The sequence below is a fragment of the Peromyscus eremicus genome, chromosome 13, assembly GCF_949786415.1.
Source record: "Peromyscus eremicus chromosome 13, PerEre_H2_v1, whole genome shotgun sequence".
NCBI lineage: Eukaryota > Metazoa > Chordata > Mammalia > Rodentia > Cricetidae > Peromyscus > Peromyscus eremicus.
The window spans coordinates 28,002,092-28,074,180 of NC_081429.1; the positions used below are offsets into that span (position 1 = coordinate 28,002,092).

General features: G+C 38.2%; 1 pseudogene; it reads right to left on the minus strand.

Annotated features, from left to right (window-relative positions):
- Positions 1–21,302: 21,302 nt before the first annotated feature.
- LOC131923655 (small ribosomal subunit protein uS17-like) lies at positions 21,303–52,918 on the minus strand (annotated as a pseudogene).
- Positions 52,919–72,089: the final 19,171 nt, after the last annotated feature.

The window sequence follows — 72,089 nt, forward strand, 5'->3', positions numbered from 1 at the left end:
CCCTGCCAACAAATGGGAGGACATCCAGGGAGAGAGCGTTATCTCCTTCATCTACTCTTATTGAAGTTCTGATCCTTCTCACAATGTCTTTCAAAGCACAGATGGTCTCGTTCTCTCCAAATCCACACACAAGCTTCAGCGGCTGACTGAAATTCCCTGCCCCTAATTCCCTCTACTGCCTTCATACAAAGAAAGTGATACTCCCTGTTTCCAGCTTTCCCAAACACCAAGAAAGACTAGGCTTTTCTTCCTCTTCTCCTTATCACATAGGTCACTGAATGCCATCCTAACACTTTAGTTTTTAAAACTCATCCTGCTCTTCCCTGGAATCACAGTTCTAATTCAGATCTTTATGGTTTCCTGAGAGGATTATCAAAATCATTGCCTGAACCCCCTTCTTGGGTTTCACTTCTCTTCGTTTTGCTTCTCTTCACACTTACTGCCGATTTCACACACGAAAATCTGGTGATTTCCCTCCAGGAGCGTCTCAGAGGTTCCCCAGAAATAAAAGGCTAAATTTTTCACAACTTGGATGTCTTTGACCATCTGGCACCTGTCCATAACTACGTCTCAACCTAATCCAGCCATGTACACAAGAGCTTGTGTGCAGAGGTTCATAGGTGGCACAGAGGCTGCCTCCACAACTTTCTATCCAGACAACCCTCATTCCTCCAGTATTAGTCAGTATCTCTCTTCCTCTCTAAACCATTTCCTAACCCTCCCTGATTAATGGTGCCACTTCCTGAATATTCTCACTGTATTTCCTTCTTTTTTCCATCATTAAATAATTGTGCCTTACTCCAAAATGCACCTCACTATGACCCTTAGCCCAGTGTTGGTTGACCAGAGCACTCCAACCATCCTGCTATAAAGAAGCCTTCTGGTGCCCTAGGCTTTTTTTTTTTTTTTTTTTTTTTTTACTTTTTGATAAACTATCTAGAACTGTACTTTTATTTCTTTTTGAGAACTTCCCTTATTTTGCAATTGAACATTCATTACAGTGGTTTCTTTGTAAGCATTTCTTTCTCATTAGAATGGCAGAGCAAAGCTTGGTATCTCTCTTTGGCCACCAATATATGATGAATGCTTAATTCTCATAACCTCAAGTTATCCTTGCAATCCTATAAATTTGGATCTGGAGAGGTCCTGTAATTTCCCCAACATGAGAAACAATAGTTGAATCAGGACTTAATCACAGATTGTCTGATTTGGAGTTCATAAAAATCACCATCATATAATTTATCCAAATTCTTTATAAATTATTAAATAAATTACCTTCTCATTGATTATATTTATTTCACTAGCCCCTAGATAAATTTTATTTGCTTTTTATATCTTTATATTTTCGGAATTGTTTATAATAATAACTCACCAAGTTATAACACACAAAAAATAAATTTTCCTCTTAAGGTACATTTTAGAACAATTAAATTATATATAAGAACTTCATATATACTTTGATGAACACTAAAAGTGTTCAAACAATACAAATAAATTAAAGAGAAAGTAAGCTATAGGAGACAGAACATTAGTTAGACATGATGACACACACCTTTAATCCCAGCACTCCAGAGCCAGAAGCAGGCGGATCTCTGTGAGTTCAAGACCAACTTGGTCTATGAAGTGAGTTCTAGGACAGCCAAGACACAGAGAAAACGTGTCTCAAAGAGAGAGAGAGACAGAGACAGAACATCAAATGCATTTGAGTGTCTGTTAGCAAAGGTGAAAAATAATGAATGTCGGTAGAAATGTGGGAAAATTGGGAGTTTGATGCTCTGCTAGTGGAAGTCCATGAAAAACAGTATAAGAACTCAAACAGACCCACACCATGCAACTTTTCTGAATATACACTTGCAGGAGTTACACGAGTCCAAGAATGTACCCATGTGAACTGAAAGCCAGGTCTTGTGTCTGCTGTTGGAACACCAGTGGTCACAGCAACACTATTACATTAGCCAAAGGACAGAAGCAACACACGAGTCCATCACTGTGTGAAGGGAGAAACACAATAACAAAACAGAGTTCAGGCTTTAAAAAGAATAATCTTCTAATGCATGCTAGAATGCAGATAAACTTTGAAGACATCATACTAAGCAAAATAAGCCCATAAATAGAAAGGGGAATTATTTAACTTAATATAAGATACTTAGTTCTATACAGTCAGAAAGTAGCATGGCGGTTACCCAGGTTACCCAAAGGAAGGAGGACAAAGAGTTATCATTTCATGGATACAGAATTCTGTTTTTGGGAAGATGAGAACTTCTGAAGACAGATGCTGGCGATGGTGGCACAGCAATGTGACCGTGCCTAAAGCCACAAAACTGTGCAGCTTAAATGGTTAAAGGGTAAATTCTGTTACATAGATTTAAAAGAGATAACATAGGACACTAGTGTGGCAATGTTTCTTATGGAAAACAAAAGAAAAATAGATGGAGTGCCAGAATTCTGGCAAATACTCCATTGGAGAAAACAAAAACATCTCTATGCCTGCTCTTTTTCCCTTACACCCAACTCCACGTGTTGAAAGTTGGGCACCAGAAACACTATATCTTCTTTCCTGAGAGTGGTGTTTTGCTTGTTTGTGTTTTTATTTTGCACCCAACTCCACATGTTGAAAGCTGGGCACTAGAAACACCTGTATCTTCTTTCCTGAGAGTGGTGTTTTGTTTGTTTGTGTTTGTATTATGTTTTGCTCCACCTTGGTGAGGACAAGCTGGAGAAGTGAATGACTCTGTGGTAGTATATGCCAGCTGAGTAAGAACAAACCCCTTGAGCCAGAAAGCTGTACATACCTAGAGCCTTGGACACTTGTCATACTGGCACAAGAGATTAATTTTACTTGTGGCATGCTACGGTAGAGCCAGATAAGCAATTGTTCTGTTTTGATTGTATCTTGAATTATATACAATGAAAGGTTTTATTTTGTTTTTCATACTTTACACAGCGTTTCACAATGAATATGCTCTTGAGGTTTAGGGAGGGGTAACTGCTTGTTGTTACATGTACAACAAGGTGTTTCAAACTCAGGAGTTCATTGTACTTCCAGTTTTTTTTTAAATGTCTGGAAAATGCCTTTAACTTTTTCTATTTCCATGGAAAATTATTAATTAGTTTGCTACTGAGAATTGAATCTATATATTCCCAATAAATGAAAAATAAGAACTGAGAAATGGGTCAAATGTCCCTTGCAATACCTACTTTATAGTTAAGTCTTTGGGACCACTTTCCCACTAGTGATTAAGAATTCTTTACAAGTTTTGTAAAGTAACAGTCTGTGAAGTGGCTAGCTAGAGATACCCAGTGTTATAACAAGCATGTTTACTAATGGAGCTATACTTCCATGTACCAGTGTGAGATCATCAATTTTTTTTCAACAAAAAGTTAAAGAAAACGTATTTTAATCTTTGTGTGGCCAACTTCCAACTCAAGTATTCACCACTACCATTATGGAATACAGTACTCACAGTGATAGGCAAATGCCCAGAATAGCTATATTTCAATATACTTTTATGAATACTTAAGTTTAACTTCTTTGCATTTTGCATGTCAGAAATGGTAGACTTGGGGCCTATAAAATTGCTTCAGTGAGTAAAAAAGCAAACTGCATAAACCTAAGGACTTAAGTTTGATCCCAGTCATTTATATAGAAAAGCCTCAAATAATGGTCTACATTGGTAATCCCAATACTCCTACTGAGTAAACTAAGAAAGAGATGGAATTGCCAGAAATATCATGGGCCTTGATGGAGTATACAACCCAATGCACAAAGAAACAGACCATCTGTCAATAAGATGGAAGGTGAGGACCAATTCCAGAATGTTGTCCTCTAACTTCCAGAGGCATATGGGCACATTGTATCAACATTTAAATTTATAATAATTTTAAATACCAGTCTTTAGTTTAATTTTCAATTGTTTAAAAGTAAAAAAAAATAATTCTTACTTTATTAACCCAACACTGAAGAAGCACAACAATCCTTATTTGGCTCATGAAGTTTAGTTTGGTAACTGACCTTGCATGACTGTGCATGCATGAGGCTCAGACAAATCATCAGGTCACTTACCAGTATTGTTCAGGAGACCTTGCTGTACTTGAGGTAATAAGAAATGATCCTTTACAATGTGTTATTTAAGAAACAGGTGATCCCAAAAACAGATTCATGCATATTATATTTTATGAATACTTAAAAATTTCACTTCTGAGAATATGAAGAGGTTTTAATAATTTAATCAGCCTAATGAATGTTTGGTTTCTAGTAATAAAAATACAAGGAATACAAAAAAAGAAAAAACCCTCAGTGCCTTGGCCTTCTATACTGATATGTCTGAGGTGCATTCTACCATAGAACAAGAACTCCCTGTGGGGATGGACTCCGATTGGCACGCTGAAGCGCTCTGACTGATGACATGCAACTGGCTTCCCTCCCTTCATTATCTTGTTTTCTCCAAACTGTCTCCAGTTTGAAACTGGTTATATTCAAATTGTGGTCTTCATCTCTCCAAACTAAAGCAAAGATTCCATACTAATGAAATGTCCCCACAGACATCACAGAGAAAGTAAGTGCCAGGAGAGATGGGAAAACAGCACTTTCTTTAACATACAAGGGGTCTAAGTCTGAAGAAAAACTAAACCATACTAGGTCATTCATGTAGATAGACATAAGCCGACCCTTCCTAGTTTTCCAGGACATTTATGTTAATAACACATACAATCAAAATGCTTAGAAGACAACATTTGGGCAAATGACAGCCATCGTGTCCTAATGCTGAATTTACAAGTCTACCAATTGATCTTCAAGAAAACTGGTTCTTCTGTCTTTTTCTGGATCATTTTAAATGGTTACATGATAGCATGACCACTGCAGCTTGCTTTAAAGGGCTTCTTATTCTGTAGGCTGAGTGTAAATCTCCAGCCTGAACTGAAAGCTTACTGACTACCATAAACTTACCAGTATGCCTGTGCCTCTTCTGTCAGAGAGTAAAACCATACTGAGAAAATCTTCCATTCAATGCTGTTTTAGAGAGAAACATCAGAACAATAAAAGCTCTTCCAAGCCTCTTGTCTCCTAATTAACAATCAATCCCCATTTCCTTTCCAGTCACTTGAGTCCCTGTTGGAGAGGGGCTACACAGGTAATTATCTCTTCTGGCCTGCAATTGAAGTCCCAATACTGAACTACTTCTGATTTACCATTCAGTCCCTGAAGTCAATAGTGGTCTAGGGGGAAGGTGAATGTCAACACACTGCTTTAAATAGAGAACTTATTCTTCCCTTTTCCCATCAGCCCATTACCTACTCTCCCTAGGACATTTTCGTCATTCCTGACAATACCCTTGTGCCATGCACACAGGGAGGCACCGTCTTCATTGGACAAGGGATTTAGCTACTATCTAGGAGCCAAAAGGGGGATGGAGCCAGAACAACTGACTCACACAGCACAGCTTGAACCACTAGACCGAGCTTCCGCCCTGAGAAGGAGATGAATCAGTCAACAATGATTCATCTCACCAAGGAAAATGTGTTTTCCCTAGGAAAGAGAAGTTCATTTTAAACATAATAACACAGAGGTGCAAAAGGCAATTCAGAAAACAGGCTGGAGAAATCCAACAGCCATGTAAACCCTCCAGTTACATACCCATGCAGTCACGTGGTCTGAAAAGGCAATAAAGCATGAGTATTGTTCAATGAGATGTCAGGAAAAAAACCTATTAGGTATTTTTAATGTTTTAGTCGACAAGTGAAACTCTGCTTATATTTATGGATTCCTGTGATGTTTGCCTGTTATGTGTGTATATATGGAACGATTTCATCTAGCTGATTAACATATCCATCACTTCACCTGCTTTAATAACACTTAACATACCATCAAAACGTAATGTGTGTTTTAACTTATTTAAACCAAAGAATGCTCTAGAACATTCTTAAATTTAAAAGTTTAAATTGGTGATTTAAGTGGGATCTTTTGTAATGTGTCAGAAAAGGGTGGGGGGAGGGAGGACAGAGAGGCACATGCCAAGTCACCTGTATTAAAATTAAAGGACTACTGTGGTTGTCTGGTTATCGATCCTCCCCTTACATTTTGTTTGAGACGGGTTTTCTTGCTGTTCACTGCTGTGTATGCCAGGTTATCTGGACTACAACATCTCAAGGATTCTCCTCCCTCTACTTATTTTGCTATTAGGATGCTGGGGTTACAGATGTGTGCTACCATGTCCAGCTTTACTTGGGTTCTAAAGATCCAAACCCAGGTCCCCACATTTGTGTGGCAAGCTTTAAGCTATCACCTCATATTTAAGTAGACTCTTGGTAATAATTTAACCATGAGCAAAAATCAAAAAGAGAACCTTTTTTAGTACAAAACTGGCTAAGTTTATAGGTTACTTTATAATCGTAGTATCAGGCATTTGTTAGATGTCATCTCTAATTTGTATAATGACCCTCAAAATAAGCATTATCTACATTCTTTGAAATACTATTAAGGATTCAAGGAGACTCAGGGGCCTGCCTGAGCTAAAATACATTTCTGCTCTGAAATTCATACTTAAGCTATTCTCAGCTCCTAATAGTCACTCACCACCGTGCCCCACTCTAACTTGGAGAGACCCAAAGCTCACCTGCGCCTTAAACAACATACTAGACACTGTGAAAGAACATCAGTGTAACATGTGCTCTGCATTAGCAACAAAAGTGTGCTCCTCTCTCTTTCTCTCTCTCTCTCATCTTTCTCTCCCTCCCTCCCTCCCTTCCTCCCTCCTTTCCTCCCTCCCTCTCTCCCTCCCTTCCTTCCCTCCCCCACACATACACCACAGCTAGCCGAAACTCACTGTGTAACCAAATACTGGATTTGAACTTCTGGTCTTCCTACGTCTGCCTTCTAAATGCTGGGATTACATGAACTACCACTTCTAGCCAAATCCCAGTGTCCCTTGCCTATGTGTGCTTATAAACATACCATTGTCATTGGACACACTGTTATCATGTCATTGTGGAATCTTGCTTCATGTGCTCCTTGTCCAAGTTCTAACTCCTGCCTGCACTGCCACAATCTCACCAGAGCTTCATTTGCCACATGGGTTCTTGACAAATCATCATACCATGCATTGTTAAAGGTGCTCGTTGGGAAAGTGAATCTACAAATATAGTCACTTGACAGAAGTGTATTGGAATTATTCTCATTATTTATCTTTTCTTACATTAGCTAGGATATGGGCATAGAAGGAGAGGCAGCTTACAGAAGTTACCCTGATATTCACAAACCCCACAGCCAAGAGCTGTATCTAAGTTGCTATTGAAGATGAAATCCCATAGTGATCCAGGAGAAAATAGTGTGGGAGACCCTGGTGGAAGTGACTTAGGGTGAAGGGAGCAAGAGGTATTAGGAAAGTCTCATGGGTTTCATTAAAGCTAATGGTGCTATTTGCTTTTCCAGTGGGTATTAAAAGCTAAGTTTCAAACTCCAATGGACAAACAAATGGGAACATAATTAAGAAGTGATTCTTCATAAAAAAATAAATAAAACAAAATAGAAACCTAAATCCTCACTGGGCGGTGGTAGTGCATGCTTTTAATCCCAGCACTTGGGAGGCAGAAAGAAGCAGGTGGATGCCTGAGTTCGAGGTCAGACTGGTCTACAAAGTGAGTTCCAGGACAGCAAGAACTAAACAGAGAAATTCTGTCTTGAAAAACAAAACAAAACAAAAACCCTAAATACTTTATCTTAGTTTATCATACCTGTTTGTGGCTATATAACCTTTGTAAATAGACGTTTCCAGCCATGATTTATTAATAGACTGTTATCACTCACTAATTTAAAGTGTCTAATATATAAATAACTTTCACATACTAATTCAAACGAGTAATACATGACACTAGTCTCAAATAGTGTGAAATTTTCCTTAAAAATTGCTGTGGGCTGCCCAATAATTATACACTGTGACATTGCAGCCACCCAGCCTCCATCTGAAATTAGAAAACACCACACCAGTTTAAAAGAAATGATATACCAGCATTACACCACCCAAGAAAATGCATAAATACATTTAAATTTATTTAACTAATTATCCCCTTGATAGCCAAGTATTTATAGTCTTAAATTATTTGCTTTTTTTCTTTTCTTCTTTTTTTTTTAACAACATCACTGTGGGAGTTATGCCAGGGTCATTCTTCTCACTACCTAACAATTTATTCTGGTCACAAAGCTGGGTATTTTGTCACAGATGGGTTTACCCTAATAACCACAACTCCTCTGCACTGAGGAATTAACATATTAACAAAAGTTGAGTGCCAGCCGTGATTAAGTAGCATGCCTCTTATTGTTAGAAAAAAATTATAAGGATATAAAATTAGAGTCAGTAGATATATAAAGACACAAAAAGTGCTGTAGTATATTTGAAATTCTTAGGCTAGAGTCTACAGAGCTTGGGGAACTCAAGAGAATGACTTTTACTTTAAATTTCAAAGACAGTAGGCAAACTCTTTTAAATGTTGCCAGGTAGATGTCAGTCCTATGTCAGGGAGCATGCGTCTTCACTTTGTATGTTTGTGCTTTTCTGAAGAGGGTGAGAGGCATAAGGGCGGTGTCTCCCAACAACACTTTCCATTTCACCTGAGATGTACTTAAGGAATTTCTCTGTGAATGTGTATCTACTAGAACATTTTGCTTGGAAACAATAAGGAAACAGCCATACACAACTGGATGACTATTTCAAAACGACACAGGCAGCCATGTAGGCAAACTCCTACAACTATGAACGGTGTGCTCTTCCTACTACACTGAGCTGCTTCACCTAGAACTCACATTTACAGATAACTTTCAGGTAAAGTTCACCATTGTTATAAAGATCTGACAACATAAAAAAAAAAACCCACCTTGACCTAGTTATGGGTGAACCAGTCACTCAAAGTTCAAAAAAATAAATAAAAAGAAAAACCTATTTCACCATGGTTTAACATACTTGAATTAAGATACTTGGTGTTCTAAATTTCTACTGAGAAGGAATAGAAACTTTATGATCTCCTATCATATTCTTGCATAAACTATGTATTTTAACTTTTATTGTTATATGCTTGAGTATTTTGCTTACATGTATGTCTGTGTATCATCCATGTACCTGGTGCCCATGCAGGTCAGAAGAGAGTGTTGCATTCCCTGGAACTGGAGTTATAGATGTTTGTGAGCAGCCGTGTGGATGCAAATTCAGATGCTCTGGGGGAACAGCCAATGCTCTTAAGCACTGAGGCCTCTCTCCAATCCCTAAACCACATATTTTAAGAGTACAGATATTTGTGTCCTCATGATATTTTATTAAACTTTCTAATTTATCCTTTTTATATTTGACACAGTTCTCAAGAAAGATTTTTTAAGTGTCACACAGAAATTTACAAATATTAGTACATTCATTAGTTTTAGGCAATAAAGAGTGGATTTCTCCTATTTTTACATAAAGTAACAAATTATTCCTTAGTTTCATGTAGTATTTTTAATTAAAACATAATTACATCTTTTCTTCCCTCCTCCTCCCTCCTCTTTCTTCTACCCCTCCATACACACTGTAATTTTAAAATATGGGTAAGATATAAAGCTAGTGGAAGAAAAGCTAGTGGAGGAAAATAATCTGGTGTTATGTTCTGTTGTTATGAGAATTTCTCGTCATTGTTTTTATTTTGGTTGTTGCCAGAGGCATTTGTGTATACACTGATTCTTGGTGACATCATAGTAAAAAAAAGTGCATTTCCTGACTCAAGAAAAATCACCCAAATGAAAATGGAAATCAGAGAACAAAATAAACGCTCAGATAACAACTCCAGCAGATATGCTGACCTAGCCCATTGTGTTGCAATCACACTACAGGCCATAAGCTCCCCCCACAGGGAGATAACCACTGTCACTGATATGCGTGTGACTTTCCTGGTTTCTGAAGCACTGCAGAATACACATCCAGACACACGAGCCATAAGCAGAAGATGGGCAAAATGTGATAAACATTCAGCAAGTTGGTCACAAAGACCTGTGCCAGCCAAAACAAGAGAAGAAAGTAGATAGTATAGTCAAGGCACACACACACACACACACACACACACACACACACACACACACACAATTTCCAAAGCCAAATACATCAGACTCCAAGATTAGGTTATCAGAAAGCAGGGAATGGTGGTTCCTGAGGGGAAGTCTCCTGTACAGTCTATCCCACCCTTAACATCCTGACACTCCTCTGTCTCTTCAACGGCGTGCCTAGGTAATACACATTCTGTCACAGCTCTATGCTTCAGCTAGCACACCATTTTCCAACTTGTCTACCCGGAAATTTCAACTCTCCTGCAGGAAAGAATCACTCCCACAAAAGAATCCGTCCTCAACACTAAAGGAAGGTGGGCACGTCATTTCGCAAAGGCCAAGTAGTTTGTGTTACCATTATTCGATCATACAATATTGTGGTGATATATTGTGTATCCTAATAAAATTTGCCTGAAGATCAGAGAACAGAACAAGCCACTAGATTAAAGATAGAGGCCAGGCAGTGGTGGCACACACCTTTAATCACCTTTAATCCCCGTACTGGGAAACACACATGCCGTTAATCCCAGGAAGTGATGGCTGGGTGGAGAAAGGTATATAAGGCATGAGGAGACAGGAACTAAAGACTTTTCGGCAGAAGCGTCTGTCTCTTTCAGCTAGAGGCTTTTTCGGCTGGAGCCTTTTGAGTTGAGGAAGCTCATTCAGCTAGAGGCCTATTGGCTGAGGTTTTTGAAGCTGAGGAGTTGGTGAAGTAAGAGGTGGTGGCTGTGGCTTGTTCCTTTGTCTCTCTGATATTTCGGCATTTATCCCAATATTCTGGCTCCAGATTTTTTTTATTAGTAAGACCTTTAAAATTTTGAACAACACAATATGTTACATTTAAGGTGCTTATATGCTAGCTATCACTAGCTAAAACCTCCGTCACAGCAAGAAATGCTTGCTTGTTGAGTTTTTTCCCCAAATTCCTGGGACAAAGTACCTGATCCACCATAAGCTATCAAATATTTGAATACATAAATAGCACTTATCAAAATTTGCCTTTATTCTACCTTCCTTAAAAGCTGCAGCTATCAGGGCTGGAGAGATGGTTTGTGGTTAAGACCACTGGCTGTTCTTCCAGAGTACCTGGGTTCAATTCCCAGCACCCACATGGCAGCTCACGGCTGTCTGTTATTTCAACTCTGGTGACCCTACGCCCTCACATAGACATACATGTAAGCAAAGCAGCAATGAACATAAAATAAAAATAAATAAATAAATTTTTAAAAACTGCAGCTACCATATTCATTTTTTCTTCAATACTTCACTCAAATTTAGGCCCAGAACATAAATATATAACAAATCAATAGATGAATGAAAAGCTCTTCTAATTCAACTGTTTTGTTGTTGTTGTTGCTGCTGTTGTTTCGTCTTCTTTCGAGACAGGGTTTCTCTGTGTAGCTTTGCACCTTTGCTGGATCTCGCTCTGTAGACGAGGTTGGCCTCGAACTCACAGAGAGCCGCCTGGCTCTGCCTCCTGAGTGCTGGGATTAAAGGCGTGCGCCACCACCGCCCGGCTGTTTATAGAGACCAAGTATCAGAGAAACAATATGGGAACCTCCAGTGTGCTTTGAAAGAGAAAAGTAACAATAAAATGTAAGAATATAGCAATTTATTAAGCTGCATCTATTCAGTCAAGTGACTTAATCTCTCTGCCTTGGTATAATTCCCTATAAAGGGAAACTAACAGTACCCAGTATCTATCATAGTAACAGTGTTGTAAAGAACTGGGGAGCCCCAGCCATGCAGAAGGCATTGTCAGTGTGGTGGTTTTTCGATGGCAAGGACATTTTTTGAGATGAGAGAAACTGATTAACTATACAGCAGAATAAAAGAATTAACCAAAAGAATAAGATAGGTAATCAAAATTCCAGCCTGAAATGTGCTGGCCATTGACTTTGTTCAGTTCATTCTCCATTCCCTACATTGATGTCATCTGTACATTCTCTCTCTCTCTCCCTCCCTTCTTCCTCCTCTGCCTCTTCCCTACAATCTGCCCCACTATCAACACCACCATGACCACATTACAAACTAATATTTTATAGTGAAGACAGACGTCCTCTGCATCAGATTCTGCCTCCAGTTTCCTGTCTCAAGCTCCTACCCTGACTTACTTGGATGATGGACTACACACTATTAAGATGAAATAAACATTATCCCAAAGTTGCTTTTGGTCTTGGTGTTGTATCACAGCAACAGAAACCTTAAGACATCCGTTCCCCTCTACCATTGTTTATTTCACTTTGGGAAATGTCACTAATAACCATTTAGGTACCTTGATCAGAAAAAACTAGAAATCATCTCAACTCTTCTTTCAATCCAAAATGCAATTCATCCACAAATTTGCTCTCAGTTAAAGTTTCAAAATACATGAAGGTGTCAGCATTTCTCACTGTCTTCTTGCTTCTATTGGGCTACCAACCCTTATCACCTAAATTGTTAAAGGGTTCTCAACTGGTATCTTTTTCTCTGATCTCCTTCAATTTCATTTCCCACACAGCCAGAGTGTTCTAACACACACACACACACACACACACACACACACACACACACACACACACCACAAATATATATATATATATATATATATATAGAGAGAGAGAGAGAGAGAGAGAGAGAGAGAGAGAGAGAGAACTTTCTTATGGTCCCTAAGAAGAACAAAATCAACATCTTTGCAACAGTTACAGTTTCCATGGATCTTTGTGACCTGGCCTCCATTTCCATCCTCCTCATCTTATTTTTCTGCCCTATGATTCACAACCGTGTTTTCTTTCTGTTCTTTGAATCTGCCAATCTCTTTCCAAGGTCAAGGCCTTGTCATCTATTATTTCTCCAGGTAAGAGTTCTCTGTTCTCAAAGGTTAATGATAATAAAAATACCTAGTATTTATCAAGACCTAATATGTGTTGGGTCCTGTTCTAAGCATATTGCAAACATACAGCCTTCAAGAAGTGTTTGCTATGAAAGTCTAATGGGAACATTTCTAAGACAAAATGAAAAGGAAACAGGTGTCTAGGAAAGCTGTTGGACCAAGATCCAAGGTGAAGAAAGGATAGATAAGTAGGAGGGTAAAGAGATCTTAAATTGCCACATAGTTCTTTAAGAATTTTACTAAGGCCCTTCACCCAAAAGTTACTTAGGGAAGTTCAATGTTTTCCAGGAAATGTTCTGCCTTAGGATTCTTGTGATCCTCAGTCCTTAGCTAGGAGCAGCCCTGTGGTAAATGCTATCTCTATTTAAACTATACTGCCAAACAATGGTGTGGCTGCAATCAGAGACCTAAGGACCTGAGGGACATGCTCTAGGGCCACCACAACCTTTATGGTTCTCAACAACTCATGAAGAAGTACTTTAAATTAAACAATAATTCCTTAATTATTTAACCTTTTAAAGGTGAGGGAAGAGGGCTCAGAGGGTCAAGATTTGGAAGATGTTAAATCAGGACATAGATCTGGATCCAGTCCCATATCTCTCATGTTTAATCAATGCTCCATTCTGGTCACACAGCAAATGTTACCTTGTTATGAACAAAAGTTCAAGAAAGCAGAACTTGCTCTCTCTCAAAGCACTGTTGTGTTTTGTCTGTCTAGAGCTCCCTAGTACTTAAATTTTTTATTTCACATGTTACTCACTTTCCCCTCAACTACTATAGAAGTTGTGCTGGTAGATTTGATTGGATTGGATGGTGAAGACAGAATCTAATAGGGAGATAATAAGAATAGCATCTCTGTCATCATCTCCTTTACTAGCAACGAAATAGAGAAACAGGTGAAGATATTCTACTTTAGTTGAAGAGCCCAAAACAAACATCATGAAAAAAATGTGAATACCTCCATTACTACAAACCCTTTTAAAAGATCCAATACAATAAAAACCCAAACTCTAACAAGTATATCTACTAGAAAAGATGAAAAATAATTATAACTAGATGGGTTTTTTCTTATCTACCTAGTAAAATATAAGAGCATTAACTAAAAATAAAGTTTAATAGACAGAACAGAAATTTTTCCTAAATACTAAAAAAAAAAACATTTAGAAGTACAATGGAGAAAGAATTGCAGTTACATTAAAAATAATAACAATTAGAAGGAATAGATTACATAAATAATCTGCTTATAAAAATAATGGAGACATTTTAACTCTCTCTGAAAAACATTACCAAATTTTACCAAGAATTTAAAGTACTATTATACACAAAGAAGTCATGTTCCTAAATAGTGCTCTGAAGGAGTATGTTTCTAAATCACATTACAGATGTACCTCAATTATCACATTAAATATCAGTGTAAATTATTTCACAAAATGAATGAATTATAAAGTTTGAGAAAATAAGTAAGAATGGTTAAGAAATATTCATAAGCCCTGAGGATGGCATTATCTACTGGACTTAAAATACAATAATGAACAGCAGAGTTATACCCCAACTGAAAGTCAGCCTAATGAAATGTATTAGATGATACGAAACAATAGTCTGTTTTACAGACTGCATAACATTTTTATAACCAAGCCATACAAATTGGTAGAGAAACCAACAAATAGTACTCACTGCAAAGAATAGAGGTAGATGGGTTCCCAACTTCATACCCAACTTTCAGAAAGATCCCAGAGAATGATGAAAATCTCACACACAAAAACTAAAAGTTATCTAATCTCACAGAAGCTACATTTATGTGACAGAACATTGCATTAGTGCTTAGGATAGTTGGTCTTGGTTGTCAACTTGACTGAATTGAAAAATACCAGGGACTGGTAGAACACATGTCTTTATGGGGGACATCTGCAGAAGTGATTTTCATGTGAGACAGAAAAGACTCACCCTTGATGTGGGTAGTGAAGTAGAGAATGTGCACAGGGGGTGCTCTTAGTGGCTGCAGCTGAGGACCCTAAGGGCAGGCCAGTACAGATGCCTAAATGCTAACAGGCAGCACCTTCTAATCAGCAGCCAGGACAAAAAATAAAAATAAAAAGGAAGTGCCATACACATTCTACTACACCCAAAAGGTAGCATGTGCCTATCAGTCTTCCCTCCTCTTTGAGTTAGAGGATCTATCACTGTGGTGGCTGATTTAATCTTTCTCTTACTTCAGACTCTGTATCTCGATCTACCAATATGAATTCCAGTGACTCTCTAAGGAGTTCCCACGTTTTTTGTACCAGACTGGGACTGCTAAATTTCTTGGATTAGGCATCTGCTTAATTCTCTGCCTTGCATGTGTAGCACCATTAGACTACTCAAACCTTATTGTGCAAGCCAATATAATATATATAAAAAATAAATATAACAAAGAATATAATAAATAACACACATCTATTAGTTCTGCTCCTCCAGAGAACTTTACTTAATGCAATATTAAAATATCTTTGTTATCTTTGTCATATTCTTATAAAAATATTTAATAATTTTATAAAACATGAGTGATCAAAATAAAATTATAAAACAAAGAAAATTTTATGTTATAATAATCATTATATGTCTCTTCATGATTGCAGAGGGAAGGAAAGTTCATCAAAACATGAAGACAGTACTGGGGCAGAAGTAAGTTCAGTCAATAAAGTGTTTGTCTTGCAAACATGAGAATCTCAGTTTAGTTTGCAGAACCCACCTTTTAAAAAAATAGCTAAGAATGATGACATGCACTAGCAATCCAAACCCCAGAAAAGAAGGGACAGCCTTATCTCTGAGGCTTACTTGCCCACCAGTCTATCATACTTTGTTCCAGGCCAGAGAGGGATCCTACCTCAAATTAAAAGGAAGATGGTATCTGAGGAACAAGACCCAACCAACATTGTCCTCTGACCTCCACACATAGGTACACATATACTTGCATACATACAAACATGCATACACCAACACACAAATAGTGAAGGCCTTCCTTCATTAATTGACCACTTATGTTCTGTATTAACTGGCCACTTAAGTAAGACTATCTTTTTCCAGTTAGTACTATCTGACCATTGGAAATACTGATTTGTGTTAAAATCAAGTCTATTAATCAAATGTGTGTCTACCCTGGGACTATATGTCCTTAGGAAAATCAAGTGAAGCCCTTAATTGTTTTGATAAATGAATAACAATATTTAAGAAGCAAAAGATGATATAAACAATTTACCAAAAACTTTAAGTTAAACCAACTAATTAATTTTTTTGTTTCTCACAATGAATGAACTTGTAGAGGTGAACTGGGCACATCTTTGAGAATTGTCTTGATTTTGTTAATTGAAGAAAGAAGATCCTCCCAATGTGGATGGCATCTTTCCCTGATTGGGATCTTGAACTCGGTAAGTAGAGAAAGAGTTAAACAGCAGCATACAGTCATCACTCCCTGGTTCTGATTGTGGATACAATTTGAACAGCTACTTCATGCTCCAGCTGCCTTGATTTCCCCACTATGATGAGCTATATTCCTAAACTGTGAACCATAATAAGTAAGCACTTTCTCCCTTACAAAAAAAGATATCATAGGTATGCTATGATTGATGTAATTTATGAAATAATGTGTTTAACTTTTTTTCATTTTCACTTCATGTTTCCACATTAAGTCCCAATTAAACCTTTTCCCCACTCTAGTTGGCTTAATTCTAAATGACCCCATTACACATCTGTACACTCCTCTGGCTGTGAAAGTAAGAGACACTTGTGAATGTGGTGGGGTAGCTCTCCCATGATTATGCCATATTATATGACAGGATTTTGTGAATAGTTTCAGGTTCAAATCATTTGATGCTAAATTAAGCAAAATAGAAATTGTCATGGATGTGTCTGACTCAATAATTTATCCCTTAACAGAGGCTGGAGAGATTAGGATTGTAAAGTAGATTCCCTGGCTAACATCCTATAAAGAGGCTCATTTGGCAGAGGCTGAGGCTAACCCCAGAAAGAACACTTTGGATTTTAACTGAATCTGCCAAGAACCAGTGAACCGGGATGAGGACCCTGTGTTCCACAGGAGGTCACAGTTATACCTACTATTTCAATAGCTCACTGAGAACCTGAGCAAAGAACCCAAGAAAGACATGCCTAGAATCTAGACCTATGTAAACTGTAAAACAAGACATGTACATCACTTGATGCCTTTAAATTTGTGGTGACTGGTTACACAATAAAAACTAACAACACTATTACTCTTAACTATGATAGCACAATCCCCAATTTAAGTAATGTCCATATTAGATTGTGGTAGCACTCACCAAAGCCAAACACATTTGAATGGTCATTTGATAGCTACCTATCTCTCAAAGAGATTTCAAGCTGTTTGCAGTTGCTGAGACAGAAACATCTTTCTTGCCACACTAGCCTCAGAAATAGAACACAGTATCTGTTTCACTCATGTGCTAAAATAAACGGGAACATTTGAGGGCTGCATGCTGCGGTAGTTTGAATGTAATTGGCATCCATAAACTAATAGGGAGCAGCACTATTAGAAGGTGTGACTTTGTTGTAGTGGATATGGCCTTGTTGGAGGAAGTGTCACTGTGGGGGTGGGCTTTGTGGTTTCCTATGCTCAGGATACCACCCAGTATTTCAGTCGACTCCTGTTGCCTGCAAGATGTAGGATGCTCAGCTACTCCCCGGGGTACCATGTCTGCCTGCATGCCACCACGCTCTCCACCATGATGATAATGATCTGAACCTCTGAAACTGTAAGCAAGCCCCATTAATTAAATGTTTTCTTTGTAAGAGTTGCAGTGGTCATGATGTCTCTTTACAGCAATAGAAACCCTAAGACATATGTCTCTAATGAACCTTTGAAGCAGCTGTTACTGGGGAAAGTGTGAGTAAGGAAAATGCTCTCCATCTCCTCTCCAAAGAAATCGGAGTGAAGTGCATTAATGAAAGACTGGAAGACATAAATGTCTGAGAGATTTATCTGGAGACCTGAATTCTGAGAAGTACCCTTGGAAATGCACTAAGCAACTTGGGCCAACTGGTCAATGCTGCCCCACTACAAAAAGCAGCTTTGCCTGTGAGCCAAAAGCTAGAGGAGATAGCCCCATCACCACTGATTCAATTCCTATGTGCCTCTCCAGCTCCTTACTGTCGGTTATGTGCTCTCTGCTTATGAAGTTGCTATAAGTATCATTAAAGAAAATAGCTAGGTACAAGACAATCTGTCCAGTTTCTGGCACATTGTTTGGATCAGTCTCTTGTCTAGACCTCATAGAAAATGTTGCTCAATGAGTGTCTACTGTCCATTCTTTACTCTATTACAGGTCTCAGAGTTGTTCTTGACTCCAGGCTCCATCACTTCAATAGAGAGACTGCTTCCTTCCCTCAGATGCTATAGCTCCCCAAACCTGTTTTTTTTTGTGGCATTTTCTACAATGTTACCATAACTGTCATTCACTGGAGCTCCATCTATGAACTGTAACCTAGTCACATACCTGTTGATCCTTGTGTCCTCTTCCAGCCAAGAGTGATTGATATTCAAACCTGGGCCCAGGATAGAAATCTTGTGTTGAAGGTTGCCTCAGTCACAGCTGAGATACTGATTCAATTCTGTACCCTGCCAGCTCTGTCAGGTCTACACACATAGAAGATGGTTCTCCAACTGACTCTTCTCTTTACACCTGTATCTTTTTCTTAAGATTTAATTACTTATTTTATGTGTATTTGTGTGCGCCTTGAGTATGTACATACATGTAACACATATGGTGTGATGACCATAGATGCCAGAAGAGGGCATCAAATACCTTGGAACTGGAGTTACAGGTGCTTGTAAGCCATCATGTGGGTGTTGACAATGAAACCCAGGTACCCAGAAATAGCAGTAGACACTGTTAACTGTTGAGCCATCTCTCCAGCACCACTAATGCACATCTTTTTGACAAGATGAACCTGAAGATCAAGTAGCATCCTATTAAAAAAAAAAAAAAAGACTATTCTTATATACAGACTTCTAGGAACAATTCATTCATCATACATTTTAAATTTATTTTATCTAAAAATATTATAGTTATTGCAAGCCAGCCCATATACCTTCATTCTCTATGTAAAACATCTTCTCTAAAATATCTTACATTTCTGTAATACTTTAAAGTTTATATAACAAGTGTTTAAACTGTATTGATAGTCTTTAAAAACTAAAACTGCAGACTTTACTAAATGCATTTTGAATTGCTATGTTCTTGTCTTTAACTAGCATCATGTATGAAAGGAAATTTAAAGAAATGTGTTAGCAAGTTTTCTTCTGTACATCATATTCCTTCAAATGACAATGTCAATTAGAGGCATTCATTTCTGTGCATATCACACTTATAATGTGAAATACCAGATTCTGGCAATTAGTGCTTTTCAATACTACCACTATTTAATAAATTCCATATAAGGTGTCTTAGTAGATGGAAATATGAAACTGCTACTCTCTTCATAACTATATACATAGAAATCTAATAAACATTTATATGAAAACTGTATTATACATTTTTCCTTCCATAATCAACTCTAAGTTACCTAGTTACTTTCTTTAATGGCACTTGCCATAATTTTAAAACAAATGTCAATAATTTTATAGAAAAAAAGGACCTTTTGTGGGCATTATTTACATTTTTAATATATTTGTAGCCAGGCAGGATGATATACACCTGTAATCCCAGCACTTGAGAAGCTGAGATAAGAGGATCCTATTTTAAAGGCCATCTTGGGCTACACAGTGAGTTCAGACGAGCCAGCCTGGGCTACATAATAAATCTTGTCTCTAAAAACATAAAACAAAACAAGTTTATCTTGATTATCAAGATCTCATTAAGTTGTTTCTTCCATTTCTGCATACCAGAATGTAAAAATGAATAAATAAATAAACTATCCACAATGATTTCCAACCTTCAGACAGACTTGAATTACCAAAAACCCCAATATGAGTCCAAGCATGATCCAGTTGGGGGCTCCTCAGCTACTGGTTCATAGCTCATGTGTTTCCACTAGTTTGGCTATTTGTCCCTGTGCTTTTTCCAATCATGGTCTCAACAATTCTCGCTCATACAATCCCTCCTCTTTCTCGCCGATTGGACTCCCAGAGCTCCACCTGGGGCCTGGCCATGGATCTCTGCATCCGCTTCCATCAGTCATTGGATGAGAGTTCCACCATGATAGTTAGAGTGTTTGGCCATCCGATCACCAGAGTAGGTCAGTTCGGGCTTTCTCTTGACCATTGCCAGTAGTCTATTGTGGAGGTATCTTTGTGGATTTCTGGGGACCTCTCTAGCACTTTGCTTCTCTGGATAAGTGAGACAGTTGATTAGTTTGAACTGTTTGGGAGGCCCCCAGGCAGTGGGACTGGGACCTGTCCTTAGTGCATAAGCTGGCTGTTTGGAGCCTGGGGCCTATGCTGAGACACTTAGCTCAGCCTGGGTGAAGGGAGGAGGGGACTGGACCTGCCTTAACTGACTGAATCTACCAGGCTGAGCTGAATCCCCAGGGGAGTCCTTGCCCTGGGGGGGGGGGGGGAGGGAGGGGGCGGGAGGAGGGAGGACAGGGGAATCTGTGGCTGATATGTAAAATTAAATTAAATTATAAAATTAAAAAAAAAAAAGAGTCGAAGCATGAATGTTTCTGAAAATTCGTCAGGTGGTTCTATTACACAGGCTCCAATACACTTCCCTGAGAAGGGCAGAGGCCTCGAGGTGAAGATCAAATGTGAATTCAGGTAGAGTATGGTCCTAAAATCGTATTCTAAGGCCGATGAGGACAGGGTCTGATCTAGAGCTCCAGCTTCTGCCTCAGGCACTTCCTAGGCTCTGCTGAGAACCTGGACACACTGTTATAGATGTGAAGTCACACTGCTGTCTTCAGTTGTATGCAGACAACCATGAGATGCACAAGCTAGGGTTCAGGGTCACAACTGAAGCTTTAGGTTCCCAGCCTTCATGTCACACATCCTGAGCTTATGAGTGAAGTGAAGGTTCCATGTCCTCAGGAGAATTATTTTCTTGACTTATTAGTACAGACTCCTCTCTCTCTCTCTCTCTCTCTCTCTCTCTCTCTCTCTCTCTCTCTCTCTCTCTCTCTCTCTCTCTGTCTCTCTCTCTCTCTCTGTCTCTCTCTATGTCTCTTTATGTCTCTCTCCTCTCTCTCTCTCTCTCTCTCTCTCTCTCTCTCTCTCTCTCTCTCTCTGTGTGTGTGTGTGTGTGTGTGTGTGTGTGTGTAATCCTATTGTCCCTCTAGAGAACCCTACCTAGTATACCACCTAAGTTAACTATGCATTAAATCCACAACACAAGTAGAAAGACAAAGAAAGAAAAAAGCCTAACTTCCTGTTTCGTTTGCTTCTGTCGAGACAACTAAGGAACTGAGGAAGGCTGCGGACATTCTACCAGCATTGCTCGATCCTACTTCCCGGCAAACCATCTTCCCTAGGTCACCCTGTTAGAAGTGATTTACACCGTGTAGAAATGAAATATGTGAAGAAACAACCATAAATTATCAAGCCTCATTTTCAAATATATCCTTTCTACAAATATTAGGCTAAAGAACCATTTTAATTAGAAGAACTCATGGGAAAACTCATAATAAGCACTGTGTAACAAGGTTTGCAGAACGATTTTCTCCAGGCAGGGTTTCAATGTCAATAAATCAAGGTAAACGTATTTCTGTCATACTCTGCTGCTGGTTCCTTTGGCGGTGGAAGCGTTTTTAAAGGGATCTATCTTCATATTTACTGAAACAACTTGGACCAAGTACAATCAGGTTTAACTGGTTTTGCTTCCAATATTAACTTTTTGAGCCAAGTAAGCCTTTCACCTTTATTCCACTTCTGTATTAAATTTTCTTCTGTGCCTAATAATTCTTTTATCCCTCTGTTCTTCCTCTATATCTTGGATCCACTGGCACCCTGATAGATGTTAGTTGTGTACAGTAGGTACATTCACCCATCAACCAAAAGTAGATGTTTTTCTAAGTGCTTCTGTGCTACTGAGGATGCTATGATTGATGGAGGTCTCCATCACTGACCTCTGACTTCAAAAACAGCTCTCATATAAGAGAATATTTTTCAATTCCTGTATCTACTTTGATGAATACATATTTTGAAAGAAACCTGCAAGTCGATTTTATCTGTCAAGCCAGAAATTTTCTTCTAAAACTGTGCATGTGTTGAAATATATATATGTATATTTATAATTTCACACATGGTTTACACTTTTCTAATTTCTTTCCATCAATTAATATTTATAAGCATATTAATTTGAAAGTCAATTTGAGACAAGCATACGATTTCTAGATAAGAAAACACAGATGGTGGCACAATTTTCTGCAGACTATTTTTATAATGACTCTCTTACAGGCAATCTGTTTTATCAGCTTTCCAATGGGTCCACAGTACAAAGAATTCCAAAAGAGAAAAATTCCAAGATTCCAAAAATACTTGGCTGTGAAGAGATTCAGTGGGTATAGCTTCCTCCTCACTAAGTCTCTAGAATGTGTCAAACTAAGAATAAAGCTTAACATTTCCTCTCCTGCCCCTGCAGAAGAACCTTGTTATTGTATTGTGAGATGATGATGTGGCTTTGGGCCATAAGGATAATGGAAATTTGCTACAGAGTGTGATGAAAATGTATCAGGCATAAAAGCGGGGTAATCAAGGGATGAATCAACAAACAAGGCAACACCAAACAAGCAATCTCATCAGGTCAAGGTTCAGGAGCAACCTGACTACAGATTTTTATCTGGAAATGATCACAAGCAGACCAGACACAGTGTCTATTTGTGACGGTGCACATAGCGGATGGATATGTAATCACTGGGGAACTGAAAGAGAACTGCCAGCTTCGTGTCTAATCATTAGTGATCAGTAATAAAAAATGAAAATTTTCTTGGTGGCAGAGCTGTTTCCTATTGAGGAGAGTGCAGAACAATTTAGTCAAAAGCCATTCATCTATGTAGGCATGGTGCCAATCTTGTCTAATTCAGAATAAATTAGTCTGAGCTAAGTTGCTCTTTTAGTGGTTAAAGATTGCCCATATCAAAATGTCAAGCCTCTGAATTCTGAATGGGTACCCCCCCCCCCGAAAAAAGCAAAGAAAACAGCTAAAATGCAGATATGCTAGAGTTAGTTTCATTAGCAAGAAATAATGCCAGCATTCAAGATCACATGCTAACAGCATCCCCATCACTGATTTCCAGAAAAGAAGACTGAACTCTGTTTAATAGCTAAATAATTAAAGAAGTTATTAAGAGGCCATTGCACCATTTTAAAAAGTAACTCAATTAGTTGACAAGCTGATCTCAGAGCAATCTTCAGATGCACAGGAAAATGAAATGAATTTTATGGGTTAGGGGAAATGTTTGAATGAAATATTAACTCCCATGTTTCCTTGGATTTCAACAAATATTTCTGGCCATTTTTGAGAACACAGCATTGAGCAGATTGTGGGATAACAAAGTCAAATTTTTTAAAAGAAGTTGTGAGGAATCTGTCCATGTAAATTAGTCCTGCATTTCAATTCCTTAACTCAACCTCACTATAACCACATTTGAAGAAAATTTATATTTTAGATCAAGAATATTGCCATAGAGTCTAAACTTTCTCAGATTTTAAGCTAATCAGTAGTACCCTAAATAATTACAAAGTATCTCAACTTTCATGCTTTAATATAATACTTCAGTCCACTCAAATATTTACATACCTTATTGAACAAATGCTTTTGAGAATAAAAATCATATCAATGAACACAATTTTATTGAACTTTTAATAAGAGTTGGGTATTAACTGTATTAATTGCTGGAGAAAGAATGCCAACCAAGAATTCAATCCAAATGCATGCTAGGTTTTACTTTTAAAGTGTGTGTGTGTGTGTGTGTGTGTGTGTGTGTGTGTGTGTGTAAAGATGTACAATTCTTACTTATTTAAATTCTATGACAAGCTTGAAGTATCAGACAGAGTATTTTAAATGTATTATAATGGTATAAACATGCTGTTGTTGGTTCTCATAAAATATGGACAGAAATAAATGCTGTGGGATAATGCCCTTGTACACTGGTTTAATAAAATACTGATTGGCCAGTAGCCAGGCAAGAAGTATAGGTGGAGCAAACAGACGAGGAGAATTCTGGGAAGAGGAAGGCTGTCAGGAGACACCAGCCCGCATTCCAGGTAGCATGATGTAATGGCACACAGGTAAAGCCACAGAACACATGGTGACACATAGATTAACAGAAATGAACTGAGTTTAAATGTAAGAGCTAGTCAGTGGTAGGCTTGACCTAATGGCCATTATATTAAATATATCTCAATGAAATTTTATTAGTTTAAACCACCCCATCTTTAAAGTACAAAGTAATATGATGTTTTATATCCAGTGGTTCAAGAAAATAGACTAAGATGCTTATGTTGCTAAAAATAAAAAGCAATAAGGGTCCTGCTCAACCAGAGGTCATGCCAACTACCAGAAACCTAGCCCCCAACTTGGATGAAAACTCCATGCTCAACCACAGGCCACACCAGCCAGAAGACCAGAGAAGACACAGAAACTAAGGAACAAAACATCCATCCAATAAAGACAAACTCAGAAACTGGCACCTAGACCTATAATCTCTCTAAACCCAGATGTCTAGACAACAGTATAAGAACACAATCAACAACATCAACAACAGTCAAGCCAGTATGTCATCAATAGAGCCCAACTATCCTACTACAGTAATCCCTAAACATTCCAACACAGCTGAAGCACAAGAAAAAAGCCTTACAACCAACTTTATGAAGATAGAGGTCCTTAAAGAAGAAATTAATAAATCCCTTAAGAAATTGAGGAAAAGACAAGCAAAAATTGGAGGAAATAAATAAATCCTTTAAAGAAAGTCAAGAAAAAGACAGATAAAAGTTGAAGGAAATAAATAAAACTGTTCAAGACCTTAAAATGGAAATAGAAACAATAAAGAAAACACAAACTGAGGCAATTCTGGAAATAAAAATTCTAGATAAGCAAACAGAAACTACAGATGGAAGCATTGCCAACAGAAGAAATAGAAACATCAGTCAAAGAAAATGCTCCATCTAAAAAACTTCCTGACACAAAACATCCAGGAAATCTGAGACACTATGAAAAGACCAAACCTAAGAATAATGGGATTAGAAGAATCCCAGCTCCAAGGCCCAGAAAATATTTTCAACAAGATAATAAAAGAAAGTTTTCCAAACTAAAGAAGGAGATGTCAATAAAGTTACAAGAAGCTTAAAGCACACCAAATAGATTGGGAAAAAAAGTTCCCTTGTCACATAATAAAACACTAAACATACAGAACAAAGGATGACTATTAAAAGGTGCAAGAAAAAAGAGCAAGTAACATATAATGGTAGATCTATTAGAATTACACCAGATTTCTCAATGGAAACTCTAAAAGCCAGAAGGGAGATGCCAGCCAAGACTACTATAACCAGCAAAATTTTCAATGGAGAAAACAAAACATTCCATGATAAAGTCAAATTTAAACAATATCTATCCACAAATCCAGCTCTACAGAAGATATTAGAAAGAAAACTCTAGCCCAAAGAGGTTAACTAAACCCATGAAAACACAGGAAATATTCTCACACCAGCAATACACAAAGAAAGGACACACAAATAAATACATACCAACAAGAACAACAACAAAAACCCCAGGAATTAACAATCATTGATCACTGACATCTTTTGATATCAATGGATTCAATTCCCCCAATAAAAAGACACAGACTAACAAAATCAATATGAAAACAAGATTCATCCTTCTGCTGAATACAACAAACACAACAAAATCAAAGATAGGCATTACCTCAGAATAAAGGGTTGGGAACAGATATTCCAAACAAATAAATCTAAAATTCAAGCTAGTGTAGCTACTGTAATATCTAACAAAATAATCAGAATTAATGAAAATAGATGGAGAAGGTCATTTCATACTTACCAAAGGAAAAATCCACCAAAGTGACATTTCAATTTTTAACATCTGTGCCCCAAACATATGAGCATCTACTTTTGTAAAAGAAACATTGCTAAGACGATGTACTCAGTCACAAAGCAAGTCTCAAGAGATACAAGGATATTGAAATAACCCTATTCATCCTGTAAGACCACCACAGATTAGAGTTGGATTTCAACAATAGAATTAACAGGAAGCTTATAAACTTATGGAAACTGAACAACTCTCCACTGAATGAAAGCTGGATCATGACTGAAATAAAGAAAAAATATTAGGACTTTCTGGAATTCAATGAAAATGAATTCACAATGTACCCACACTTACGGAACACAATGAAAGTGGTGCTAAGAGGAAAGTTCACAGCGTTAAATTCTTACATAAAAGAAAAAATCAGAAAGATCTCATACTAGCAACTTATCAGTACACCTGAAAGCTCTAGAACAGAAAGAACTGAGTATTGCAGGAATAGACAGCAGGAAAAAATCAAACTGAGAGATGAAATCAATAAAATAGAAAAAAAGAGAACAATAAAAAGTATCAATGAAATAGAGTCGGTTCCTTGAGAAAATCAACAAGATAGACAAACACTTATTCAAACTAACTAAGGACAGAGAGAATATCTAAATTAACAAAATCAGAAATGAAAAGTGACATAACAACAGATACTAGGGAAGTCCAGAGAATCATAAGGACATAGTTTAAAAACCTGTATTCTGCAAAATTGGAAAATCTAAAAATCAAATGGGTAATTTTCTCAATAGATAACACTTACAAAATTAAATCAAGATTGGATAAGCAACTTAAACAGACCTGTAACCTCTATTGAAAGAGAACCAGTAATTAAAAACATCCCAACCAAAAGCCTAGCACTAGACGGTTTCAGCACAGAATTCTACCAGAATTTCTTTCAAAGAAAAGCTAATGCCAGTACTTCTCAAATTATTCCACAAAATAGAAACATAAGGAATATTACCCAATTTATTTTATGAGGCCACAGTTACCCTGATTCCAAAAAATCACATGAAGACTCAATAAAGAAAGAAAATTACAGACCAATTTCCCTCATCAACATAGATGCAAAAATACTTGCAAACCAAATCCAAGAACACAACGAGAATATCACCCACCATGGTCAAGCAGGCTTGGTCCAAGTAATGCAAGGATGGTTCAATATATGAAAATTAGTAAATGCAATCCACCATATAAAGAAACTGAAAGAAAAAAAGCACACATGACCATTTCATTGGCTGCAGAAAAGGCATTTGACAAAATCCATCACCCCTTCATGATAAAAGTTATGGAGTGATTAGGGAAACAAGGGACATACCAATACATAATAAAGGCAATTTACAGCAAGCCTACAGCCAATATAAAATTAAATGGAGAGAAACTAAAAGCAATTTTACTAAAATCAAGGAACAAGACAAGGCTGTCCACTCTCTCCACGTCTATTCAATATAGTAACTTGAAGTCTTAGCTAGAGCAATAAGACTACTGAAGGAGATCAAGGGGATACAAATTGGAAAGGAAGAAGTCAAAGTATCACTATCTGAGGACAATATAATAGTATACATCAGAGAGCCTAAAATTCTGCCAGGGAACTCCTAAGCTGATAAACATGTTCAGTGAAGTGGCTGGATACAAGATTAAGTCAAAAAATCAGTAATCCTCCTATATACAAAAGACAAATGAGCTAAAGAAGAAATCAGGGGAAAAACACCTTTAACAATAGCCTCAAATAAGATTAAAATATCTTGGGGTAACTAACCAAGCAAGTGAAAGACCAAGTCTTTGAAGAAAGGAATTAAAGAAGATATCAGAAAATGGGAAAATCTCCCATGCTCCTGGATCAGTAGAAGTAACTTAGTAAAAATGGCCACACCCATCAAAAGCAATCTACAAATTCAATGCAATCCCCATCAAAATCCCAACACAATTCTTTACATATATTGCAAGGACAATTTTCACTTCATATGGAAACTCAAAAAACCCAAGATAGCTAAAACAATCCTGAACAATAAAAAGAACTACCAGAAGTCTCACCATCCTTGATTTCAAGTTGTACTACAGAGCTATAGTAATAAAACCAACATGATATTGGCATGAAAATGGATACACCAATCAATGGATTCTAATTGAAGACCCAGTCAAAAATCCAAGCCTATAAGGACATCTTATTTTTGATAAAGAAGTCAAAATATACACTGGGGAAAAAAGACAGCATCTTCAACAAATGGTGATGGTCAAATTGGATGGCTGCATGTATAAGAATCCAAATAGATCCATATTTATCACCTGAAACATAACTCAAGTCTAGGTGGATCAAAGATCTCAACATAAAACCAGATACACTGAACCTGATAGAAGAAGAAGTGGGGAATAGCCTGAACACTTTGGCACAGGAAACTTTCTTAACGGAACACTGATAGTGCAGGCATTAAGATCATCAATTAATAAATGGGACCTCATGAAACTGAAAAGTTTTTATAAGACAAAGGATACTGTCAATGGGAAAATTGGCAACCTACAAAATAGGGAAAGATTTTCACCAACTCCATATCTGATAGAGGCCTAATATCCAAAATATATAAAGAATTCAAGAAACTAGATATCAAAAAAACCAAATGTTCCAATTAAAAAATGGCATACAGATCTAAATAAAGAATTCTTATTAGAGGAATCAGATAGTTAAGAAACACTTAAGAAAAGTTCAACATCCTTAGCCATCAGGAAAATGCAAATCAAAACTATTTTGAGATTCTATTTTACACCTGTCAAAATGACTACGATCAGTAATACAAGTGTCTCATGTTGGCAAGGATGTGAAACCAGGGGAATACTCCTCCATTGCTGGTGGGAGTACAGGCTTGTGTAAGCATTGTGAAAGTCAATATGGCAGTTCCTCAGAAAATTGGAAATTGATAAGACCTAGATATACCACTCTTGGATATGTACCCAAAGGATGCTCCATCCAACCACTAGGATATTTGCTCAACCATGTTCATTACTGCTTTTTGCATAATAGCCAGGAAACAACTTAGATATTCCTCAACAGAAGAGTGAATAAACAAAATGTGGTATATTTACACAATGGAATATTACTCAGCTATTAAGTAAAATGACATCATGAAATGTGCAAGCAAATGAATGGAATCAGAAAAAAAATTCTCCTGATTGAGGTAACACAGACCCAGAAAGACAAATATGGTATGTATTCACTTATAAATGGACACTATCAATTAAGTAAGTGATAATCAAGCTATAATATATAGACACAAAAATGTTAGGTAAAGAAGGGTCTAGGGGAGCTGGAATGCATGGATCTCCCTGGGAAGGGGAAATAGAATAGATTTTACAGGTAGACTGGGGACAGATGGGAATAGGGGCAATAGGGATCAGGTAGTGGAAGACAGGATGGAAGGAGAGTGTGCAAAGAGAGACAACTGAAATTGGGGAGTTCTTGGGAGGTAGAGTAGAAACCAAATGCAGTGAAAACTTCCTGGAATATATAAAGGTAAGGTGATCCTAATGAGGACTCTAGTAATGGGGGATACAGAGTCTCCACTGGCCATCTCTTGTAGCCAAGCAAGGCTTGCAGTGGAGGAACTGGATTACATTTCATTGAGTTTTTGGCCAAGGGGGTCCCATGGAATTCCCCAAACAACCCAGGATGATGTTAAGACAAGGAAAACAAGTGGTTGAGCTCTACAAACTGGCAGTGGGTCCTCATTGCTGAAGACAACATCCACACAAGTCACTTAACATGGAGAAGTTGAGCTCATGCCTACATGGAGCCTTCATTCCTATGTTCTAGTCTCCTTGGTGTAGGAAGGTATTCTACAGGCTACTGAAAGAGAAACATGGGCACCAACCCAGCCACAAAACCTTTGACTTACAATCCATCCTGCCTGCAAAATATGCTAGGGCAATGGTGGCACAGAACCTGTCAGAGTAGTCAACCAATGTCTGATTTGACTTAAGGCCCACTCCACAAGAAGGAACCCATACTGACACTACATAGGTAACCAAGAATGAGAGACTAGATAGCCCAGAGACCTATAGTAAAACAAACACAACTGATCTAAAAAATCAATAAAATGATTCCTAATAATTTATTCTGCTAGACTCATAGATTGGTGCCTTGTCCAGTCATCATCAGATAGGCTTCCTCCTATAGTAGATAGGAACAGATATAGAGACCCACAGCTAGACATCATGTAGAGAGAGACAGAGTCTAAATAAGATGTCTCCATCAAATACCTCCCTTCAGAACTCAGGGAATCATGAAGAGGTGGTGGAAAGATTGTAAGAGTCAGAGTGGATGGAGGACACCAGTAGAACATGGCCCTCAGAATCAACTAAGCAAGGCTTATATGAGCTCACAGAGACTGAAACAGTCAATACCAGCTCTTCTGCATAAATATTATAACTATTAACTTAGTATTTTTACAGAACTCCTGACTATGAGAATGAGAGGGTCCATGACTCTTTAGCCTCCTCTTGGGGATCTTTCCCCCTGTTGAGTTGCATATCAACTTCAATATTAAAGTTTTTGCTTCATCTTACTATATTTTATTTTGTCATGTTTGATATTCTAATGAGAGACAGAAAGGGAGTATACTGGGAGGTGAGAGGAGGCAAAGAACTAGGAGGAATAGAGGGAGGTTAAATTCTAGTCAGGATATATCATATGGGGAAAAATTGATTTTTTTCTTTTCTTTTGAAATTTATAGGGGAAATTAGGAAAGACTTTTTAATTAATTAATTTTTATTCATTTTATATACCAACCACTGTTCCCCCTCCCTCTTCTCCTCCTGATTCCCTTTTATCTCCCCCAACCCACCCCCATCTACTACTCAGAAAAGGTAAGACCTCCCATGGGGAGTCAACAAGGCCTGGCACCTTCAGTTGAGGCAGGATCAAGCCATCCTCTCCCCCAACATCAAGGCTGAACAAGGCATTCCACCATGTGGAATGGGCTTCAAAAATCTAGCTCATACACCAAGGATAGATCCTGGTCTCGTTGCCAAGGGTCCCACAAACAGACCAGACTATAAAACTGTCACTCACATACAGAGGTCCTAGTCCAGTCCCACGCAGGCTCCCCAGCTGTCAGTCTAGTGTCTGTGAGCTCCCACAAGTTTGAGTCATCTGTCTCTGTAGATTTCCCCATCATGATCTTGACCACCACCACCCCTTTGTTCCTATAATCTCTCTTCCCTCTTTTCAACTGGATTCCCATAGCTCAGCCTGGTGCTTGAATATGGGTCTTTGCATCTGCTTCCATCAGTTACTGGATGAATGCTCTACGATGACAGTTAGGGTAGTCACCAATCTGATTACAGAGGATGACCAGTTCAGGCACCCTCTCCACTATTGCTAGGAGTCTTAGCTGGGGTAATCCTTGTGGATTCCTGGGAATTTCTCTAGCATCAGTTTTCTTTCTAGCCCCATAATGTCTCCCTCTATCGAGATATCTCTTTTATTGCTCTCCCATTACATCCCTCCCCCAAAATGACCATCCCATCCATTCCCTCATGTTCTCATCTCCCATGCCCTCCCCTCTACCACCTCCCCACTCCCAGTTTACCCAGGTGATCTCATCTCTAGGTAACAAGGAGGACCCTAAGAGGGATGCATGGATCGCCCTGGGAAGGGGAAAGAATCAGTGTTCAATAAAAAATAAAATAAAATAAAAATATAAAAGTTTTCCTTCTAATGTTGCCAAGATGTGACTATATTGCATAGTTAGAATGATTAAATATAATTACTAAACACATACATATGCACTATTGTTATGATTACTTTTAATATCTGCTTACAACCTAGTAGAATCACCTGACTGAGCAGTCTCATCTGAAGAACTGTCCTGATCACCTTGACTGGTGTATGAAGGCTTATCCCAATTGTGGGTGGCACCTTTAGGCAACAACATGGATGAAAGAGGATATTTCAGAAGGAATTTATCTCTCTTTTTACCTGTTCAGCCTTCCCTTCCTGTCACCAAGTTGACTGATGATGATGATGATGATGATGATGATGATGATTCCTCACTGAGAGAAGAATCAGCATTTCCAAGTTTTCATCATGGACTAGGGACCAACACCCTCCAGAAACTTTCCTGCCCTCCAGAGCCAGATTGAGACAACTGAGACACCTACCTTATAGACTGAGTAACCATAGGTCATCATTCCCCAGTGAGAAACAGCTATTCTGGGACTGCTCTAACTGTTGAACCACCCAACTTCAAGGACTTAGTACTAGGCTCCCAGTATCTCAGAAGTGATTTGGTTATCATTATTATTTTAAAACTCACTCATAAATTTTTGATACACACATACACACACTAGCTGCATAATATTAACAAACCCAAATAGTAAGAAAAATGATTGAAATGGCTCATAGTAGCATTTTTGGAGGGGTAAGGAGAAACTTTGGGCACACAGAAAATTATTTATTAGGGTTACTTTTGTTTGTTTGTTTTTAATTTAATTAAAAATACCATTTCATAAGAACCATAGTTAAATAGAGAATTATAAAAATATTTTCATCATTTTCTGTTCTTGAATTACTAACAATGAGAAAAATGGGTTATTGTATGTATTTTAAATCAAAAGGATTTTAAGTTGATAATACTCTAAAGAACCATTGTAAAGCAAATAATATAAAATACTGTGGAACAATCTTTGTACATTGTAAGTATGTACTACTCTTGTTAGTTAATAAAGAGCTGGCTCAATAGCTGGGCGGGAAGAGATTGGGTGGGAGAACCAGACTATGAGGGTACTAGGAAGAAGAAGGGTGGAGTCTCAGCAGTAAAAATGAGATGTGGAAAGAAGCAAGATAAACATGCCTTGTGGAAAGAAGGTATGGCCATATGGCAGAGATAGATAAGAAATATGGGTTAATTTAAGTTGTAAGAGCTAGTATAGACTCTTCAGGAGAGAATAGCTAAAGTAATCTCTCTAAATTTGCGAATTACATATGGACTGGACATTGAGAATGTATTTCCTACTTGATAATTGTTCTTGTTCTATGTGGTTTCATTTTTGTTATGGTTATTACCCTTCCTTTCTATTTAGACAGTGCTTGCTAATTATTCTTATATATAGTTTCACTATGTTAAAGTTAAAACCTTCTTTTTTAATTAGACAAAAAGGGGAAATGTTGTGGAATAATCTTTTTGTACACTGTGAAGTTGTGTCTTTGCCAAGATGCCTTCTGGTTGGTTTAATAAAAGGGCTGGCTGGTCAGTAGCTAGGCAGAAAGTGGGACAGACAGACAGAGGATGCTGGGCAGAGGGGTAGAGTCTCAGGAGTTGTGAGAGATGGAGAAAGAAGCAAGATGAATGAACAGTGTTGAAAAGTTACTGCCACATGGCAGAGGGTAGATGAGAAATATGGGTTAATATAAGTTGTAAGAGATAGTTGGTAACCAGCCTAAGCCATGGCTGAGCATTTATAATTAGTATCAAGACTGTGTGGTTATTTGGGAGCAGCTGGTAGGACAGAAACTTCTGCCTACAAATGCTGCCCACTGTTAGGTGACATAGATCCACATAAGACCTGAGAAAGCTTTTAAAACAGTTCTAAACACACAAAAATGGAGCCAAAAGTGGCTTCCTAGCCTCATGTCTCTCATACTGGCCACAGTACAAAGACACATCTCCCAGCAGCTGCCTGTGGCGTGGAGTCAGCTGCCAGCCACCATATGCTACTTCCTTACACTAAGCTAAGCAGTGCTGGTGGTAGACATAACAATTTAATATTTATTGCATGTGATCAAAGAACAATACAGAAGCTCAATAAAGACAGATTCAGATGAAAAAACTAAATGGGTTACAATGTGTTTAAAAGTATACATAGGCTTGAGAGAGAAAAGAAAAAGGTTATATACAGTCATAGAATAAAAAATAGTTTAAAACAATAAAGTAAAATCTTTAAAGAGAAAAGTGAGAAAAAATAAGCCACATAGAGATAGAAAACACACGGGAAGTCTAGATCCTGTATGTTACTGTGTTGTCTTTAAATTTTTTGATTGCTGATAAATGAATGATACCTGCTAAGAGACATTGGATTATAAAAACTGCTAAATTAAACCAAGCTATATATTTTTAAAATGTCTTAACTTCAAAATGGAAGTCAAAAGATGTGTGGCTTTGGGGAAGAGGTTATGCTTTTGTTCCCACAGAAAATGAAAGGCTGTGGATTCATTCAAAGTTAAAGATCAGGTTTGATCAAGGAAGACCCCCTGAAAATCCTGACTTCAAACACAAAGAAACAGATCTAGAGGAATTATAAAAAATGTGATGTATATTTTATATGCTCAAACATAAAACAAAAAATCATCTTTGGATGACTTGTACACAATACAGTCTATACTTGTATTAATGCAGTTATCTTTATGCATGTTATCCTTAAAAGTTTATGTATTTTCAGAACAAGTGGCCCAGATATCAATAAAAATGGATGGCCCAGCTGATCCAGCATCCAGAACAGCTTTAATACTGTTGTATTGAAGCATGCTGAGATGATTCATTCTCAAAAAAATACTCCAGCCATTATTTAACAATTATCCTGATTTTCTCAAGGTTCCCCCCAACATACCAGTACTCTCAGACAACAGGAAGCAGTCTAGATAAAAACAACATCCACATTCCCAAAAGATGGGTTATGGATGTTTGTTATCATTTAATGGGGATTGGTTACAAGTTGTTCTTAGACAAAATAAAAATAAAAAGTTTAACAAAGGAATTAAATTCAAAGATCTCTTTCTAAAGTAATAAAAAAAAGGAGGAGGTAGTATAAGAACTATAAGAAAAAAAGGTAGATTATGGAATCTACTTTAAGGCCAAAAGCAACTATTAATCTTAAAATATTTTACATTGGTATGGATTTCTGTTTCTTGATACAAATTTAAAGTTATTTTTGCTATTCTATATGTATGTTTCTAATCTTGTTTGTGGTATCATGTTTATGCAACTCATTTAAAAATGTAATGTTGAATTAAAAAATACAGATTAGTAGTTAGTCATCTATAATAGTTAAACTTGTCATATTAAGTATATTTTCAAGGTTAAACATCCATTTAGATAGATAGGTGGTCTTCAAACATTTCAAAGACCTGCATAATATGGTATTTAAAATGTTTTAGTAACATAAGGCTTTTCTTGACAGTGAGACACATCTCCTCCTGGTAGCACCAATTTACTTCAGAAAAGATAATGGGCATCAAAGAAACTCCATATGGAGTTTACTTTCTTTGTGGCAAAAGCTAGTCACTTGGAGAAAAAAATGCCTTTGCCTATATTGCTGACAGTATGCTGTCCAAATTGGAATAGCAGGATGCAAAAGAAAGTGATTGCTAAACTTTGCCAAGACAAGGTAGGACAGTCCTTCAAAATTCCCTGCTTCTCAGAAAAGTCTGTGAGATATCCTAGGTTTGTAGGTCAAAGATGGATGCCCCAATATTGCAGAAGATTTTTGAGTGACTGTCCAGGCAGCCAGATGTCCCTGTCATTAGATAACATAATAACCTTCTGGAGTCTTTGATGGAATAAAAGACTAATGAATTAGACTTAAAGTTTTTCTTAGTTATGATAAAAAAGTAAATTAAGTATAAAACTTCAGATTCATAAAGTAAATAATAAAATATTTTCTAAAATTTGGCCAAATAAAAAGTGGACTGGATATCATAACTGTAATTCTTAATTTTTTTATTATTATTATTAAGAAATTTTCTATTCATTTTACATACCAATCACAGATCCCCTCCTCCTCCCTCTTCCAGCCCCCTAGTCTTCCCCCCAACCCATCCTTCATTCCCATCTCTTCCAAGTCAAGGTCTCCCATGGGGAGTCAGAGAGCCTGGTACACTCTTTTGAGGCAGGTCCAAGCCCCTTCCCCCTGCACCAAGGCTGTGCAAGCATTTCCCATTTTTTGTCTAATTAAAAAGGAAGGTTTTAACTTTAACATAGTAAAATTATACACAACAAAACTGGTTAACAATTAAGAATTACACCCAGTGACTAAGGTTAACCATTTCTGTTGTACATAATTTTACTATGTTAAAGTTAAAATCTTCCTTTTTAATTAGACAAAAAAATGGGAAATGCTGTGGAACAATATTTGTACACTGTAAATATGTATTATTCTAATTGTTTAATAAAGAGCTGACTGGCCAACAGCTAGGCAGGAATGGATTGAGTGAGAGAGCCAGACTAGGAGGATGCTGGGAAGAAGGGTGGAGTCTCAGCAGTTACAAGGAGATGTGGAGAGAAGCAAGATAAACATGCTGTGCTGAAAGAAGGTACAGCCATATGGCAGAGGGTAGATAAAAAATATGGGTAAATTTAAGTAGTAAGAGCTAGTTAGTAACAAGCCTAAGCTACGGCCACACATTTAGAATTAATATTAAGAGTCTGTGTAGTTATTTAGGAGCAGCTAGGGGGAACAGAAACTTCTGCCTGCAATAAAGTGCCATTACTGTACTTTTATGAGTATTGGCTGCTAATCTGAGAACTATACATATACACAAAATCAATTGGTAAGTCAAGTGTAAATGCACCATGCCCCATATGACAGTAAGATACATAAAATAATAAATCAATCATAACCTCATCACATAATCTTTCCCAATGTTTTCAGTATAACTTCAGGGATATCTTTTTAATTTTTTATGTGTTGGTATTTTCCCTGCATGTATATTTGTACACCATGTGCATGCACTGCGTGCAGATGCCAGAAGAGAGCTTTTGATCCCCTGGACCTGGAGTAACAGATGGTAGTGAGCAGCCATGTGGTACTGGGAATCAAACTCAAGTCCTTTAGAAGAGCAGTGAGTGAGTGCTCTGAACTGCTGAGCCATTTCTCCAGTCTCTTTAGAAATGTTTTAGCTCCCCTTCAAATGCGTCAAATGTTAGATGTTTCCTAACATTTAAGTTGTAAGATTTCTACTGTGCTTTTAAGTCAAGAAAGTGATATTTGGCACAACTTGATGTTCTGAGGCTAACCAACTGCTTGCTCTCTGCTTCGAGTTAAGACCTGTTCCACAAGAGGGAACCTATGCATGAATAATGTAATCCTAGACCATAACCTATGACTAGGGTGATCTTAGGTCTTAGAGGACAATTTACTACTGCTGTTCAGATAAATTTGCATAGCCCCAAGCTGTCATCTAAATATTTATGTTTATACTCATATAGATGAATGATACTCTCAACCATAATCTGAGAAACTTCTCTTTGCAATAAATGGTGGTAAATACAGAAACACACAGCTGTTCAAGTTACTGAGAATAAATGATAGATGGTTGCTCAGCCCTAAACTAGACATTTGTACTGCCTCCTTCAGGGAACATCACAGAAGAAGAGATGGAAAGAAAGGAAAAGCTGGAAGGTGGGGAAAGGGGCTTTGAAAAGCTATCTTTGGAGCACCATACAGACAGTACAATAATGACTTTACAGCAGCTGATGCTGCCTGTAATGGGTGTGCACAGGACTGCGGCTGTTAACAGTCAATCAGTGACTGAGGATGAGTTCACAAGATCTACCCACTCTCCACTTAACTATTGGCTGCCAGTGGATTCTAGGGGAGGGGCAGCCATTGTCTTCACTTGTAAATCCACTCACAGAAATCTACCTGCTTCTGTCTCCCATGTACTAGGATTATAATCACATACATCTTAATGATTTTCTTGGGAAAACCCAAAGGAGTGTGAAAATATACTTTGGAAAGCTTTCCTACAGCAAACTAAACATCAACAACCAGATCCCACCCTTAGGGTAGAATCCCTTAGAGATTCTACCACTTCCCAGCCCCTTGATCCTGGGAACCAAACCTCCAGTCACATTAACTTTTGAGTGTGTATGACGTATTACATCCAAAGGATAGCCCTGGAACTTTGAGGAAATGAATGAATCAAGGATGAGAATACCTTAACATCTTGAAGAAACTGAAACTAAGAGCAAACAAACAAAACTAAAACAAACAAAAATTTTGAAAAGAAAACACAAAAGGCCACCTGAAAAGAAACATGTAGAAAGGTATACTTAACAAAACGATGTAAGAAAAGTTAATTGTCTCCAGTAATGGAAGGTGGCTGTTGTGTACAACCTGATATGATCTGATGAGAAGATGTCTATGGTTGTCTTTCAAAAACGGTATCCCAACTAAAGTAAACGAAAACATGTCATACAAAACCCACTTGAGGGGCATTGTGATTGATGACCTCTACAGGCCATAAAAACAAGAAGAACTAAGAAGCTGTCCCAGACAAGAGCAGACTAAAGAGACATGACAAATGTGGTGTAGTAACTTTAATCAAACCCTGTCACAGGAGAGAACGTGAATGGAAAAGTGATTAAATTCAAATAGTCTGAGTGTAGGCAGCATATCAGTGTTGGTTCTGTAGTCTTGACAAATGAACCACATCAGCATAAAATAACAAGATGGAAAGTGATGGGGGTTGGGGGGAGCCTGGGAAGTCTTGTTACTCTTTAAAATTCTTCTGTAACTATAACATTATTCCAAAATTCTTTAAAAAACAAAAAAGATTTTTAATGACATATGAAAGAATTAATTACAATGGTCTTGCAATACAAAAATGTTAGTGACTTCTTGACACAGAAAGTAAATAGCACAGGTAATCCTGGATACAGAAAAAAGAAACAATGAAAGCATTAATTTTGTGAAATACTTAAAAAAAATCTGACATCAAACTCAGAAATCTGTTTACCTCTACCTCTGGAGTGCTAGTATTAAAGGCATGTACCACCACTGCCCAGCTGATAATTGACTTCTTAAAGTAATGTTGGCAATGATATGTTATGGAATTTGTAATACACAAAAGTTTATTGTATGGGAATAAAATCATAAAGGCCAAGAGGGAACAAATAGAAGCACATTGCTGAAAGATTCTTACTTTTATTACATTTATTTATGGTGAGTGAGTGAGTGTGTGTGTGTGTGTGTGTGTGTGTGTGTACCATAATACTCATGTTGAAGTCAAAGGAAGTGTGTTCTCTCATTCTACTATGTGAGTCTTGGGGACTGAATTCAGATCCTCAGGCTTTCTAGCAAGCACATTGAACCATTAAGCCTAAAAGATTCTGCTACACACATATGTAAAAAAAGTATCACTTGAAGATTATCATTAAGTAATGGTATATAATGCACACACTGTAGAAACCATCAAATAACAGGGCAAAGGGTTGCATTTAGTAATTTAATGAAGAAAATAAAATGAAATTTGAAAATAATTAAATCCATGCATATTAATGCTAGTCAAAAGACATCTAGAGGAATTATTATATCATATAATGTAGTATTATTTTTTGAATGAGAATGGTCCCCATAGGCTCATATGTTTGAATGCCTGGTCTGCAGTCAGTAGAACTGTTTGGGAAAAATTAGGAGGTATGGCCTTATTGAAAGTGGTGTGTCACTGGGAGTGGGCTTTGGAGTTTCAAAAGCCCATATCATTTCTAGTGTCTCTCAGTCTGCCTCATAGCTGTTGTCTCAACATGTAAGATAACAGCTACTTCTCCAGCACCATGTCTGCCTGTCTCCTGCCACACTTACAGCCATGATAATAATGGACTCAACTTCTGAAACTGTAAGCCAGCCTCTAATTAAGTTCTATCTTTTATAAGTTGCCTTGGTCATGATGTCTCTTCAGAGCAATAGAATAGTGACTAAGACATGTATACATGGATTTAAAGAATATTACCTTGGAGAAAAAGGAACATTGCACAATGATAAAGCTATATCCAGTCATCAAGGGACCATAATAATCCTAAACATGTTAGATACCTAACAATGGTACTTCACAATAAGTAAAAACAGAAAGAAAAAAAACTGATAGAACTCTAAGGAGAAGATGAACAAAATACCTTTATCTCACAGCAAATGTAAAGAAAACCAACCAATGCATTGTTAAGAAATGTGAGCAACTATTAACCAAATTAATTTGGCTGACATCCATAGAATATCCCATCTAAGAACCTATAAATATACATGTTTTAAGTTGTGCACAGGACATTGACAATAAAAATATGTTATCATCCATATAATAAGTCTTATTAAATTTAAAAGGGTTTAATTCATATGAAGTATATTTTATGTGTAGAGTAGAATTAAATTAGAAATCAATAACAAATTAACTGGAAATGTTATACTTTAGATTTGGACTGTTCCCCAGATGTTCATGTGACAAAGATTTGGTCCATAGCTGCTGATACTGCCAAGAAACAGTATAAGCTTTAGGAGACCAAGCTTTGTAGCCAGAAGTTTTCCTATGTCCCACAGCCACTCAGTCCCAAATAAACATACAGAGGCTTATATTAATTACAAACTATTTGGTCTATGGCTCCGGCTTATTACTAGCCAGCTATTACATCTTAAACTAACCCATTTCTATTAATCTATGTATTACCACGTGTCTCGTGGCTTTACCTATGTTCTATTATATCTTGCTCCCCCAGACACCCACAGTGTCTATTCTGATTCTGCCTTTCTCCTCCCTGTATCTCTCTTGGATATCCCACATGTCTATAACCTGTCTTGCCATAGACCAAAGCAGCTTCTTTATTGACCAATGGTAGCAACACATATTCAGAGCATACAGAAAGACCCTCCCACAGCAAAGCTTGATTAGAAGTAAGTCATTGGGAGGAATGTCCTTGAAGAGTACATAATGCCACTACCTTCACCACCCCATGCTACCTTCATGCCACGCCTTCCTTACACCAGCTCCTTCCTCACACCACTGACTTCTCACCTGTGCCTTTCTCACTTGACTTTTACTTCCTGGCTTCCATGAAGTGAGCAGCTTTGCTCCTGCACAGGCTCCCTACCATTTTGGACAGCATTGTTGGCTGCTCAACAACAATGGAACACACTGATTAAACCTCTGAGTTCTGAGATCATGAGCCAAGGGAATACTTTCTCCTGGGAATCGATTTTCTCAGGCATTTTGTCACCACTACAGAGGACTGACAAATACACACTCCTGGCATTTAGAATTTAAAAGAATGAAGAGAATAGAAAATACTATGAAAATTAAACAATGAATCAAAAAAATGTTTGAAGCTGAAAGGTAAATGAAACTGAACATTGAATCTATAAAAAATACATGGAATTAAACTAAAGTTGGACCCATAAGGAGATACATGGCACCAGATGCCTCTTTTGAAAATAAAATTACCAAATCAATTGCCTCAGCTTGGGTATCCCAAAAAAGAAGAAAGTTAAAAATAAAATAAGAGTTATTAGGATGGAAATCAATTAAATGGAACACAAGAACAATAATGGAAAAAAATAAAATTACAGGGCTGAAGAGATGGCTCAGTGGTTAAGAGTACTGGCTACTCTTCCAAAACACCTAGGTTCAATTCTCAGAACCCACATGGCAACTCACAACCATCTGTAACAAGTTCCAGTGGATCTGACACCTTCATATATACATGCAGGCAAAACACCAATGCACATAAATTAAAAAATAAAATAAAATTACATAGTAGATCTTGAGAAAGAGCCATATAATCTGCAAAGCTCTGTCTAAACTGATAACAGAGAGAAAAACAAAATGCCAATATAAGGAAGGAGAGATACGCTACCATAGAGTCCACAAGCATGAAAAAAAAAAAAGAACAACTCCACACCTATAAACTGAAAAACTAGATAAATATACAAATGTCTTGGAAGACACAAATTACTAAATATCACTCATGAAGAAATAGAAATGACTAATAGGATTAGCTCTCTATCTATTAAAGCAACTGATTTTTAATTAAACATCTCCCCCCACGTGTCTGGGAAGATGCCTCAGTGGATACAATGTTTGCCTTGCAAGCATTGGGACCTGAGTATGAATCCCCAAAAGTCACATAAAAATCCAGGCATGGTGGTACATGCCTATGACCCTACCAAGGAAACATGAGACACAGAGGCAAGAAGATTCCTGGAAGCCTGTGAGCCAGCTAGCCATATCTACATCGTAATGTATCAGGTCAATGAGACACTCTGACATAAACAAAACAGTGGAAGTACTTAATGACCAACATCTGAGGTTGTCCTGTGACCTTCACACAAGTACCAAGAGAGGAAGGATAGGGGTGGAGAGAAAGAGAGTATCCTCACCCAAAGGAAATGCCAAATAACTTCAGTGGTGAATGTGAATGGCTCCAGTGGTTAGTTCCAAGCAGCATTTAAGGAAAAAGTGTTACTAATTCAACCAAAACTCCTTATTATTGAAAGCTAATAAATGCTTACCAATTTATTATATATGGACAATTACAATATTCTTCTAATTTGTGCAAACTGAATCCAACAACATATATTAAAAGGCAAAATGCAATAACCAAGAGGGAATTATCTCCAAAATGCAAACTTAGTTTAATCTTTCAAAATCAATAAATATAATTCTCCACATTAGCTTATCATTACAGACTGAATATTTGTATTTTCCCTGATATTAATATTGAAAAAATTAAAGATTTACCTTTTTACCAAGATAGCACCAAAAAGCAAGGAAGGGAGCTGCCACCCATCCCAAAGCTGGAACCAAAAAAAAAAAAAAAATTGAAAGATGGCAGTATGGAAAGGCACTCACTGCCCAAAATGAAGGTCTATCTGCACCTCATCCACCTTCCCATGGTCCAGTAGCACCACTCTCCAGCATCAGCTGAGCCCAGCTGGCTAAATCACCACATATATTCGTTACCATGAAAAAGAATATTAAAACTTTAATGGTTGTCAGAAAGCAGAGGAAGGAGGGAGGCAAGGAATGATTTCAATTAAACTGTACATTTGGGGAGGGGACAAGGAAAAGATATGAATAAAAGGAAGTATGAATAAAAAGATCATAATGAATCCCATTGTTTTGTATATTAATTGTTTTAAAGTATCAAATTTTTGCTTTGGGAGCTAAGAAAATGACTCCATGGTTAAAGCACCTACTCTGTGCAAGTGTAAGGACAGAAGTTCAAATCCCCTAGAAACTCAGATAAACATTACGTGGGCCATGGGCCCATTTATAACCCCAGCCTCAGATGTGGAGACAGGAGATTCTGAGAGCAAGCTGGCTAGCAAGAACAGCCAGATGAGTGCATTCTGAGTTTGATGGAGAGATAAAACCTCATTGAACAGGATGGAAGAACAATCAAAGATGATTCTTGACATCAACTTTAGGCCTCCACATGCATGTGTACAAATGCATGAACACACAAACGTGTGTGCACAAAAAATTATATATGTACAACATGTACAAACACATGAAAATGGAAAAAGGAAAAAATTTCTTTGTCAAAAAAGCATGTATCTTACTGGATGTCATTCATATGTTATAGAACTATCCATTTTGCACTTTAAATATATAAAATGTATCTAAATTTTAAAATATTCTACACATATTAATGACTTTAATTTCCCCATGGTTAACTTTGGTTTCTGTTCAAGATCTGTTTCCAACTTTTACCAACCAGGTCACAGTTCATTCTACCTAATTATTCTCTCAGATTTAATTAGAATACCTTTGCCTTAATATGAGTAGGTGACTCTATAATTATGCCTAAATAATAAAGAAATTAACAAAGACTATTTTGCTGTTTCTGCAATAAAGAATAAACCCAATTCTCATGGCATATTCTATTTTTTCTGGCAATAGGAAAATAATAATCATCCCTCAAGTTTTTCATGCCAATATTTCAAGCTACCTAAAATAAACAAAGTGTGACCAAAAGTCCACTTTATTTCAACATTTATTTGTCAAAATAATCATGGTTAAAATGCAACCTAAGCAAACACTTGAGTTTCTTGAATGCCTGGGCACATTTGCTTTGTCTTCCTAGGAGAAAATAACTGAAAACAACATTTTCATGTAATTACAGAGGTTAGCCACATCACCAATGCCCTGCAATTTCTTACATTCTAGGAGTGATGAATGCATTACATTAAGTTAAGTCACAATTACCCCAGTATTAAATAAATAAATGGAAGACTGTGTAGCTTGAAGTTTTCCTGTATCCCACCTGGCCCACAGTCAGACAAATCTCTCACCTGCCAGTCCCACAGACGCTCAGACCCAAATAAACACACACTGGCTAATATTATTTTTAAACTATAGCCATGGCAGGATGGATAATGAACTTTATTTTCTTTCCAACAACAGGATTTCTTGTTCCCAGAGAAAAGAACTAATCAAACTATTTTTGGGCAATTGCTATTGGCAATTACGCCCTGTGAAATTTAGAAGAATGAGATAGGACTTTCTCAGAGTTTCAGCTCCTCTATGAATGTAATTTAGTAACAGCATGAGGGACTATCAACACATATATAAGTGAAGGTGGAAGTTTTTTTTTTTATTTTAGATCCATAAAAGTGATGCATATTTGTCAGAAAGCTGATACAGATATGGGCAGTGGGATGCTGGGGTTGACTCATACCATCTGCCTTAGTCTGTGCTGCTGTAACAAATTTCCCCAGCCTGGGTAATTCAGAAGTAATACAAGCATATTTCTCAAATTCTGGAGGCTGGAGAGTCTAAACTCATAATGCTAGCACCTGTGTGCAGTAAGAAGCCCGTCTCTACCTCTAGGATAGACACTTGTTGCTGCATTCTCCAGAGGAGAGGAATACTGAGTTTCACAAGTTAAAAGTGTTGAAGAGTAAGCAAGCACTTTCTTGGACTCTAAGCCCTTTTATGGAAATGCTAACCACATTCATGAAGGGAGAGCTCTCATGACTTAATCATCTCCCAAAGGTGGCCTTTCCCAATACCCCTGCATTATTAAATATCAACGCGAGTATCGGGAAGAACGCCATCATTCAAACCATAGCACTAGCTCACAGCAAGTAAGTACCAAATGTTCCAAAATTCTGAAATAAAGCAAGCTAAGTTTTTGAGACTTTAAAATGGGCAACAAAAGCTGTATTCATATGGAAATCAGTGAATACTTACAAACTGAGCTTTATATTTCATTTACTCATTTTGGTGATCTATTTATTTAAAATGTGTCAGCATGCCACTGGATAGGGGATGAGACTAGCAGAGGCAAAGACTGGCCTTCCCAAGTATGAGGGACCTTTACTATATTCCAAGGAGATAGTTCTACAAACTTATAAACTTTGTAAAATCTCTATTGCTGAGAAGTTTGGTAACCCTGTAAGTTTACACAAATTTTGATGATAATAAATGACAGAACATGCTAAATGAAAAGAACTCCAATAATTACACTGTAAATATGTTTCAAGCTTTTACTTCATGTTCTAAAGTCCCTTCAGAAAGTCACATTCCCTAGACTAGCCTAACAGCAGTGCTCAGTTCTGACTTTCAAATTTACTCAAAGTCTATGTTCTGCAGGTGTTGTTTACTGAGTGTTAGCTGAGGAGTCATCATCTGTAAATACTTAAAGAGAGTCTCAAAGCAAAACACTTGACTCATAACAGCCACGTGGACAAAGCAGAATCTCTGCAGACCCTAAGGCAATTGGAGGATGGACATATATATTATATGCAAGAAACAGCATTCACCCTTTTTCAACTAAAAATCTATATTTGGAAGTGCAGCCACTGTGACCTGGGAATGTGCTTATGTTCTCCTAATTGGCTGGCATAATTTGCTTAAGATCAGAGTGAGTGGGATCTGAAGTGGAATTAGACAGTCCAATTAAAATTATGATTCCACAAAAATTTTTCTGATCAACTATGGTGCTCATCATGTTTAAAGCACCAAATTTGCAGTAATATACAATGATTTTCTGAAACAATCAGTAGCATTGGTCATATCATTATCATGTTAAGATTAGATGCAGAACATAAGAGGTCTTGTTAAAAAATTATAAAAGACCATAGAGTCTTTTACACACACACACACACACACACACACACACACACACACACACACAATGGGAAATGCTCTTTAAAATTCAAATTCAACAAACAGTAGTTGAAACTCCATAATCATGAAATATGCCTCAAATTTTCAATTGGGAATACAATCATAGTGTAGAGATAAACAGGTTTTAAATAGCAATGCAACTTGATGGAGACCATTAATTTTGTTCCTGGAGACATTTTATATCTTTTCTATTTGTAGTCAAGTACAGAGTGTTGTAACTGGAAGGATATGTCTCGTCTGAGATCAGATCAAAAAGTGATTAAATTTTTAGACATAATAATCTAAAGAAAAGCACAAAAACCCTGGATAAAGTTCAACTCTTCACTTGGAAAATTCCCCTCTGTATGGATCTATGATTGATAGACACTCACAGCAAAAACTCACTATTAAGGAAATAATGCTTCTAGAAAACCAATTTTTAGAAGGTAGTCGATATGGAGGTGTGAATACGAATGGCTCTCATTGCTGGGCGGTGGTGGTGCACGACTTTAATCACAGCACTCAGGAGGCAGAGACAGGCGGATCTCTGTGAGTTCGAGGCCAGCCTGGGCTACAGAGTAAGTTCCAGAAAAGGCGCAATGCTACACAGAGAAACCCTGTCTTGGAAAAGAAAAAGAATGGCCCTCATCAGCTCATAGATTTGAATGCTTGGTCACCAGGGACTGGCACTATTGGAGAAGGATTAGGAGATCTGGCCTTATTGGAGGAAGAGTGTCACTGTAGGTGGGTTTTAAGGTTTTCTAAACAGCCCAAGCCAGGCTCAGTGGCTTACACTTTCTGTTTCCTATAGTTCTAAATGTAGAACTCTCAACTATTTCTTCAGCATTGTCTGAAGCCTATGTCTGCTGTGCGCTGTCATGCTCCCTGCCATGATGATCATAGATTAAACCTCTGAAACTGCAAACAAGCCCCAATTAAATGTTTTCTTAAGAGTCATTGTGTCTCTTCACAGCAATAGAACAATAGCTAAGACAGTTGGTATCTTCCATTTTATGGAAAGTTAGTATTGCTCTAAATTAAAAGAGCATAAATTAAATAGGTTGAGAGGGACGTCAGCAAGACAGCAGAATAGCAACAAGAATTTGGCCAGCACCTAGAGCAAGTATGTCATTTAAAGAACTTTGGGTCCCATATAAGGGTTAGAAGGCCTGATACAGGCCAAGACTTACAAGGGTTGTTTTGAAAAGGCAGGCCCACCCCTAAGGTGACAGTACAGACAATAGACCCAGCAACAGCCTTATCTCACTATAAATCAAGCTGTAACCTCTTCAGGCTTTATTCCATCTCCAGAACCGTCTAGCAGGGAACCTAGAGGGGAGATCATGTACACTTTTGTTAACACATCTCTGGACCTTAGTCCCGGAAATGGAAGTAGCCCTAATGACGTGTCTTGATCCCCTCCCAGGTTTTGTCTAAAAAAAGTGATATTCTCTTCAGAGTCTCATGGCAGTTGCACTGACCTTTGAATTGTAACCTCAGTCCTATAGCAGACCTGAAATAATCCTGTAAATTAGCTCTGGACACACTTAGCTTGAAGCAGTCCTGTCCATCCATAGACACACCAAGAGCCACACCCATCTATGCACCAGAAAATTCTGAAGAGTAACCCAGCTCCAGCCGTGCTTAGCTGTGGTGCAAGGGCCATCTGCTTACCCAGGAGTCCAGCAGGACGAGTGCTCATCTGGAAGCAAAAGTATAATCTGTATACAATGAAGCAATCTAATACTCAATTCAAAATGCATCATATGCAATTCTCAAAAAATATAAATAAAGATGAAGAAGAAAAATAAACTAAAAACAATTAAGTAGAAACTACAAGAATATATAGAATCAATAAAACCAAAAGTTGGTCCCTTTAGAGAGGAAGTAAGAAGCTAGTGAAATGCCTCAGTTAGTAAAGTACTTATGTGTAAGCGTTAGGACCTGAGTTTGGATCCCTTAACACCTACATGAAAAGCTAGGCATGGCATTGATGACAATAACCACAGGGCTGGAAAGAGAGACAGGAGCATCCCTGGGTCTTGCTGGCCAGTCAAACCAGTGAGTCCAGCTGCAATAACAGACCCTGTCTCAAAAATAAGATAAAGAAACAATTAAAGAAGACACTCAACATTGACTTCTGGTTTCCATGTGCATACATAACATGTGCATGCACATCTGTACACCCATATAAGAACACATACACATACATAAAGAAGAAGTAAATGGCATCAGCAGCCCCTTAGTAAAACAAAAAACCAAAGAACTGTTTTCCTAATGAACATGTTGTAAAATGAACATGTTTTTCTCAGTAAAATACTTTTGAACTAAATTCAACACCTTAAAAGGTCACACACCATGGCTAAGTTAATTTCACTCAAGGAATGAAGAATGGTTTGATATACACACACTAGTGAGTGTAATACAGAACACGGTTTAGTTTTTTTTTTTTTTCTGTTACCATGATAAAATTTCTGGACAAAACCAACTTATGGAGAAAGGGCTTATTTTGGATTAGAGTTTGAGAGGAGATACAGTCTGTCATGTCTAAGAAAGGTGGGTTCAATAACATGAGGTCAGCTTATCTTGGCAGAGAAAGAGCAGGAAGTGAGGCAAAGCTATAGAAGTCTCAAAGTGTACCCTCAAGGACATACTTCTTGTAAAAATGCTCCACCTCCTAATGATTCCACGACCTTCCCAAACAGTGTGATGAGACCAAGTGTTCAAATACACAAGCTGATGAGGAACATTTCTCATTCAAAGCAATAATAGCACATAAATAGACTTAATGACAGAAATGATGGGATCAACTCAGTAGATAATGAGAAGAAGTTCAGCAAGCCTTCATGATAAAAGTCCTGAAGAAATTAGGCACAGAAGCAACACGCCTTACATTTTGTGGGCAATGTCATTGTAATTATGATAGGAATTGCAGGAAACATTAGATTGCTTTGGGGGCATTGGGTATCTAAGTAGAATGAATTCTTCCAATCCATTAATAATGGGAAATCCCTTTTTATTAGTATCTTTTCAATTTTCTTCACTAATGCATTATAGTTTTCAACATAAAGAGCTTTTTATCTCCTAGTTAAATTCATTCTTGTGAGGCTTGAAACTGCTTATCAACTTGACTCTAACTATAATCATCTAGAAGGTAAATCTCTAGGCATACCTGTGAGAGATTATCTTGATTAAGTTAATTAAGGTGGGAAGAACTACTCTAACAGAAGTAGTTCCGTTCTTTGGGCTTGGGTCTTGGGCCGCAAAAAAAGGAGAAAGCTAGCTGAGCACAGATTCATCTCTCTCGTCTTTCTTACTGTGGATGCAGTGTGATAGGCTACCTCAAGCCATGCTACCTTGACCTCCTCACCAGGATCCCTTATGCCCTTAAGCTGTGAGCTAGAACAAACCCTTCCTTCAATTGTTTTTATCAGGGTTATGTTATCACAGCAACAGGAAAAGAAACTAACATGATTCCCAACAAATTATTTTATGCTATTGAAATGGGATTTTTTTTCTTTAACTGCTAAATCCTTTCTCAAAGACAATTTTCTTACTTTTCATTTTTTGTTAGTGTATAGAAATGCTATTAGTTTTAGTGTGTTGATTTTATATTCTGCAACTTTATTGAATTAATTTATTAGTTGTAATAATTAGTTTTTGGTGGAATATTTAGGAGATAGTTTCCTTAATAAACAGTACTTGGAAATTACATGTTTACATGCAAGGAATAAAATTGGACCCATCTTATATGGTATACAAAATTCAGCTTGAAATGAGTTGAAAACATGAATATAAGATATAAAACAAGAGGGGTTGGACAGATGGCTCAGCCAGTTAAGAGCACTGGCTACTCTTCCAAAGGTCCTGAGTGCAATTCCCAGCAACCACATGATGACTCACAACCAACTCTAATGAGATCTGGCTCCCTCTTCAGGCATGCAGACAGAACATTGTTTATATAATAAATAATCTTTTTTTAAAAAAGCAGAAAAACTTTTAGAAGAAAGCATAGATGTAAGTCTTGGCCTTGATCTTTGTGGTGAATTTGTGGATGAGATGATATCAGAAGGCAACCAAAGCAAATACTCAGTGAGAGGGGCTACATTACACAAAAGACTTCTACACAGCAAATCCACAATCAACAAATGTCTACAAAGAGACAAAATGATCCTGGAAACAAAGAACATCAGGCACCACATCTCTTGATTTCAAACCATATAACAAAGCTATAGTACTCAGAAAAGCATATTATCAGAACTAAAAGTACCACATAGGCCAGTAGGACAAGCTAGAGAATCCGGAAATAAACTACATGGTCAACTAATCTTTCAAAAACTAGATGACTGAAAAAGCAACTTGAAAAATGGGAAATGCTTATAAATTATATATCTAATATAATGTTTACATCTGAAATACATAAAGAAATCAATACATCTCAACAGCAATATATAAATAATGCAATCTGAAAAGTACATGAACAGATGCTGTTCCAAAGAAGACATAAAAATGTGCAATAGGCATATGAAAAATTGTCTCATGTTCCTAATAAATGGGAAAGTGCAAATTAAAGCCAGGCAGTAGGTCACCTCATACCTATTATTGGGGCTGTAAAAAACAGAGATAGCATATGTTGGTAGGGGTATGGAGAAATAAAACTATGACTTGTTGGTGAGAATGTTAATTTCTGGAAAGTACTACACATTTTCTTTAAAATAGAAATCTAAGTAAAAACTACTATGTGATCCAACCATCCTACTTCTGGATTTTTCTCCAAAGGATATGAAGTCCACTTTCGAAGAGACCACATGCTTACTGATTCATTCTAATCAAGATATGGGAATAATGTAAGTGTCCATCAATACATAAATTATAAAGAAAATATTATCTATATATACAAAATATTATTTATCAAAAAAGGAAGGAAATTTCACAATTTAGGACAACACAGATGAGTCTAGACATTACATAAGTTAATTAAGACAGACACAAAAAGTCAAACAACTCAAGGTCTCACTTATATGTGAAGTCTAAAAATGATCAAAACTCATAGAAGCAGAAAGTAGAACATTGGCTGCCCCAGGCTCAGAATTAGAGAAATATTGGTCAAAGTTTAGAACTTTTTCAGTTATAAGATAAATCAGTGCTGAAGATCTAATGAGTAACATGCTTTTCCAACTCAATAAACTGTATTTGATTTGTTTAGTAATCAGTGTACTTATTGATTGTGGTTATCATTATATAATGTATAAGTATATCAAATTATGTTGTGCACCTTGAATATATATAATTTTATTGTCATATAATATTTATACATAACAATGGTTTTCATTACAACATTTTATACATATGTATAGGTGCTTTGACCATATTCGTTACCCTCTCTTATTACCCACTCATTCCCATCCTCTTCCTAGTCCTCCTTCATGTCTATTTTTTATAACCAATGAGTTTCTTACAGAAATTTGGGTGAGCAGGTATTTTACAGAAACACGAGCAACTTACTAATGCCTACAGTGCTTAAGAAAATCTGTTTCTCCCCAGCAATCATTAATTGCTTATAAATTCTCAGGGAGAAATAAGGACCTGTGGGTCCCTCCATGCTAGCAATGAAAATATGTGATTTTTATTTACTGATTACACATACATAAGACTATGGAAAAAACAGTTCAATTAAAAAGCAACGTTCATTATATGTAACTATGGATAACATGCCAATGACATGAGTATAGGAGTAGACAGGAAATATTGAAAAGTAAGATATTGTAGCAAGTATAACTACAACTTTAGAGCTATGAGGCATGCTTATGCACAGAAAAAAATGGAAAAAATCTGTCCAAAAAAGTATCAGGTGGTATGAATGAGAATGACCCCCATAGGCTCATATATTTGAATGCTTAGTCCTGAGTTGGTGAAATATTTGGAAGGAGTAGGAGGTGTAGCCTTGTTGGAGGAAATGTGTCACTGGGGATGGGCTTGGAGGTTTCAAAAGCCCATGCCAACCCATTCTATCTATCTATCTATCTATCTATCTATCTATCTATCTATCTATCTATCTATCTATCTCTACCTGCTCTCTGTGGATCAGGATGTAAAGCTCCCAACTACTGCTCCAGCACCATGGCTGCTTGTTTCCCACCATGATGATCATGAACTCACCTTCTAAAACTAAAAGTGAGCCCCCAATTAAGTGGTTTATTTTTTCAAATATAAGAATTGCCTTGGTCATGGGGTCTCTTCATGGTATTGAATAGTAACTAAGACAGCAACTATTTATGTTCCATAAATACAGGCAATTTGTGTTTAACTAAAATTTAAATTAGGTTACATTTTTTTCAGGTGTAAACTCTTCAAAGTACACATCTATTGAAAGAATACAGATGGAGTTGGGGATTTAGCTCAGTGGTAGAGCGCTTGTCTAACAAGCGCAAGGCTCTGGGTTCGGTCCTCAGCTGCGGCAGACATATACTCTCATGTCTTCAGGTTTTATTTTTTGTTTTGTTTTGTTTATTTAGGTTGAAAAAAATAACTTTATTTGTTTTAGGGAGTTGGCCAGAGTCCTCCCAGAACTTCTGAAACTGCTCCTTGGTGCTAGCAGCCTTGGTGCTAGCAGCCTTGGTAACCTTGAGCATATTGAAGCTCATAGGCCTGCACTCTCCCAGGTGACAATGTCACTGATCTGTAAATCCCTGAAACAGGGGGACAGGTGTACAGACATGTCCTTGTGATGCTGCTCAAAGCAATTGTACTTTCGGATATAATGGAAATAGTCCCAGTGGATGACAATGGTCCTCTGCATCTTTATCTTGGTCAGGACACCAAACAGGATCTGATCTCAGATGGAGACGTGAAGGGGCATTTCTTGACTATGTAGGTGCCCTCAATAACTTCTTTGGGCATCTTGAAGCCTAGACCAATTTTTTGTAGTACTGAGGTAGTTTTTCCTTGCTGATTTCTCCCAGCAGAAGACCCTTCTTGTTTTGAAAGATTGTGGGTGGCTTTTGGTAAGCACCAAATGTCTGGATGTCGCCATCTTCCCAGCAGCCTGAGAAAAAAGAGAGGTAGATTAACTCCCAAGTGTCCTTATTCATGACTAGAGATCTGGACATGTCTTTGAATTTTAAAGGAAAATACTTATTTGGGTAAAAAAAAAATTGAAGTAGATATGATATGATCACCAGTGTCCATGATTCTTGCATGTCTATGGCCTCCACTACAGTATGATCCTAATTAGTCTTATCAATAAAAACCAGGAGTCAAATATAGGGTAATAACTTGAAAGATCAGAGAAGCAAAGGAGCAACCACTAGTGACTTCTTACCTCTCTAGGATCCTCAGACGGAAAGGGGGCTGAGATCCTGTCTCCATTCACCTTATATTCCTGTCTCTACTTCCCTGGTGCTGGGATTAAAGGCATGAACCTCCCAAGTGCTTGAATCAAAGGAATGAGCTTCCCAAGTGCTGGGATCAAAGATGTGAGCCTCCCAAGTGCTAGTATTAAAGGTGTGTGCCATCACCACCTGGCTTCTACGGTTAACTAGTGGCTAGCTCTACCCTCTGATCTCCAGGCAAGCTTTATTTGTCAGAACACAAAATATCATACAACAATCCATTGCCTATCATTCTTGCATGGCTCATAACCTCCTGCTGTGGAACAATCTTTGTACACTGTAAATATGTATTACTCTCATTGGTTAATAAAGAACTTACTGGCCTATAGCTGGGCAGAAAAGATTGGGTAGGAGAGCCAGACCAAGGGAATTCTGGGAAGAAGAAGGAGTCAGTGGAGTCACCAGGAGACACAGAGGGAGCAAAACATGCTGGAGGACAGTTAAAGCTGTGAGCCACATGGCAATACATAGATTAATATAAATGGGTTAATTTAAGTTGTAAGAGCTAGTTAGTGATAAGCCTGAGCTATTGGCCAAGCATTTATAATTAATATAAGCCTCAGTGTATTTATTTGGGAGCTGCTGGCAGGACAGAAACTTCCTCCTACAGCCTCTACTTCCCATCATTCTTTCGTGGTCTGTGGCCTCCAGTGCCCATAATTCTTGTATGGTCTACATCTCCTTGAGTATGAGTGGAACTCAACACTGTAGTAAGATATCTATCCTGGGATTATGTTCCCTCATAAGGCTAAAGGAACATAAGCCTAGTGGGTCCAATCTGATTACATTAGCCCTTCAAACTAGTTTTTTCCCCTCCAGAGAACAGCGTAAGAGGGAGTTGGAGAGAGTCCAAGTGTGAGAGGACTTGATGTACTATTGAGGTTTTCAAGATGGAGGAGACCCAGTAAGAAAGAATGTAGGTTGCCTCCAAGAAGAGCAGTTGAGCACTCCATGACTGACAAGCAATCAGGAAATGAGAATCTCACACCTACAGTTACAAGGAAGTAAATTCTGCAAACCTGAATGAACTTACTCAGATTGAAAAAGAAGACAAATTCTTCCCCAGAGCTTCCGGATGAGAGCCCAGTCTGATAATGCTTTGACCATGGATTTCTAAGATCCTATGTGTAGAATCTCATCTCAGGTCCTACCCACATAGCTGTGAAATAATGAGTGATAATTTTTTAAGCTGGCAAATTTATAACAATTCATTATGCTACAACCTCCTTTCATACTGTCACTAAATAGTGACTTCCTAAACAGAATCTTTTGATAGTATATTTTCTTTAAATAAATATGAAGCCCAAAGAATAAAATTACTGGCATAGATATGCATTTGAGACTTGCAGGCAGTAGTATTTCACATGAGTTAGTTCAGTGTAATATATAATTGTAAAGACAATATTATATATATTGCTGTGGGATGGTCTGTATGTCAAGTGTGTTGCTGATTGGTCAGTAAATAAATCACTGATTGGCCATTGGCTAGGCAGGAAGTATAGGCGGGACAAGGAAAAGAATTCTGGGAAGTGGAAGGCGGAGAGAGAGACACTGCCAGCCGCCATCAGGACAAGGAAGATGTAAGGTACCAGTAAGCCATGAGCCATGTGGCAAAATAAAGATTAATAGAAATGGGCTAAATATAAGAGTAAGAGCTAGACAATAACAGGCCTGAGCTAATGGCCAAGCAGTTTAAATAATGTAAGAGTCTGTATGTTTATTTTATAAGTGGGCTCTGGGACTGGCGGGACTTGGTGGCGGGAGCTGGAGAGAAATTCTCCAGCAACAATATATATATGATTTTTGTTTTGTTTTAATTTTATGATATTTTTACTTATTTATTTTGTGTGCATGCATATATGTCATGCATAAGTGTAAGTATATATGTTGTGATATCCGTGTGGAGGTCAAGGGACAACTTGGAGGAGTCAGTTCTCTTTTTCCATGATGTGGGTCCAGGATTGAACCTGGTTCAGAACAGGTACTTGTATATACCAGCCAATCTCCCCAGCCCTTGATTTTTGTTTTGTTTTATTTTTATTTAGTGTTAAGACAAAAAATATTCATGAGAGAGTACTGTGCTCTGATGCTACCAATGTTGGTGAAAATAATAGATTGATTTTATAGCCTGTGTTAGGAGCAAGCCCTACTAAACAAAATTATCTCTTTGGAAACAAAGGATTAAGAATCCTTGCATTTTAGCAGTAAATGAATGAATAGGAAAGATAAATATTGCCAAAGACTTTGTGCATTTACAGTGGCTACCATTGCCCCCAGCCATCCCATGGAGCTGTTCAGATTAGAATATGACATTAACCCTGCCCAACATATTAAAGGCTATGCTCTAACTTGAAATTTTTCATTTGCTAGTTGTGATACGTTTCTATAGGCTTCCTCAGTCTTTATTTCTCCTTGCTGCTCTTTGACTCTTTCAAATTTAGGCCTCTCTGAAGAACAGCTGTGATACACACCAAGAGTGACTTACACCCACAAAAATTGTATTTCCTGACCACTCATTGTTCCTTCTCCTAAATTCATTCCCTAGTCTGCACTCTGAACTTCCTTCCTGCTCGCTAAACTTGTCCCACGTTTAGACCCAATGGTGTCTAAGACCGATTCCAAATATTTGACAAATTGAGCCTTTAATATAAAATGAAACATGTTATAGTTTAATAAGAGCTCATTTATGAGGTTGAAGGGTAGGAAATTTCCCTAATTGTCATTTGATAGAAGGGCCTTTGAGAGTCCCAGGACAGTAAGCCAATCAGTCAGTATTTGTCAACACTTTTGATATCTCTTTCCTCAACCGGAAGCTGCAAACAGATGACATGGGATCAATGAACTTGATGGCTTGTATTTTCCATGTATTTCTTTAAGATACTATTATTAAACAGCAGGCAAGAGGAGGACATTGTCAGCTGTCCCCAAACCTAGCAAAGTGTTGTAACAAGCTGTCCACAAGCATTTCCATGTGTCAGTCTGTGATCTGGAAGGGAAGTATGTCTCCTCAAACCTTCATCTCACTAGCAGTGATGTAGTAGAAGGAGAGGAGAGAAAAACCATGGATGACTCGTGGCTTGCTATTGCTAGGCTGTAAGAGAAACCCTGTATAATGATTGATACTTGGTGAAAATCATCAGGAGTCGAAATTAATTTCTTAGCCTGGAACTTTTATTTGGCACATGAAGAATTAAGACATAACTAAAATCAAATATCTTTTATTAGCTGTAATTTTCCTCAGTAAAAAATTACTTTGTGCCGTCACCCACCAATCCTTATTCCTACTCTGAGGCATTGGTTCACAAGGTGATATCATCACTCACATTTATTTTTAAACTGAAACAATTAATGTCCTTAAGCACAATTTCATTTACCACTCTTATGTGAGTCAAAAAACTAAAAATAGGATTGAGGGATCCTTGTTCTACCCAACTCCCTTTTAAAATATTATTTTCACAAAGAAGTATTTTATATTAGTATAAATCGTGAAAGATTTAAGGCTATCAGCAAGTTGTCAAAATACATTTTCAGTCTTTCAAGCATGACTTTTCCTGTATATGATATAGACTTTCATGCCTCCGTGTTTTCTTTTCCTTATTTGTTGATTTTGCTTTTGTATTGTTTTAGTTTTGCTTGGGGTTTTATGACAGAGTCTTTTGTATCAAAAGGGCCATGTAGCCAAGAATGACCTTGAGCTTCTGATCCTCTTGCCTCTACCTCCCAAGCATTGGGATTACAGGTGTGCAGCATCACACCTAGTTCTTGTGGTATTAGGGATCAAGCCCAGAGATTCATGCAATCTATGCAAGTGTACTCTTAACTGATATGTATTCCCAGACCTTAGCCTAGTCCCTCAACCCCACGGTTTCCCATCCTCACACTCTATTCTTGTTAACCACATAAATATCTCAATGTTTAAAGCCCAGACCCTCTTCCTAGAAACATCAAATGACAGGCTGCCCTTTCTGGCTCCCACTCCTGCCCTACTCCTTGGTCATGCATCAGGCCTAGGAGTTGGGAAGAAGCAATCTGGGTGTGGTATCTCTCATTAAAAGCTTATGTAAGAGTAGGAACTTACTCTTACATATTAAATGCTACCTTAACATGAAGAAGCAAACTCATTCCCAAAAAGGAAAAAAAAAAAGAAAACTAAAGGAAAATTTTAATCTTTCTTTATTAAAATTTTTTTCATACAATGTATTTTGATTATGTTTCCTCCCCAGACTCCTCCCAGATATCCACACTTCTGACTCAACTTTATAGTTTTGTGTCCTCTCTCCCTCTCTCTCTCTTTCAAAAAAAATCCAAGAAGCAAAACCCAAAAAAAAAGCAAGAATCAAAAAGCAACACACAAAAGTAAAAACCAAAACAACAAACAAAAGAATAATAAAATAAATCCCAAAACAAAGCAAAATGAAACTGAAAGTCCACAAAAATGTCATTGACTTTGTTTTGTGTTAGCCATCTATTCCTAGGCATGGGGACTAACTACGTTGAAGTGTGGTTAATATACCCAGAGAAACACCATTGGAGAGAACTGATTTTCTCCTTGCCAGTGAATATCAGCTGCAGATAGCTACTTGGTTATAGATGGGAGCTTTTGTCCATTTTCTCTTCTCAGCACTGAGACTCTGTGATGGTTATTCTTGGTCATCAACTTAACTGCATCTGGAATTAACTAAACCCCAAGATTCTGGATAGATTTGTGAAGGATTTTTCTTAAGTAAATCATCTGAAGTGGGAAGACAAACTTTTAATCCAAATCTTTTGTGGTGAAAAGAGCCACCTATAATCTGGCCACATCTGCTGGCAGCCTATACAAAGGACACTGAAGAAGGAAGCTTTCAGTCTCTGCCTGCTTGCTTTCATTCTCACTGGCAAGTTGTTTCCTTCACTAGAATGATGCCTACTTCTTCAGGATTCTGGCATATACTGAAGACCAAATGAGACATCCAGACTCATGGACTCAACAACTAACGGATTTGGACCTTCCGTTGGTAGATAGCTATTGTTGGAATAGGTGGACCTCAGCCTGTAATCCATTTGTCCATTATAAAAAAAAACCGTGTGTGTGTGTGTGTGTGTGTGTGTGTGTGTGTGTGTGTGTGTGTGAGAGAGAGAGAGAGAGAGAGAGAGAGAGAGAGAGAGAGAGAGAGAGATTCATTCTGTTTCTCTAGAGCAATAGTTCTCAATCTATGGGTTGCAACCTAAAGGGGTCACATATTAGATACCTTGCATATTAGATATTTACAATACAATTCATAAAAGTGGCAAAATTACAATTATAAAGTAGCAATGAAATAATTTCATGCTTGGGGGATCACCATAACATGAGGAACTGTATTAAAGGATTGGAGCATTAGGAAGTTTGAGAACTACTGCTCTAGAGAACCCTGATTAATACAGACCCCATCTGGCTTGAACCTATGAAGGCCTTGTGCATGCTGTCAGAGTACCTAGAATTTCATATGTGCATCCATTCTGTTGTATCTGGAAGAAACTGTTTCTTGGAGTCATCCATCACCTCTGGCTCTTACAATCTTTCCACCTCCTTTTCTACATAGGTCCTATGGGAAATTCTTTAAGATCTTAATTGTTGTTCAAATATTGGTAACTATTATTTAAATATCAATGCTTAAACGTAGAAGAAAAATACCAACTCTGATAAAGAGGTCCTAGTCAGGCTCTAAGAGAAAGCCAGCTGCCAAAAACAAGTAAACATCCTTACAATTTTGTTCCTTCCTCTGGTCCTACTGCCCACCCTGCCCACCCCCCCACCACCCCATCCCACATCTTAGTTACTGCTCTATTGCTGTGAAGAGACGCCATGACCAAGGCAACTCTTTAAAAAAAAGCATTTAAATGGGCTTGGTTACAATTTCAGAGTAGTCCACAGCAAGCAGAGAGAGAGAGAGAGAGAGAGAGAGAGAGAGAGAGAGAGAGAGAGAGAGAGAGACTGGGCCTAGTGTGGGCATTTGAAACCTCAAAGTCCGTTCCCAGTGACACATCTTCTCCAACAAGGACTCATTTCCCCCAACAAGGCCACACCTCCTTATCCTTTCCAAACAATTCTCCAACTGGTGACTAAGCACACAAATGTATGAGCCTATGGGGGCCATTCTCACTCAAATCACCACATTCACAAACCAACCACCAGGCCAACAGAGCTGGGCAGAGGAGAAGGCCTAGCTGTATCTTTTGGACAATAGAGGCAGTGAGGCCAAGAAAAAACCAGGAGAGAAAAGTGATGAGACATATTCATTACCTTTCTTGTTGTGACCAAACACCTGACAGGAAGCAGCTTAAGAGTGTTTTATTTTGTCATACAACCCCAGGGCAAGCAACCCATGGGGAGTGTAAATACAGGCAGCAGGAACATGGGGGGGGGGGGAGCTAGTCACATTGCAACTCAGGAAGCAGTTTTGTTTTGTTTATTGTGTGTCTTTTTAGTGGCTTATGAATTTATCAGTGCTAATGTGGGTGGCAAGGCCCTCATTTACAGGTCTGGAGACATTAGCATTGGTTATCTCAGCTGTGAGCATAGACAACGCAGCCTGACATGCTCTTTATGATGAAGCCCAGCTGTTATCAAGTCTCACACACAAGCACACTCACAGACACACACACACACACACACACACCACAATTTCCCCACCGCTGACTTGTCTATTTTCCTTCTTTGCGCCTGGTCTCTTCTTCTTGAAAACATTCTCTTCTTTATCTCTGTCTACCATTACTCGTTTGGCTTTGTGGTTCCTGCTCTCTGCCCTAACTTCTCTCTGTTTCTCTCTGTTTCACAAGGAAGTTTTATTATTTTCTATTTGTCAAGAAAGCTTTAACTAATATCTTCTAAAACAGGCAAGTTGAGCTTTTAATCTCTTTTTGAAAACCCAGTAAAGTTCATTCTTTTACTTAAAAGCTTCTTGAATGATATTTTTCCTAAAATTATGAATACTCAGCAGAAAAAGAATTCCTTTAAAAGCAATATATCACCCTGAGTCAAAGAATGAGCAGCAATTTCAGAATTTTGTGGGCATAAGATATGAAAAAAAAAATCTAATTTATTCTAACTATATTAGTTAAAAATTCACATTAAAATTCTAAAATACAGTGATATAAAATATACTAATTATCCTTTATATAACCTCTTGTCCCTGGGATAATTGGGCAACTCCCTCCTCTCCTCACAGTCCCTCCCCGCAACCTCCCCTCTCCTCCCCCAGTCCCCATCTACTTCTCCTTTCTCTTGTGAAATTTCACGTATGACTCAGTTTGGTCAAAACCCAACTGCAAGTCAAATTCTTTCTTCCTCATTGATGCACCAAATCATTACAATAAGGCCTGTGATTCTCACCCTGACCACCAGCTAAGGACCACGTCAAATTAATATGGATGGGTGGGTGATAATAATGGTGATGCATGAAATGGCAAGCACTTCATGAGCATCATTTCTAATATCTACAATAATGATAAAGGGTGGATTTTTTTTAGGAGGAGGAGGAGGAGATGGAGGCTTCCACATCACAGTTCATCACCAAGGGAAGCCAGAACAGGAACTTAAGCAGGGCAAGAACGTGGAGGCAGGAGCTGATGCAGTGGCCATGGAGGGGTGCTGCTTACTGACTTGCTCCCCACCACTTGCTCATAGAAAAAAAAGCTGCTTTCTTATAGAACCCAGGACCACCTATCCAGGGATGACACCACCCACAATGGCTGGACCTTCTCCCATCAATCACTAATTAAGAAAATGCCTTACAGTCTTGCCTATGACCCTATTGTATCCACTTCTTCTTTCTCTTGAGAGAAGGGTGGGTCTCCCATGTATATCAGCCAACCATGGCAAAAAGATGGATATTTTTATCTAGTCCATAGAAGAGAGAGGTGGAACCTCTAACATCACTAAGTTGTTCAAAGGTATGCTACAAGGAGGCACTGGAGCTGGAGACTGAAGGCAAATCTCCTGACTCCAAAGTCCTTAACTTCCCCCACATGATGCTATCAGCTTCACCTGCCAGCATCCGATTCCCCAGCAGCTTTGACCTTGCAATTCAGACCATTCTTGACACGCCAGTACCATGAGCTCCACCTGTTTGTCCAACAGGCAGAAAACAAAGAGTCTGTTGTATCTTCTGGCAGTCAACAGAATGTGATAGAGGATTTGACTGAAGATAGTGGTGAGAATCTCCAGTGGAATAAAGTGGCCTGAGATAGTTTCAGCTCTAACAATGTGGTATATTAGCAGATGTCGCTCAAAGCCTCAGTCTCCCCCCAAACCCCATCAATAAATAAACTACCATCTCCTGGATTTGCAGTGAGAATTAAAGAAAATAGACTAAACTGTTCATCACTGTCATATATCAAACATGAATAAATATTAGCAATAATTATTGCAAAGAGTCAAAGTTAGTTTCACTCTAAGTGGTACTCTCTGGTCTTGTCTCAGTGTGGCTTTCAGGGAAAACACAGGGTAACTCTCATATGGTAATGAAACTCTTGGTTGTCATCCTACTTTTACTGCCATTCCTCATGTGCCATTATTCCTGCTCCCGCACCTTCCTATGTGGTAAGAGATAAACTAGAGAGCTCACAAGACAACTGATTTCTATTAGCTGTGAAAAATGCAAATCTTTATTATGTAAGTATGCCTCACACTAACCTGGTTCATAATATAGACTTACAACCAATCTGGGAATTTAAATGCAAATGTAAAAAAAGAAAAACCTACATTTGTTAACTGTCACCTTGCTGTCCTAAACAGAATTTATTTCAAAGGACTCTCAAGTGATCCACATAGCTGATGGCAGTTTTACTGAACTAAAAGCTCTCTCAAAAGAAGCAGCCACCATCTATCAACTCTCTACACAGCATTTCTATCTCATATAGCACTACCACAGACAGCAGCTCACCTAAATGCAAGAACTCAGGCTTTTTCCTCTGTTACATGGTTCTGTATAGGCTGCCTCCAAGAAGTTTGTGTAAGATCATGTCGATTCACATGATAAAGAAATTTAGGCTGGGTATTGGTGGCCTGTGCCTTTAAACTCAGCACTGGGGAAGCAGAGGCAGGAGGATCTCTGTGAGTTCTAGGCCAGCTTGGTCTACAGAGTGAGTTCCAGGACAGCCAGGGCTGTTACACAGAGAAACCCTGTCTTGAAATACAAGAAGAGGGATGAGGAGGAGGAGGAGGAGGAGGAGGAGGAGGAGGAGGAGGAGGAGGAGGAGGAAAGAAGGAAAACATAAAAAGATAGATAGATAGATAGATAGATAGATAGATAGATAGACAGATAGATAGATAGATTTCAAATCAGTTGTTTGGTAACATCAGAAAAGCAATCCATTTATAGAAAGAATTCCTCTGAGTCCAGAATACTTACGGAGAGTTTCCTCTTTGGGTGGTAATTTGAGACTTGTGCAGTCACCCCCACACACACACCGCACCTTATGTTTAATTGGAAGCAGGTAAGCAGAGATCTGTGCATCAAGCATCACATCTCAGCGCAAAACTGTCTGGAAACATAGATTCCAATACTGTAAATAGACTCAAGAATTCTTGTGTCAGCCACAGGTTACAATTACCTGGAGAATTTTAACAAATGCCAGCATCCCAACCCACCTGAGCTAGGCAGATCAGACTCTCACAGGAGGTTTTTTAAAAGCTTCCCAAAGGGTATTGAGATGAACTGAGACTAGCTGGGCCCCAGCATCCTTTTCACTCTCTTCCTTCATCTCAGGAACACACTGCGTTCTCCTCCCCGGAGACTGAGTTTCCCAACCCTGCCTGCACACTTTTAAGACAAAATCTGAGAAAAACGATTGCATTCGTATAGCTACATGCTGGTCCCCAGTGTTTTGACTAGACAATTGCGATGCTCAGCAGTTTGCTACAGATAAAATGCAGGTAGCTAGGGCATGCTTGAGGGTGGAATGAAAGCAACAGTTCCCTGACTTCTACTTCCAGAAATCAGACCCTGCAATTCAGACCTCATTGTTCGGTCTCCGTGTGGTTAAATGTCATCCTCTTCAGGTAGGAATTCTGAAGCTCTGACATTGCGTCCCTCTGGGATCTACAACAATACCCCCCACCCCCGCCGCCACACACACACACACACACACACACACACACACACACACACACACACACAGAAAACCAAGCTACCAAAAGACTGTTTCCTGCCTCATCTCCTACCTCAGTGGACAAAATTTTGAAGCCCAAACTGTGAAATGTTAGGACCAGAAACCGTAACTCAATCACCAATGTTTCTTTGGGTTTGGGTTTTTGGTTTTTGTTGTTTGGCTTTGGGTTTTTGGGGTTTTTTTTTGTTTGGGTTTTTGTTTTGTTTTGTTTGTTTATTTGTTTGGGTTTTCACTTTGTGGCTCAGGAAAACACATTAATTTTCTTAATACAGTCACCTACTTTTCAAAAACCAAAACTATATTGAAAGAAACACATGCATATTGAAGAAAACTAAGATGAAGGGTATGAATGCCTACAACTTGCTTTAGAATCTATGAAAAATGGATTGATGGATGGATAGATAGACGGTTTACCAAAAGATAGTAATGTGCAACTTAGGTGGTGAGTAGGTGTGATTATTGCATTATTCTTTTAGTATCTCAATATTTTAATTTATATTTAAGTATTGGGGGAGAAAGACTATACTGGGGACAACTTTAATATATCGCAGACCCAATAAATGAAGGTAGCAAAAGAATGAATACTCTAGGGAACTGGTCTGTGCAGACAGAAACTCAAATCATAGACATCTTAGGGTTTTGATTGAGAGAAAGTATGATAAAGTCTTCCATCATGTTGGAAAAGTTTTATACTTTGATTCGTTTCTTATTCTATTTCTTTTTACCTGGAGGATTGATGGTTGAAAGATAGGTAGGAGACAGATAGGGAGGTGTATATATAAAAAGCATTTCTAGAATTTCTCTCCAGGGGAAATGTAAAATAACATCTACCCCCTCTTTGTAAGGTCTCAATGACGAACCAGAGTATGATTCCACCAAAATTCACTCTGAAGAGTGAGTAAATTGATCAAGCTTACAAAATATGGGTCAGGGGGTACTGTCAGAAGCTTGGGTGACCCCAAAGCAGCCTCACTAGAAAGACTGCACCTAGTGTAAATAATAATTGTCCCATGGTCACATAAATAGGTGGAGCTCTGTAGCCAGAGTTTTCCTGCCTGGCCCACAGTCAGGACAAATTTCTGTCACCCACCAGTCCCACAGCCTCTCAGACCCAACCAAGTAAACACAGAGACTTATATTGCTTACAAACTGCATGGCCGTGGCAGGCTTCTGCTAACTGTTCTTATATCTTAAATTAATCCATTTCTATAAATCTATACCTTGCCACGTGGCTCGTGGTTTACCGACATCTTCACATGCTGCTAGTCATGCCGGCAGCTGGCAGTGTCTCTGACTCAGCCTTCCACTTCCCAGAATTATTCTCCTCCTTGTCCCGCATACACTTCCTCCTGCCTGACTACTGGCCAATCAGTGTTTTATTTATTAACCAATCAGAGCAACACATTTGCCATACAGAACATCCCACAGCAGAGCTCCCTTCAGTTAACTTTCTCCAACCAAATTAGTCTTTCCAGAGATCAAGTACAATTAGCGTACAGCTGCGTACAAATTACTGGAAGGAGTGGGTGGGATCTCGGGTCCAGTGACCCTCCATGCTCCCTGCTTCTCTAAGAGAATGTCAGCACTCCACAGGCCTGTGATGAAATCTTGCAAATAGCTACACCTGATTTGATGAAGATGGTAGCTATTTTGCTTTGAAGACTGGGTTCTACAATAGATACACAGATAGATAATAGAGAGATGAGAGATGGTAGATAGTAGATAGGTAGGTAGGTAGATACATACATACATACATACATACATACATACATACATACACACATCGATAGATAGATAGATAGATACATACATACATACATACACACATAGATACATAGATAGATAGATAGATAGATAGATACATAGATACATAGATACATAGATACATAGATACATAGATACATAGATAGATACATAGATAGATACATAGATACATAGATAGATAGATAGATAGATACATAGATACATAGATAGATACATAGATAGATAGATACATAGATAGATAGATACATAGATAGATAGATACATAGATAGATAGATAGATAGATAGATAGATAGATAGATAGATAGATAATATGAAAACTAATTGAGATAGTCTCCTAAAATCTGTGTCTGGAAGCAAAAGTGGTGGTTTACATCTGTAATTCCAGGGCTTAGAAGGAAGAGTCAACTAGACTACAAGTGACCTTGTCTTCAAAAAAAGGCTGTCATTTACTACAGTATGCTATATCTCAGTTTTAAAGAACACTTCTGGTGACTTAAAGAAAAACAGTCATACATGTATACTGAATTCTGTCAGTGTACTTTTAAGTAACTGCTTATAGTATACTGTGGAATAGAAAAAAAACATACTAACCATATGTATAATCAGTAACTGCCACAGGTCCTGTCTGTCCCAAATTCCCATCTCTTTCCTCAGTTGTTGGCCCAGGCTGGAAAGCAGATGAAGGAACTTACAAGGAACTTTTTAAAAGATTTCTGAGACAAAAATTCTATGGAGACAACTCCAAAGTTAAAGGTGACCCAGCGGAGAATCTCAATGCAGAAGAGCAGAAAGAAAAGAAAAGAAAGGATATGATGCTGGCCATGGCCCTCTCTATTGTCATAGACTTCTTCCCTCTGGAACCTAAAACAAACCCTCTCTTCTTTCAGTCATTTTTGGTGATGAAATTTTATCACAGCAATAGAGTTGTGACTAATTTCTTTCACCTAACTTTTATTTAGAAACTAGGATGCTTTTCCATATAAGCAAAACTCTAAATCAATACACAGGGTTTTAAAAAAAATTAAAGTGTTCCCATTCCTTGGAGGAAGAGAGAATATGATGAAAATTCTTAATTCTTTGCCAGCATACAAAAAAAGGTTTTGAAGATATTTTTGAGAGGGAAAAATCCTTTGGAGGGAAATTTGATATTTGCACCACAGGAACAAGATGAATTTGGTCAATCTTTATCAGTGATGCTGTGTTCAGCCTTGTCCTCTTCAGCTGGCAGGACAGGAGCTCAGATTGTCTGCCTGAAATTTTCTTTAAAATTCCAAGATGATTGGTGTAGTTGCTGGGTGCCAGCCTGGGCTGGAGAGGACTGAGTTGTTGGATGTCAGGGCAGCTGATTAAGACAGCAAGTCCAAATAAAAGTTATAGGCAAGCTATTAGTCACATACCGCAGTAATCTGAGCAAGAAGCTAAGACAGAAAATGTCAACTCCATTTTTCTATGGTGGAACAGCACCAGTCTAGGATCAGTTAGTAAGTACAGATGTGGAGGTCATTTCTCTGCCAAAGGAAGTCCTTGTTTCTCTTCATTTACATATTGCCTTGAGTCTTTTTACCCTTCTTTTACTCTGAATGTCCTACTTTCCTGCTTCCTCCATGTGTGGCTGACTGGCCCTATGGCATCTCCCTGTTGTCTCCTTATCTTTTACCTTAGAGCCTGAACTCCTCTTGCCTGCAAGTCCCGCCTATGTTTCTTCCCTAGCTATTGGCCATCCAGCTTTTTCTTAGACCAATCAGATGCCTTAGGCAGGCAAGTTAAACAGAAACACATCTATATATAATTAAACAAATGCATCCCATCTTTACACAGTTAAATACAACACATTTTTGTATAGTTGAACAAATAATCTGCAATACCATCTCACAGTCTTCTTGGACTCTAAAGCTGTCATGACCCATATCATGCAAAGAGTTGATATACCAGAATTCAACAAGAAGAAAATTTTAGATGCTTTCACCATTGTGGAGACACGACCTGTAGTAGCTGTAGGCATTGTGAGCTATGTAGATACCCCACGAGGTGTCACAACTTTTAAGACCATTTTTGGTGAGCACATCACTAATGAGTACAGAAGGCACTTCTACTAGAACTGGCACATATTCAAGAAAGCTTTCTTTCTCCAAACACTGCAGGAAGTAGCAGGATGACCTGAGCAGTAGAAAGCTGGAGAAAGACTTTAGAAGCATGAAGAAATTCTGTTGGGTCACCCATACTCTTGCCCACACACTGATGTGCCTGATTCCTCTTCACTTTCCCACTGGATGGAAAGTCAGAAAAATGGGATCAATGTGTCTGAGAAAACAGACTGGACTGGGGGAAGCCTGGAGCAGCAGGTCCCAAAGAATCAGTTGGTTGACCACGATGAGATAACCTTTGTCAACCAGGTGACCAAAAGCAAAAGCTACAGAGGGATTGCCAGTGATTAGCACAACAACAACAAAAAAAGGTTGTCCACAAGAGTACACTCAATGTTGCTTATATTTGAACCTGGTATCCTGCCTGTGTGGTATTCCCTGTGGCTCAAGATAGGCAGATAAGATATGGCTCAAGACAGGCTACCTACCATAAGAGACCACCAAAAACAAGATGTATAAGATTTATCAGGGCTACAATGTCAAGGATGGCAAGCTTATTAAGAAGAGCGCCTCCACAGAGGATTATCTGTCTGACAAGAGCATCATCAGCTCATTGGGTGGCTTTGTCAATTATGGTGAAGTGACCAAAGACTCTGTCATGATGAAAGGCTTTGTGCTGGGAGCAAAGAAGTGGGTGCTCGTCTCTTCAGTCATTGATAGTGTAGATCAAACAGTGGGCTGTAGCTGGAGACTTTTCTCTCCGGTTCCCACCAAGCCCCAGCAGTCCGACAGCCCACTTATAAAATAAACATACAGACGCTTATATTATTTAAACTGTTTGGCCTAATGGCTCAGGCTTCTAGCTATCTAGTTCTTACATCTTAAATTAATCCATTTCTATAAATCTATACCTTACCATGTGGCTCGTGGCTTACCGGCATCTTCACATACTGCTTGTCATGGCGGCGGCTGGCAGTGTCTCCCTCCGCCTTCCTGTTCTCTCAATTCTCCTCTCTGTTAGTCCTGCCTATACTTCCTGCCTGGCCACTGGCCAATCAGTGTTTTATTTATTGACCAATCAGAGCAATACATTTGACATGCAGACCATCCCACAGCAGTAGGCTCTGGAGAAAACTGACCTGAAGTTCATCAATGACCCTCCAAGTTTTCCCACAGCTATTTCCAGACCATAAAGACAAAAAAGCATACATGAGACCATTCAAGAAAGACAGGATGCCAAGAAGGAAAGTGCTTAATGTTGGGAACACATTGTACAGTTGGTGAGATATTATTACAAACCTTTTGAAAGGAAAAATGACACACCTGAAACTATTTTGAAAAAAAAAAGGATTTTAATTGGATTTTTAGTACAATCTGTTTGTTCTGACCATTCAAGCAGCATAATCCTGAGTAAAATTAGAGGAGATATGGAAATAGTTACCCACTATCATGTACTTTAAATGAAATACTAAGTGAGATTCAGGTTAAAGGTTTAGGTTATCTGAAAAGAAAGAGAATGTAGATTTTAGGAACCATTGCTGTTGTAAGCTGTTGGCACAGAATTTCAATGTTATATCCTCAGTGATGCAGAGAATATGCTATCCTAATGCATATATGTCATTTATAGTCCATGCATACACTCCTGACCTGTTGGTTCAAGCTTTGCCACACCAGTCAGTGTGCTTGCCACTTAACAGCCTCCTCTATTAGACTGGGAGCCTTTGGAAGCCAAAGGTCCTGATCAACACTGGCTTCTAGTGCCTTATACAGAGTAGACAGTTGATAAATTGGCTTCTGGTTTATTGTGACAATGTGGGGGAAGTCAATGAGTGACAGACTCTTCCCACTCTCACTTAACAAAAGGCTTCAGTTCTGTGTCATCCAGATGAATACCTGTGTCCAGTAGTTAGTTATGTTTGGCCAAAATGGCACCACTTGCTATTCACCAGCAAAGTCAACAGTATCAGTTATGCACAAAGTGTGTCCCTTAATTATGTCAACTTCTGCACTAAAAAAAAAACACACTCAGATAATCAGATTAACATGGATTAATCATAGCTTAATATTTTATAATCATTAACACTTCCATGTTAGTAAAAGAAGACATTTGTTATAAATATTCATAATTGACTGGGGACTTTGAAATTCCTTCTCCCTAGCTCATGAGTTGCTTATGTCCAAAGCAGGCTCTTGCTTAACATGCAGAAGGTCATGGACAACAATACAAATCCAGGCCCATATATCATGTGTAGTGTAACATGAACTGCTAAAAAGTCTTATTAATAAAAAGAAGCCAGAGCCATATATTGGGGTAAAAACCTGAGAGATCACAGGAACAGGAAAAGCCATAGCCAACCTCACCTTACAGATGCCTCAGTCTCCAAAGAGACCTAGTTCCTGTTTCCTCATGCCTTAGATATCTTTCTGTGTTCTGCCATATTACTTTCTGGGATTAAAGGCATGTGTCCTTCCTAAGAAAAGATATGAGATCTCAAGTTCTGGGATTAAAGGTGTGTGCCACCACTCCTGGATCTATTTCCAGTGTAGCCTTGAACTCATAGAAATCCAGATGGATCTCTGCCTCAGTAGTGATAGGATTAAAGATCTGTGTGCCACCATTTTCTGGCCTCTATGTCTAATCTAGAGGATGTTATATTCTCTGATTCCCAGATAAGTTTATTAAGGTACACAATATATTAGCCACAGTGTAGAAGACACACATCAAGAGTCATGCCAGAAACTTAAGAATATTCTGTTCTGGGACTGGAGAGATGACTCAGTGGTTAAGAGTGTTTGGGGTTCTTACAGAAGAGTTGAGTTTAGTTCCCCACACCCACATTAGGGAACTCACAATCACCTGTAACTCCAGCTCTGGGGCATCTTCTAGGCTCTGTAGGTAACCACATACATGTTTGCACTCACAGAAAGACACACACATAAATAAAAATATATAAATCTTTTTTCAAAACAACATTCTATTCTCATGTCTTGGCAGACATAGCTGTATACCTTAGGGCCAGATTAGAATATTCACTAGCTCCTTCAAGTTCTTCAGCAGGAAGTGGTGGTATAGTGACAGCCAGGTCTTCTCTTCTTTTCTCCCATTGGCTTTGGACTCTACAGTCCATGACACCATCATAACAAGCAAGTTCCATCACAACAGCTCATCCCTGTGGAAATGCTGCACCCCTCCATCTGCTCTTGTTTAGAACTTCAATGTCCCTCAAAGGCCCATGTGTTGAAGGCTTGGGTCTAAGGTATTGGTACTTTGGGAGGTGGTAGAACATTTTAAAAGTGGTGCCTACTGGGAAGGCCTGACAGTGTGCCCTTCAAGGGAATGTTAGGACTCTGGCCCCTTCCTGTCCCTTTGTAATATCCACCTTCCTCTGCCATATACCTCCACCAAAGGTAATAGGGCCATACAGGCATAGACTGGAAACCTTATATTCATGAACAAAAACTAAACCTTCCCTCCCTATAAAGTTGGTTATATCATACACAGTAAGCCTACTACACACCATACTTTGAGCCTAGGAGTCCATAGGCCGATGATAAACTAAGTCCATGAGAACAGACTAGAAGGATACAGAGAACTCCAGAAGCAGCTCAACACTGCACTGAGATCCTATAGTCTCTCTTACCGACTATATAATTCTAGAGGAAAAGAACCATAAGCTCCTTGTCCTGTGGATCCTTTATTCCCTAGACAGAGCTGTGGCCAGACATGAACCAGGACAGAGTCTGACATAAGACACTTTCCTACTAAGATATAAGACCTAATATGTATATAAAGAGTGTATCTGAAACTACTGCTTGGAGTTCATAGTCACAGCAGATGTCAAGCCTAAGTGCTGCAAAGCTATCTGGACAAGATTTTAAAAGAAAAGCCGATATAAGTCAATGGCCAATGAACTGTGCAATTTTTTTTAAAAGTCACTACAGAGTAAAGGTAGCTCGGTGGGCTGGAGAGATGGCTCAGTGGTTAAGAATACCGACTATTCTTCCAGAGGTCCTGAGTTCAATTCCCAGCAACCACATGGTGGCTCAGAACCATCTGTAATGAGATCTGGTGCCCTCTTCTGGCCTGCAGGGACACATGCAGGCAGAATACTGTATGCATAATAAATTAATAAATCTTTAAAAAAAAAAAAAGGTAGCATGGTGGTAAAGCGCTTACCTAATATGTATATGGCCCTAGGATACAGTCTCAGAACTGAGAAGAAAATCATTCTATTTATTGGGAAAGTGTTAGGTTTCAAGCCCGGGACAAATGGCTGAGGTGCCTACTTAACAGAAAGTGATCTTCAAAATCTGTTATTTCTTAATTCTATATGGACCTTCTAAATATCTCATCTCTTGAAAATGTGAAAGTGCAAAAAATTAAAGTTCAATCAGAACTCCCAGGGCTAAGGAGATGGCTTAGGAGGTAAAGTGCTTACTGTACAAGCCTGAGGACTAACGTTCTATCCCCAGGACCCACATCATTTGTAACCCAGGTACTGGAAGGACTGAGACAGGGGAATCCCTGGGACTCACTTCATAGTGAGTAAAGCCTACACCATGAGCTCCACCCAATGAGAAGCCTTGGTTCAAAACATAAGGGGAACCATTCCTAAGGAATGGCATACACATGGCTGACCTCTGGCCTACACATACACACAGATGTGTACCAATACATGTGCATGAACACAGACACACACATACACACAGACACACACACACAGAGACACACACACACAAAAGTAACACTTTTGTTAAAAGTTTATTTGTTCTGCATTGGCTTACTTTATAATATTTTCAAGGAATGGTCAGCAGTCTTCTGCAGGGATATCAAGTCTGTGACTAACCCATAATTTTTCGGAGCAAATTACGTAATGAAAGTAGCATA